At 47.9% G+C, this 70722-nt stretch overlaps 2 protein-coding genes across 2 annotated transcripts; both read left to right on the top strand.

Moving 5' to 3' along the window:
* The first annotated feature begins 3761 nt into the window (after positions 1–3761).
* On the top strand, positions 3762–27681 carry LOC309972875 (plasmanylethanolamine desaturase 1). Its single transcript, XM_082856788.1, has 6 exons — positions 3762–3947; positions 11558–11677; positions 20840–20931; positions 22142–22286; positions 23839–24051; positions 26507–27681. The coding sequence occupies exons 1-6, from the start codon at positions 3824–3826 to the stop codon at positions 26626–26628; spliced, it is 816 nt and encodes a 271-aa protein (XP_082712914.1). The 5' UTR covers positions 3762–3823; the 3' UTR covers positions 26629–27681.
* Positions 27682–36449: 8768 nt separating this feature from the next.
* UBE2V1 (ubiquitin conjugating enzyme E2 V1) lies at positions 36450–67801 on the top strand. Its single transcript, XM_082856789.1, has 4 exons — positions 36450–36500; positions 54958–55106; positions 64870–64995; positions 66271–67801. Exons 1-4 carry the CDS (start codon positions 36479–36481, stop codon positions 66415–66417), a joined length of 444 nt encoding a protein of 147 aa, XP_082712915.1. The 5' UTR covers positions 36450–36478; the 3' UTR covers positions 66418–67801.
* The last annotated feature ends 2921 nt before the right edge of the window (positions 67802–70722 follow it).

Below are 70722 nucleotides of genomic sequence, written 5' to 3'. Positions count from 1 at the left end.
CGGTCTCTGAGTCCACCTCTCACATGCAGCCCAAGGATCCTATTAAGATATAAAGTCAAGGTCATTGTACAATTCTTTACCAGAATTGCCCAATAGAACTTTCTGCGAAGGTGGAAATGTTCTAAATCTGCACTAATTCATTACCCACCAGCCACATGTGACTATTGAGCACTTGAAATGTGCAGAGTATAACTGAAAGACTGAAATGTTAATTTTACTTACTTTATTAGCTACCCTCTGTTGGCAAGACTGTGGGAAACAGGCATTCTTGAACACAGATGGTGGGAGTATAAATTAGAATATGATTCTAATGGCTACCTACCGACCGATAGGTTTATCTATATCTAGCAAAATGACAAAGCAGTTAACATTTGTCAAAACAACCCCACTTCAGGAGTCCAACACATCTACCTTCACATGCAAAAATGACATTAAGTAAACCATCTATAACATCCAAAGATAGGAAATGACCCAAGTGTCCATCAATAAACAGCTAGTTAAATGAATTATGGTCCAGCCACACAGTGGAATACAATGAAGTTATAAAAAATGAATGAAGAAATAATGACCCCCTAAAGCACAAAGAAAAAAATAAATTAGACTTCATCAAAAGTAAAAACATTTTTGTGCATCAAAGGACACTATCAAGAAAGTGAAGACAACCAACAGAATGAGAGAAAATATTTGCAAACTATGTCTCTGATAAGGGTCTAGTGTCCAGAATATATCAAGAACTTTTACAATTCAACAATAAAAAGACAACCCAATTGTTAAATGGGCAAAGGATTTGAATAAATTTGGATTTATTTCTCCGAAGATATATACAAATGGCCAATAAGCACATGAAAAGATGCTCAACATCACTAGTCATTAGGGAAATGTAAATCAAAACCACAGTGAGATACCAGTTCATATCCATTAGGATGGTTACAACCAAAAACAGAAAATAACAAATGTTGGCGAGGAGGTAGAACAACTGGACCACTCACACATTGCTGGTGGGGATGTAGACTAGTACACCTGCCATGGAGAACAGTTTGGCATTCCTCAAAAAGTTAGTTACCATTTGACCCAGCAATTCCACTTCTAGGCATATACCCAAGAGAAATAAAAACATATGTCCACACAAAAATCTGTACATGAATGTTCATGGCAGCACTATTTATTATAACAGCCAAAGGTGGAAACAACCCAAATGTTCATCAACTGAATGTGTAAACAAAATGAAGACTATTCATCCAATGGAATGTTGATGGCCATAAAAAGGAATGAAGTCCTACAAAATGAATGAACCTTGAAAAAATTATGCAGTGAAAGAAGACCAAAAAAGGCCACATATTGTATGATTCCATTATATTATATGAATATATATATTTTTTTACTTTCAAAGCATGTGAATGTCCTACATATTAAAAATAAAATTATTTTCTTAAATATAAATCAGGTTATGTAATTCCTCTATTCAAAACCTTAGAATTCCCCGGCAGTCCAGTGGTTAGGACTCCATGCTTTCACTACTGAGGGCGCAGGTTTGATCCTTGGTCGGGGAACTAGGATCCTGCAAGCTGCTCAGTGCGGCCAAAAACAAAAACAAAAATTAAAAGGGAATTCCCTGGCAGTCCAGTAGTTAGGGCTCTGTGCTTCCACTGCAAAGGGCATGGGTTCGATCCCTGGTCGGGGAACTAAGATCCCGCATGCTGTGCAGCATGGCTGAAAAAAACCACAAACAAATCTTAGAGAGAAGAGAATTCTCAGTTCATTTTAAGTAAAAACCAAAACCCTCTATATCCTTTCAAGACCCTACCCTATCTGCCCTGCTCCCTTCCTCTCTGATCTCACCTCTCACCTCCCCCTCTCTCACCTACTTCATGTCTTACTGGCCAACGTGCTGTTCCTGGACATGGCAAGCATGCTCCTGCCTCAGGACCTTTGCACTTGCTGTTCCCTTGGCTTGGAACAATTTGCCCCCAGATATTTGCATAGCTGGCTCTATCTCCTTTAGGTCTTGGCTCAAATGTCACTTTCTTGAACAGGCCTCCCCTGACTCACACCCTCACCTCCCAGGAGACTCTGTCATGTTCCCTGCTGTTTCCCTAGAATAACCTGGGCCAGATTGGTGCTTAATAAATGTGTTCAATGAATGAATGACCTGTTTGTCCATCACCCATCTTGTGCTGGCCACTAGGGGATCTTCAGACACCAGCAGTAACCAGCCCATCTCAGCCTGCTTGGAGGTCTGGGACACATGCAGAGAGCTTAGAAAGGTGTCTCCCTGAAATCTGAAATCCAGCCCTCACCAAGGCAAGCCACCTTAATCTCCTGGACTGAAAAATTGAACTAAGCTAAAAATAAGGCAAGGCCAGCCAGTTTTGCCAGAATTCACCAGGATTTGGGCTGCAACCTGTCCCTGCCATGGAAGCACACTTTTCTTTCCTGAAGGTATAGAAGGAAACAGGGAAGGAGCATGGACCTGGCTGGGGATGGTGGCCTCCCAGGGCATGAACACCCAGGAAACACACCTGGGATGACCGGCTTTTCCTAGCAGCAGAAGAATCCAGGGCTGAAAACCTCAGAGAACCAGAACAAGGGTGGAGCCTCCGAAAGACATTCCAGAAGGGTTCTCACCTCCCCACCCTGCTCCCCCTGGGCACCTCTTGGGTCCTTCCACGGCCTCTAAAATAGCTCCCATTTGGTGACACCAGACGGAATTTATGTGAGCAATTACTGTGTACTTTGTAGTCAGCTTGACCAGTCATTTACCTGCTGAGGAAGTAAAGTCATTTGGCTGAGACTTAATTCATTCATCAGGCATTTACTGAGCCCTACGCTGATCCAGACATGGAGGTTCAGCTGTGAAGCAAGCAAGTCCCAGCCCTCAGGAGCTTGTTTTCCGGTGGCGGAGACACGAACAGTAAGTTCACTGCCTACGACAAGCACTGAGAAGACGGGGTGATGTCGCAGTGACTGGAGGAGTGGGCACCTCTCAGCGACGTGGTGAGGGGGGGCCTCTGAGGAGGCAACACCACTCGTTATCATGAGTAAAAATATGCTGCGGTCTAGCTTGGCACGGCGCCTAACATATTAAGCGCTCACCAAATCTTACAGTGACTCTCATCAGTCTACTGTCCTCTCCCTCAAGAGAACAGGCGCTCCCGGGCACACAGCACGAGCTGTCACACAGTAGGGGTACGCTCGGTCCTCGTAACCTCTGCACGCGGTAGGGCTCAGAAGTCGGTCCAGTGTGAATCGGCCCCAGCCAGGGACACTGTTCAAAGTGCCCACCAAGCCCTGGCTCCCCCGCCCCGCCCAGGCGCCCTCCACTCGAGTTCCTTGCACACAATAGGCGCTTGGCTGTGCGTGCTGAAGAGACGCCCGCTTCTGGGTCCGCCGGCGCAAGACCTCGGCCCTTTGCACCGGTGAGTAAACCGAGCCCGAGGTGGGCGACGACGCTGCCCGAGTTTCCGTGCGGCTGACGACCAGGCCGGAGGCGGAGGCGGAGGCAGAGCGTGACTGGCACTGAGGCGCCGCCACCCGACAACTTCCGCACCCAGCTGCGCCAGCTGCGGACCTGACCCCCGCGCGCCGCCGTTGGTTGCGGCTCGGAAGTCGCTGATTGGCTGACGTGGCCCCGGCGCGGGCCCCGATTGGCTGTGACGCGCGGCCGGGCGAGGCCCCCGCCGCCGCCGCAGCCGCGCCTGGACTGGGCGGTCATTGGGCGGCGTGATATCGCCGCGATTCCGCGGCCCCACAGCTGCCGCCGCCGCCGCCGCCGCCGCCGCCGCCGCCGCCAGCAGAGCGCACCGGGCTGGCCGGGCGAGTGGCTATGGCGGGCGCCGAAGACGGGCCGGGCCAGCAGCCGGAGGTCGACGAGGACGAGGCGGCGTATAGCCGGCGCTGGGGCGCGCAGCATGCCGGGGCCCGCGAGCTGGCCGCGCTCTACTCCCCAGGTAGGACCTCCGGGCTCCCCTCCGGGCCTGCAGTCATCAGCCTGGGCTGCGGACAGCAACCCCGGGTCCCCAATATCGGAGCCCCAGCCTCCGGCCCCGATGCAGAACTCCATCTGCGGCTTCTAACTTGCAAATAGCTCCCCTAAGTCCGGGGACCCCACCCCAGCGCCCCTTCCAAGCCCAAGGCAGAATCCCAGCCCCGGGGCTTTCTGGACAGCTCACATCACACAGCCAGGTCCGGATCCTAGCTCAGGGTACCTGCGGCTGCAAAGAGCGCCCCTAGCCTTAGGGACCCCCCACCCCAGGACCCTGTCCAAGCCGAAGGCAGCCCCTCAGCCACATGCACTGACCCCTAAAAGTCACACCCTATCCCGGGTTCCCCAGATCCAAAATTCTCACTCTAGGGCCCCATCTGCACCCCAGCCAGGACCCAGAGGTAGTGACCTCAGATCTGGGCATGTCAGGCCCCCTGCTCTGGGAACCCCAACTCAGGCGCCCCCAGCTAGAGTGCCCCAGAGGCACTTCCTCCAAAGCCCCATCTTAGATTTATAGTTTCAGTCTACAGACCACCATTCCCCCACTGCATTAACTCTCATCCTATATTTTGGAATCCCCGGTGGTGAGGGCACTGCAAATCTTCCAGTTTAAGCTCCTCTCATATACAAGCCCCAATTCCAGCCATTTCCTTCCCCCATGTAGATATATTAGCCCCCTCCATTGAGACTTGGGGGTCCCCAGACTGGACCACAACTCAGAGACCCTTGCTCTGGTTCTGCCCCAGGACAAGGTCTCTGGTTTCTTCCTGCCGGGCCTACCATTTCTTTTCCAGCAAGCACCAGCCTCCACCCCCTTCTCTGACTTCCCCTTGAGCCTCAAGAATCTCATTGCCAGACCCCAGCAGGGCAAAGTGTCCCCAGGGGTTAAGGGAAGTGCCTTTGAGAACTCCAGAGTCAAGTGACTGGGAGGCCCCTCTGCCTGGGTGTTGCCATCACATCAAGCTTTGTTTGTCAAACATTCTGACATCTTTCCTTTTGCTAGGAGGCAACCACCATGCACAGCCTTTGCCTGGGGTGGGCATGGGTCCACTACCACCTTTGGCTTTTTTCCCTAACTGGCCTGGGTTTGCATACCATCTCTGCCATAACTATCTGTGTGACCTTGGGCCATTTGCTTTCTTGTTGAGTCCTAGATCACCAGAGGCCTTTCTGGACTTGCAATGCCATGTTCTGGGTGTGACTTTTTTCATACTTGACTTGGGCACCTGGCCCAGGATACCATGGTTTCTTCAGCCTGTTCCCCCAACACCCAGCTTGTGGACTTAAAACCTCCTGTGCTCCCTGGGGCAGGCTGGACTTGGCATCCTGACTCTTCTTCTTAGCTGTGTAACCTGGGCCAAGGCACTTTCCCTTTCTGAGCCTCAGTTTCCTCACCTCTAAAATGGATACAAGATAAAGTTTATCAGTTCCTTAGTGTCGCTGGGAGGAGGAAATGAGATCGTCTACCTTGGTGCAGTGCCTGTCATACAGTAGGCAATCCCTATTATTAATCCAATAGTCTGACCCTCCCTGTGAGTCTTGGGGTAAGCTCTCTCACCTCTCTGCTTCTCAGACTCACCACCGGGGAATCAAGGGTAAGGATTCAAAGCCTGCCTCCTTTGGTGTCCAGCTATGCCCACTCAAGTGAACCCTACCCACCTTCAACCAAATCATACCTGGGCATTCTGAGCTTCCTCAATGGACTGCCATCTTCTCATTCCACCATGATTGCATCTTTGCCCAATTCTGGTATCCCCAAGTGCCCCTCACTCTCTGAAGAGCAGCCACTGCAGGGATTTAAGGCTGCAGACAGTCTCCTGGTGCCCCAAGCCTGCAATCAGAGGCCTTATCTCCTCTTACCCTGGAGCTGGGGCAGGGCAGGGGGAGTGCCTGGAGAGGGGGAGTGAAGGAGGAAGAGACTAGTTTCTCCAAATTCCACAGACCTCCCTCTGCCCGTCTGTGTTGCTTGGCCTTGAGGAAGAACCTCAGTCTCTGGGCCTGACCTATAAAATAAGGAGCCAGGCTGAATACATATTGAACACCCTCGTCCCATGCCCTGTTCTAGGTGAACAAAACAGGAAAAATGGAGCTGGCCTTTTTAGTAAACCCAGTAAATAAGGGAAATATCTTACTTGCCCAGTGGTGGCAAGTGCTGTGCAACAGACATACAGCAGAAAAGGGAGAAGTGAAATGTTGGGGACAGTGACATTTTAGAGAGGGGGCAGTTAAGGCCTCACTGAGCAGGTGACAATTGAACAGAGACCAGAAGGGAGGGACTCCGGAAGATATTTGAGGAAGGATTGGTCCAGACCAGGGACACAGCAAGTGCAAAGGCCCTATGGTGGGAGCAAGCCTGAAGTATTTGCAGGACACCAAAGAGGCCTGTGGGCTGGAACAGAGTGAGCTGGGGGAGAGTAGGGAAAGTTTCTGGGTTCCAGGACTGAATTCTTGAGATTCCTGGGGCCAGTGATGGGTTGGCACCATGACAACTGGCAGCAATAATACGGCAGTTAACAGAGTTGACATTTATTGAGCACTGACTATGTGCTGGGCACTTCCCTTATGTGCTCTCATTTCATCCTCACTACAGTTGTCTCAGGGGCATCCTGGTATTAACTCCATTTTACAGGGGAGGAAATCGAGACCCCCGTAGCCTCCTCGTAGCCCACCCCCGACATGTGTTCTTCCTAACATTTGTCGTGCCTGGGATTAGGCTTGTGTCTGCCCCCACCAGAGGGGAAGGTGAGCAAGGCCAGGGGCGGCATCTCTTTGGCTTGCCTGAAGTGCCTGCACCCTGTCCATCTTTAAGACTTTCCCTGGGGCTTAGCAAAGAGTGGTGACCTGCCCACAGTCACACAGACAGTTAGCAGGACCAGAATGAGAACACTGGTCGGGGCGTTCTAGGTTCTGTGTTCCGAATCTTTGCTGTGGAAGTGAGCCAGCCCAAGTGCGTGTGCAGGAGGGGCACCAGTGTTCCAGGTCAGCAGAGCAGCACGCGTGCAGGGCTGGCAGCAGAGACAGTGGACCTAGCGTCGGCCGAGAGCTGTGAGTTGTCTGGTCAGGGCAGCCTCAGCCTGATCCCATGGACCCTGAGTGTCTGGCCAAGGAGTGTCTGACCCAAGCACTCCCCCAGGTCCAGGGAGCCACAGAGGGTCCAGGTTAGGGGTTTGCAGCACCACCCCACCCTCTGCCAGGTGCCGACGTTTGTGAAGGGTGGGTGGACTTGGCAGGTCTACCCCAGTCTCACGGGCAAGCCTGGAGGCAAGGCAGGTGTCCAGCTTCCCGGCAGGCGCCAACTGACCTCTGGATATGTGGGTCCCACTTCTCAGGTACCTAGGCTCCAGGGGTGGATCTTGGGGGTCACCAGAGCCCCTGTTCACCCACCCTGGCTAACTACGGATGCCCCTGCCCTGTGGGACACAGGGACTCTTAGCGTGTGGTGGGGGGAAGGTGGAGGGTGTCAGAAGTGCTGGGTGGGGGTCCTGGCCTATAGTCCCAGAGCTGAGCCTGGATTCTGTCCCCCAAGACAGGCCTCCCTGAGGCCCCTTCCCTGTCCAGGCCTGGTCCCTGTCATGCTCCTGGCCCAGCTTTCCTTCTGTCTCCCTCAGTAAGTCTTGTTCATTTTCCATTTCTTTGTCTCTCCTTCTCTCTGGCCATACTCATGTTCTCTTTGTCACCGTATAATCACTCCCTGTCTCTGTCTTCCTCTTCTCTCTGTTTCTCATCGATTTTTTTTTAAATTTTTATTTTCTTTATTTATTTTTTATACAGCAGGTTCTTTTTAGTGATCTATTTTATACATATTAGTGTATATATGTCAATCCCAATCGCCCAATTCCTCCCACCACCACCACCCCGCTGTTTCTCATCTTTCTGTGTCTGATTCCTGTTCTGTCCCATCTCTCTCTCTCTTCCTCTGTGTCTCTCTGGTCTCTCTACCTCCTGTCCCCCCACCTCCCTGAGGCCGAGTGTCTCCTAGTGGTGGCCAAGGACTATCAGAAGTGCAGGTTCCAGGGCTTGTCTGACTGAAACCAGAAGAGTCGGGCCTGATACCAAGCCTTTGGCTGTGGCCTGTCCCCAGGCAAGCAGAGATGGCCTGCCCTGCACCTCCCAGCCCTCCCAGCCCTCCACACACAAGCCTGGCCCCCTCCCCAGGCCAACAGGCAGTCACTACTGTCACTCAGCCCAGATCGTGGACCCTGGCCAGGCCAGGGGCTGGCTCAGGGAAACAAGGCTCAGCACTCTGCCAGAGGTGGCCTGAGCCCTTCTGTCCTGAGGAAAGTCCTTCCCCTCCCTGGGCCTCAGTCTGCACATCTGTGAAGCGACACCATTTAGACCACCTGACCACGCGGTCCTGCCAAGCAGACTGTCCATGCTGTGACTCGGGATTCTCGAGGGACTTTGGACAGCACACTTCATCTCTCTGGGCCTACTTTCTCCTTCTGAAGGATGGGGCAAATAGCCCCCAGCCCATGGCGTGCGGCAGGCAAGGGCTTGTTGGGATCGTCCTTGACACTGGCCCTGGTATGTAACAGGTGCTCCGTGAAGGTCGCTTGTTATAATAGATGTAGTTTTTATGGGTCATAGTTGAGGCACTTGTTCTGCAGAAGGATACCGAGGCCAGAGAGAGAGTTTAGATGGGAAAATATTCAGATTTGGGGACATTCTTTGTGGCAAGGGGAGAGAGCTGGGCTATCTTTGGAATCAGGACAGCCCCGAACATCCAGGCTAACGAGCTCAGGATCCAAACCCAGTTTTCATTTTTACCCGCAGAGCCTCAGTTTCCTCATCTAGGAAATTGGGATCACACAGTAGCTCCCTGGAGGGACTGAGACTTGAATGAGAGACTGAGAGACTATGCCTTGGGCTTGAAACCTCAGGTGACTGCAGGGACTTGGCCAGGACCGCCACCAAGGGAAGCCACCCAGTATGAGGCTGCAGGGAGGGGAGCGGACTGGGGTCCACAAGGAGCTCTTGCTCCATCTGATGGAGGCAGGCTTGGGCTGGCCAGAGCCCTATGTTCTCAAAGGAGATAGTTTCGTGTGATTTTTTTTTTTTTTAAGTGTAGCTGATTTTTTCAAAACTAAGAGCAAAATATGACAGAGGGAGTGGGTCTGCAGCATCTCTGATGCGGGCTGCACCCTGTACCCCAGCCCATAATAGGCCTCAGTGGGTGTTAGCCATTGTTGTTGTTGCTGTCCCTACAGGCTGGGTGGCAGCAGATCGGTACTGAAGAATCACCTGTCCCTTACCACCACCCCTCCTGGCTTCCTGCTTCTGAGCCCCAGGTCCTGGCCACAAACAGGAGCTGCAAAAGGGAAGGCCCTTCTGGGCCTGGTCATGGTGACCCCAGGTGGGGGCCCCTGGGGTAGCATAGCCCCGTGGCCCAAGGGAAACAGCCCCTGACTGCGAAGTAAGCAGCAAGGGGCTTCTGCATCTGCTGCTGTGTGATGCTGTTGGGATCCTAGCCCTTTCTGGGCCTCGGGGTCCTCATCTGTATGAGAGGGGCTGAGGGATGTGACCCTGGGCATGTCCTTTCCCTCTCTGAGCCTTGGTCTTTTCACAGGGCCGCTGTTCGGATTCTGGCTCAGGGCGCAGTCTGCTGCTCTACAGCCCGGACAAGGCCCTTTCTCTCTCTGAGCCTGTTTCCTGTCAGGAACAGTGGGACGCCTCATACTTCCTTCTCACAGTGCTTCAGTGAGGGGTGCCCAGAGACAAAGCCTGGCAGTCTTTCTCTAGGGTCGTGGTTGGGAATTTGTTCATTCCACAAGCATTTATTAAGCAACAACTGTGTGCCAGGACCCTGGTGAGCAAGCCAGGCATGGCCCTAGGCCTCCTGAGTTCACATTTAGGAAGGGGAAGACAGATGTTAGACAGGCAGTGACAGTCCCTCATGATATGGGCCCCATGTTGGGAGAGCCTGGGGGTTAAAGGAGGCATCATGGATGGCTTCCTGGAGGTGGAAGTTCCAGGTAGAGATATGTAAGAGCAGATTTGTCCTTGGGACCAGCTGCCTGAGAAAACAGTATTCCTAGGGGCCCTGTCACACGTGGTATCACCCACGTGGTCTTTTTATTTCCTTTTGCTTTAATAGTCTTTTATTTACTTATTTGTTTATTTATTTTTGGTTATGTTGAGTCTTCGTTGCTGCACGCGGGCTTTCTCTAGTTACGGCGAGCGAGGGCTACTCTTCATTGCGGTGCGTGGGCTTCTCATTGCGGTGGATTCTCTTGCTGCAGAGCACGGGCTCTAGGCATGCAGGCTTTAGTAGTCGTGGCACACGGGCTCAGCAGTTATGGCTCACGGGCTTAGTTGCTCCGTGGCATGTGGGATCTTCCTGGACCAGGGATCGAACTTGTGTCCCCTGCATTGGCAGGCGGATTCTTAACCACCGCGCCACCAGGGAAGTCCTGCATTCACAAATTTTAAGTTCAAAAGGGAGTACGTGAAAAAGTCTCGACCGTATAGGTTTTTTCCCTTTTTTCACATAAATGGCTGTTTAGCACTTTGCTGTTTGCACTTACCAATTTGTCCTGGATGTCCCTCCATAGCCACACATTAACAGTCACCCAGGCTTTTTTCCTAGCTACAGAGATGCCATAAACCAAATTAATTTGTCTGAGTCCCCCGGCAGTGGACACAAAGGTTATTTTCAAAATTTCTATACCTGCAACAAAGCTGCAGTGAGTGAATCAGCTTGTCTGAGCTCACATGCTATTAAAACAGGTGCCAAGATTTAAAGAGACGATTTCACACCCACATCCTGATTGCTGGCTTCTCTTGAGAATTAGAAGGTCTGGCCTCCCTGGGCCCACACTCCCCCTTGGCAATAGTCAGCCAGTTAGTGGCTACTGCTTTAGAAAGGGCACATGTGCTGTGGTGTTCCACTGTCCCCCCCCAGCCCACCTCACTCCTTCAAATCACCTGCCTGGCCCCTGGAGTTTGAGACCCTTCATCGGCACTGCCTCTTCTCCCTGTGGCTGGAGCCCTAGAGGGGATAACCAAGGCCTTATTTCTCCTGAATTCCTGACTCATTGCCTGGAGCCCTGCTTGATGGAGGTTGGGCGGGGTCTGAACCTCCATGATTAAAAGCTGTTTGTAGCCTCTGCCTCCAAATAGTTACCTACAAAAGGGGACAGGTGATGGGATGATGACAGTTAAAAAAAGAAGCTCATTAAAATTCCTTCACATGTCTCCAGAGAGAGCCCAAAGGGGCCCAAGAGGCCAGTATTCTGGTCCTGTCTGCCAAAGAATCAGCATGTGCAAGGCCAGCTTCATGGGCATCAGACCTGTGCACAGGGGGCCTGCGCTCAGAAGGGCTCCACCAGAAGGGCTTGGTTTAACACAGCCGGCCCTGAGTGTCTGACCTTCAGCAGGCCCCTCCCCTCCTCCAGGCCTCGGTGACATCATCTGTGAAATGGGCAGGCGATCCCTGCGTTCAGCCTGTAGTCAGCACTGCAGACTCTCAGAACACAGTCGAAGAGCCCCATGGGCCCAGCTCTGCCTGGCTTTGATCCTTGCTCCCTGGGCCTTTGCCACCGCCCTGCACTCATCTCTCGCCTCCTCTCCCTGCAGGCAAGCGCTTCCAGGAGTGGTGCTGTGTGGTGCTGTGCTTCAGCCTCATCGCCCACAACACGGTCCACCTCCTGCTGCTGGCTCACTGGGAGCACACTCCTCTTGTAATGCTGGGAGTCGGTGAGTGCCCGCAGCCCTGCTGCCTGCCTCGGTTTCCCCAGGGGCCAGGGACCTACCTAGTGTCTGCGCCACTCTGATGGCGACTTACACGTGTGTGGGGGGGGGGTGGGTGTGCACACGCTTGTGTGCACACGAATGGGGTACAGGTTGTGGGAACCCTGGCTCCCATCTCAGGTGGTGGCACCTGTATCCTTCCTGTCACTTGGGCCAAAAACCTGGGTGTCATCCTCAGTTCCTTTCTCTCACATTCCACTCCAGAGCATCAGCAAATGCTCTTGGCTGTCCTTTCGAGATGCATCCAGCATCCATTACTGTCCACCTCTACATCCCCTCCCAGGTCCAGCACCACCCTCCAGCCTGGACTATGGTGGAAGCCTCCTCCCTGGTCTCCCCGCCTCCACCTCTGCCCCGCACTGTCCATTCTCCACAGGCAGCTGGGAGAATCCCATTGGATCCTCCGTGAGGTCACGCCACTGGCCTGTTGTCCCTTGTATACTTAGAATAAAACACCAACTCCTCAGCACGGCCTGGCCCCAGCCCCGCCTCACATCATTTCCTTCCTCTCCTCTGGCTCACCCTGCTGCCGCCACAGTGGCCTCTCGCTGTGCCTCCACCAGGTGCTGTCAGGCACACCCCAGCTCAGGGCCTTTGCACATGCTGTTCCTGTGCCTGGAACTCTCTTCCAGCAGGTACCTGTGTGGTTCCCTGCCTCGTCTAGGTCACCTCCTCGGGGAGGCTCTCCCTCAACAATAGCAGCCCTGCCATACACCATCCCTCACCCCACTCTGTTATACAGTCTGTTTCTTTGTTTATTACCTGTCTCCCCCACTCAAATATCAGCTCCCTGAGAGTAGGGATTTTTGTCTGCTGCTGTGTCCCCAGCCCCAAGCACAAAGCCTCACACAGTAGGTGCTCGGTAAATATTTATTGAATCAGTGAATGAATGAGCTGCAGTGTATTAGTACCTGTTGAGTGTTTTCCATCGGTCAGTCCTCACCCATCCACAGACTGGGGGGGGTGGAGGCTGCAGTTGTCATCATTTTCCAGACGAGGAGACCAAACCTCAGAGAAGGGACCGGCCAGAGTCACACCTCAAAACAGAGAGTACGACATAGTTCTTAATTCACTGTCTCCACTCCCAGGTCCTGGAGTGACTCAGTTCCTTCCTCTCCGCACACCGCCCCTCCCCTCTTCCCTCTAATTCAGGTGTTCATCCCTTCCCCCACCCTGGGCTCCCAGGCTGACAGGGCAGCGGCTGTGCCCTTGGTCCGCCTAGCCAGCCCCAAGTGTTCAGCTTCCACAGTCGCATTAAAAGCATTCTGGTCGCCTAAGCCAGTAGCGCTCAGGCCAGCTAATTGAGCCATCTGGGTCTGGGGTGGGGATAAGCATGTGCTGGGGGCGGACCAGCTGAAGGGGAAGGAGGTTAAGCCATCTAGTGCCAGGGAGCCTGGGCCCCGCCCACAGGAGCCAGACATGTCCCCTCTGCCCAGGGGTGAGAAGGACCTGCACCTCCAGCCTCTCTGCCTTGGAGCAACACATTCAAGGGCAGGGATGTAGACAGTGTGAGCCCCGACGCCCCATCTGGGGGTGGTCACGAGCAGGCCCCTACAGTCCTGGGTTCAAGTCCCAGCTCTGCCACTTCCTGGCTGTGTGGCCTTGGGCAAGTGTCAGTGCACCTCTGAGCCTTGTCTCCCACATCTGGAAAGCGAGACTGCTCACAGCCCCTGCCTCCTAGGGCCTTTGTGAGGGCAAAATGCAGGTGTGCATAACTGCTGAGAGGGCAGCAACTGAGTAGAGGTGAGGAGGGGACACCGCCCAACATTCACTCCCCAGGGCTCAGACCTTCTGCCTCAAGGGTCAGTTTAACAGTGGATATTTCCCAAGCCTACCGTGTGCAAGACCCACGCTGGGCTCTTAACTCTTGGTGGCAACTGAGTGAGGAGGGTCTGATCCCTGTGCTCTGAGAGGCCAGGTGACTTGCCCATCAACCCTAACCCGGGCAGCAGCAGAGTCTGGGATTTCATATCCAGACCTGGCCGGGGACTACGCAGCCTCCAGTTGGCACTAGGAGGAAAGGGTGTTCTAGGCAGTGGGCCCAGTCTGGGCAGAGGATCAGTAGCACCAGAGCCCCAGGTGTATGTTGTGTGAACCGGGAGGGTGGGCATCCCAGGCAGGTCGCTGCCTCCCTGGTCGGTTGGGACCAGACCCAAGAGACTTCGCTCCTGCCTGTGATAGCAGCCCTTCCACCCAGCACCTTTACCTCTGGGCTGATAAGGGCAGACAATCCCCTGATAGTAGTGTTTGCACAGTTCCTAATGGATTTAAGTAGCTGCCCTGATTTGTGTGTTGACATGCCGGAAGTAAGGGCACCGTGCCAGCCTACACAGCCCACCTGCTGCTGTCTCCCAAGAGGTTCTGGTGCCCCTGAAACCAAGGGAGCCAGAAGCCCTGAAAAGGTGCCCAGTTAATAAATACAGACAGATGACGCAATCCTGGGTAGCAGAGTCAAGATAGGGGAGCTGGCGGCGAAGAGGAGAGGTAAGAGGTCAGGGAAGGCTCTCTGGAAAAGTGACATTTGCACAGAGACCTGAAGAAGGTGAGGGAGGGGAGGCAAACAGTTGTCCCTGGGGTGTCCCAGGCAGAGGGAACAGCAAGTGCTGCAAAGGCCTTGAGGCTGGGGTGAGCCCTGAGCATTTGGAGGATTGAGAGGAGGCCCGTGTGGCCTGAGAAAACTGACCAAAGGAAAAGTAGTTGGTGGCAGCTGAGGGACAGCTGGGGGCAGTGAGGGCAGGTCGTGTAGGGCCTTGAAGGCCATGGTCTGGATTGGGGGTTTTATTCTACAGGCCGTGAGAAGCCACTGGCGATTTTCCCACAGGGAGCTGACATCATCTCATGCTGCAGGGAGGATGGATGGGGGCAGGGAGGGCCAGAGAGGAGGTGAAGGTGGTGGCCCGGAACCCTGTAGGGCAGTGGAGGTGGTGAAAAGTCGTCAGATTCTGGGTGAGCTGTGAAAGATGGGCACCAGAATGTGCTGTCAGGTTGGCTGTGGAGGGGAGGGGGGAGGGGTCAGTGGCCTGAACTCTGGAAGAAGGGACCGGGAGGAGGTTAGAGGACCCGCGTGAGGGGAGATGCTTGGGATACCTGCCTGAGGGCCAAGGGAAGGTGTTGAGCAGGAAATTGGAAATCCGGAAATCTGGGTGTCCTGAGAGTAGAGATGGTGTTTGAAGCCCAGATGCTGGCAGAGGGCCCCGGGGTGGGGCGGAGGGACTGTGTGCGAGCACACGAGAGGCCCCCGAGGCCTCCCGTGCTTGGGACGGGGAAAGGAGGAAGAGCCAGCCAAGGGGGAGAAAGGGGAACTGGGCAGGCTTGCACAGGCTGAGAGGAGAATGTGTTTCCAGAAGACTCGGGGATCAACTGGGAGCAGCCAGCTGAGCAGAGCAGCAAGATGGGGCAGCGAGGGGACCACCGGATTTGGCCCCGTGGAGGTCATTAGTGACCTTGACAAGGACAGTGTGAATGAGTAATAAATGAGTGGCCCCGGGAGCCCTGGGCTATTTGCCGCACTTGGGGAAACTGGAGGGAAAGTGTGAGGGCTCTGAGCCAGTGCCTGAAGGAGTGAGTGGGAGTTTCTGGCAGACAAATGGGTGGGGGGGGGCAGGGGTTCCAGGCAGGGGGCACAGTGAATGCAAAGGTCAGCACTCGCAGGGCCCCAGGTCATGGCCAGCCTTGTAGGTCAGGTGCGAAGTCTCCATGGGATCCGAGCTGAAAGGTGGTAAAGACAGGCTTTGGCCCCAGGACTGTAGGGACCAGCCTTCAGCAGTGTCTGCCTCTGTCTCAGCCCCTCTGCCTCCACACCAGGCCTTGAGGTGGGCAGGGCACGAAGAGGTCCCAGCCAGGTGACCTGTGGGGAGATGGAGGCCCCAAGGGGCCCAGGGACTGTGTCAAGGTCACCTGGTGAGTCAGGGTAGCCTGGAGTGAATCATCATCTCCTATGCTGTCCCAGTGTCCTGCAGGCAGGGTGGTAACTAGGCCCAAGCTGCCCCCAGAGTGAGCCAGCCACCAGGCGCTGACACCAGCATTGGGACAAAGAAGCTTCTGTGTGCCCGCCTCCGCCACCTCTACCCCCATTAAAGAGGACTTGGGCAGCAGGCCTGAAGGCCTGGAGTTGCTCCTCTAGAAAGAGCCACCGCCCATAGATCACAGAGCCGTTTCCTCCCTTGGGGTGGGGGGGGTGGGCTCTGTCCCTCCAAAAAATATTCCTGACGTCTGCCTAAAGCCCACATCCCTCCCTGCTCAGCAGCCTGACAAGGCCAGGGGCTTGAGGCTCAGAGAGAGGAATAATATTTAACTACTAACTGTAGCTACATTCGGGGAGCACTTGCTATGTCCCAAGGATTAGCCCACTGTTATTAACTGACTGTAGTTAAGTAAGTACCATTAATGTCCCCATTTCCCAGACGTGGACGTGAAGGCTCAGCATCGTCATGAATGGCCCTCGCCTTGGTCTCTGGCCACTCGCCAGCAGCCCTGACCACCTCAGGGCAGCCCTCACCCTTCAGGTCTCCTTTCCTCCTCTGGCACGTGGGGTGTGGTGGGGCCTATCACAATGGACGTGATGTGAGATAATACACGTTTTTTGTTGGGTTTTTTTGCCACATCTAGTGGCACGCGGGATCCTAGTTCCCCGACCAGGGATCGAACACGTGCCCCCTGCAGCGGGGGCACGCAGTCCTAACCACTGGACCGCCGGGGAAGTCCCAATACACGTTTTTTTAAATGGACTTTATTTTTTAGGACAGCTTTAGATTTACGGAAGATGAGCAGATAGTACATCGAGTTCCCATATATGCCCTGCCCCCAATTTCCCTTATTATTAACATCTTATCTTACTATCATACATCTGTTACAATTAATACACCAATATGGATACATTATTATGAACTAAAGTCCATAGTTTATTCAGATGTCCTTAGTTTTTAGCTCACGTCCTTTTTCTGTTCCAGGATCCCATGCAGGATTCCACATCACGTTTAGTTGTCAAGTCTCTTGAGGCTCCTTAGCTGTGAGAGTTTCTCAGGTTTTCCCTGTTTTCAGTGATCTGAACAGTTTGGAGGAGTGCTCGTAGGATGCCCATCTGCTGGAACTCGTCTGGTGTTTTTCTTAGTGGGTTATGTGTCTTGGGGAGGAAGCGCTCAGAGGTCAAGTGCCATTTTCATCACCTCATAGCAAGGGTATGTACCATCAGCATGACTTATCCCCATGATGTTGACCTTGACCACCTGGCCCAAGTGGTATTTGTCAGGTTTCTCCACTGTAAAGTTACTCTCTTCCCCCCCCACCCCCACCCCACTTCTGTACTGTATTCCCCTTGGAGAGAAGTCACTGTGTACAGCCCATATTTAATCTGTGGAGAGTTATACACCTGATGATGCACTTTTTAACACCTTTGACAAAGCACCCAGCACACAGGAAGCACCCCAATGTTAACGGTGATCACAAAACGTTTTTCTAATATTGTTTTTATTATCATTGTTATCATGTGTAAGGATTAAATGCTTAGGACGATTAAGGAGATAAGATGTATAACCAGCTTAGGACTGGCCTTGGTACAGTTTAGGGATTAAGAGAGATAAAACGTTTAAGGTTCTGGCACAGAGCCTGGTAACTATAAATGCTCAATAAATGTCCAGTAAAAGTAAATAAATAAATACATGGATGGATGGATGGATAGATAGATAGATAGCTGACGTCTTTACCCTGAGAAGATGAGGGCATAGATCTTCACACAGTCTTGTGAATGCATGTTCACAGGAGCCTGAGTCATACCAGCCCCAACCTGGAAACAACCTAGTCGTCCAAGAGCAAAACAGATAAATGTACTGTGGTACATCCAGATGGTGGAACACTACTCAGCAATAAAAAGGATGAACTCCTGATACACACAACCACATGGATGACTCTAGAAGCATTATGCTAGTGAAGGAAGCTAGACCCAAAAAAGCACATACCATAAGAATCGATTTGTATAAAGTTCTAGAATTGGCCAAACCAAAGTATAATTATGGGAAGCGGATCGGTGGTTGCATGGAACAGGGGTGGGGAGGCACTAGGGGGACTGCTGGGGGGCTGCGTTCTCCTGAAGGCAGCATTTAGGGGCAGGATTAGTCCAAGCTGTTGGGACAGGGGCTCAAGAGGCACCTTAGCTGACCCTTCGCTGTGCAAGTGAAGATGCTGAGGCCCAGAGGGGGCAAAGGGCTTGCCCAGGGTCACACAGCAATATGGTAGCAAGAGATGAGGCCCCCGACCCTTGATCTAGCTCCCCCTTAGCTCTTGGCTACAGTGCCTCTAGTCCCTCCTGGTAGACGCAAGGCAGTGTGTCCACAGCATCCTGTGTAGCTTGCAGTAGGAGCTCTATTAATGCCCCTGGACCTACTGAGGTACAGATTAAGGGCGTGAAAGCATGCTGGTTTTGGAGGCTGGTAGACTCACCTCTTCCCATCCCATGGCTGCCACTTCCAAGCCATGGGACCAGGGGTGATGCTTCAACCTCCCTGAGCCCCTTTCCTCATCAGAGAAGTGGGGAAAATAAACGAGGCTGTCACCTCAGATGGTGACAAGTGCTGTGAAAGAAGTAAAGCAGGGAGATGTGACCGAGAGCACCTGCCTGGGAGGAGGGCTTCGCCAGGGGGTTGGTGATGTTTGCTCTGAGCTAGAAGGCTGAAGCGGAGCCAGCCACTCGGGGATCTTCAGGGAGAGGGTGGGGTGCCAGGTAGAGGAACAGCAAGTGCAAACGCCCTAGGCTTCGCCAGATTCCCCAACCCCTTCCCCAGCCCAGGTCCACCCTCCCAGCACCGTCACTAAGGAGCATGACTCCCTAGCCCTGGGCGGGGCCTTGTGTGCACTGGCCTTTGAGCCCTGCCAAGCCCTCCCCTCTCCCCAGCCCAGCCACCCATGCAGTGTCACCCCCTTCCCCGCCCTGTCCTTTGGCTTCTGCATGCGAGGAGGTGCTGTATGTCTCCACCTGGCGGCCCACTTGTCACCAGGAACTTGCAATGTATGCAGCTGTATCTCCCCTGCCCCCCGCCATCCCTCCCATGTTTGGCATATGTGGGGTGGATGTTCCAGGGCCTCTGGAAAGCCTTCATTCACAGCCACCCATGACTCGGGCCCACACACCAGAGCTGCACGTCCACAGTGACCCACACACTCACTCTTGCTCCCTCGCTCATGAGTCCTGCTCTCCAGGGAGGCATCTAGGGGATTTTCTCAGCCTTCACAGTACCTCAGGGCCCTGGTCCCCTGTCACCAAGGGGCTATGGGACCTAGCAGAATTCGAATAACCTTTAAATGGCCCAGCTGGCCCTTGGACAACCAGTTCACACCGAGAAACAGTCTGGGAGGGGAGGAGGGGGTTGCCTGAAGTCACATGACCCAGTGGGCTGCATTTACCAGCGCTTAAAACTGCATTTGTTTTGTGTATTTGTTTACAACTTCCTCCCCCCACCCCCACCCCCATATCTCTGTCCCAACGACATGAGCTCAATGTCTGATGCACCTCTGGCTCTAGAGCTTGGCACACAGTAGGTCCTCACAGAATGTCGCTTGATAGACTGAATGACTGAATAACAACAATAATAATATGTATTGAGGGCTCACTATGTGCCCCACACTGTACTTAATGCTTTACATTGATTCATTCAACAAATGTTTATTTACTGAACCATATTATGTGCGAGGAATTGGAATGTAGCCAATGTAAACGCAAGACTAAAATCCCTGTCTTTGTGGAGCTAATATTCTTGTAGGGGAGACAGTAAACAAACAGAAATGAAGTCCAAGGTGATAGGTGCTCGGAAAAGAAGATAGGTGCTAGGAAATGCTGGAAGATGGGAATGGTTACGATTTTAGATCAGGTGTCCCCGGAGGACCTTTGAGGCAAAGATCTGAAGGAAGTGAGGGAGTGAGCTGTGTTACCTCTTGGGAAAGAATGTTCCAGCAGAGTGAAGAGCAAATGCAGAGACCCAGAGGCATGTAGGGGGGTGTAAGGGAAGGGGAATATGCCAGTAGGGCTGAGACACAGAGGGAGGGGAGCGTGATGGCGGTGGCACTGGTGTGTTACCTTGGGCAGCTTGCTGACCACTCCACCTCAGTTTCCGCATGTGGACAGTATCGTGGTGCATCCTTCTGTGTTATATTTGGACCCCAAGGCAGGTTAAGAGCCCAGCTCTGCCACTTGCCATCTATGCGACCTCAGTCTAGTTATTTCTGTTCTCCAAGCCTCAGTTTCCGCCCCTATAAAGTAAGAGTAAAAATGGTACCAACTTCTAACAGATTGTGAGAATTCGTTAAGATCAAGCGTGTAAAGCACTTGTGTCTGGCACTGAGAAAGTGCTCGATAAATGGTAGCTGCTGTGGTTTTTTTAATCATCATCATTCGTATCCATCTAGAGGAAACGGGGGCACAGAGAGGTTGAGTAACATGCCCAGTGTCACACAGCTAGTGAGTGACAGCTGGAATGTGAGTCCAGATGTAACAGCACGTAACCTCTGTATTATACTGAACCCTCAAGTGAGCGAATGGTTTGGGGGTCTCTGAGGGGACTCCACTCCAGTTCTGAACAAATTCAGAACGAAGACAAGGAAAAGGCTGCTGGAGGCCAAATTATCACACTTACTGTTGATAAAAATTAGGTTGCGGGGAACGTGGCTTCCATGTGGACCTAAGGTACTTCCCGACACCAAACCCCAGAAGGACATTTTCATCTGGTTACCAGCAGCACTGGGGCAGAGTGGGCTTCCCCACATGGGGCGATTGGGGGTCAGAGAGAAAGGGACAGTTGGCTCCTAATAGGGAAAGGTTGGGCTGATCTGAGCATGCCCGGTTTACTCTCTCCAGACTCACCGAGCAAATGAGGCCCCACATCTCCCTGGGGAAGAGCAAGTAAAGGGACAGATTGAGGCCAGGAATGTTATTCCTGAGACTCCATTCACAGGGAACAAAGTGTCCCAAGTAGAGAAGGGACACCTTCTGCCCCAACAAATGAGTGAATGAGTGAGCGAGCAAGTGAGTGACTTCCTGATTTGGGGTGGGGAGTGGGCAGGGATCTCCCTCTTGTCCACCGCCCCCGCCAACCCCCCAGCTCATGCTCCTCTTGTCCACAGTTGCAGGGGCTCTCATTGCTGACTTCTTGTCTGGCGTGGTGCACTGGGGAGCCGACACCTGGGGCTCCGTGGAGCTGCCCATCGTGGGGAAGGTGCGTATGTTGACCCAGACCCGAAGCCCAGCCCATGTCCTCCAGGAGGAGGTCGGGCTGTCTGACCTTGGGTGAGTCCCCTTTCCTCTCTGAGCCTGTTTCCCTATCTGAAAGATGGGAACTGTGGTTCCAGCCTGACCCCCATGCCCCTCCTCCAAGACGAGAACAAGAATCCCCTGGGGTTTTCTGGAAGCATCAGGCGTGGGACAGAGAGCTTTGATACATGTCCACCTCACCGGAACCCCTTGAGTTTGGGGACCACGCCACATCTTATTCTCCTTTGCCTTCCCTGCCACACCTCACTGTTTCCATTGAACTTTATCTTGAGTCAGTCTGACTTTTTTGATTGTGGTAGAAAATCTGGTACAAACTTAACCAAAGAAAGGTACTGACTCATGTAATGAAAATTTTAGGAGTAGAGCCAAATTAGGGCTTGGCTGGGTCCAGTGAGACGGACAGACCATATTCTTTGGACTCAGTCCCTCTCCATGTCTGTCTCTGCTGGCTCCACTCTCGTGTAGGCTTTCTCCTACACGAGAAGGTGGGGAAAGGTGGCCAGGATGGCTCACAGCTGCCTAGACTTCCATCCTCCCAGCTCAGTGCCCCCAGTAGAACTCCCCTTTCCCATAGTTTCGGCCAGAGTCCCATGGCTCATTCCCATTGGCCCAGCTTGGATCACACACCCATCCTTCATCCAGTCACGGTGGCCAGAGGGATGGGGTGCTCTGATTGGCCAGGCCAGGGTCCCGTGCTTACTCTTAACTAGGGGGCGGAGGAGTCAGCCCATTGGAACAACTGGTACTAAAAGAAGGGGAGGCTGTTACCAGAAGGAGGGGCCTGGACGTCGGAAAGAAAGAAAGGGTCCTGCCTGTCACTGGGAGGGGCCTCCTCAATTGTCTTAGGGTAGGAAAGGAGGGTGGAGATTGTCTCCAAACCCCCCCATAGCCCAGGTCAGGAGACTGAGGCCCACAGTGGGGCAGTACCAGCCCAAGATCCCCACCAGGTCATTTCGACCCATCTTGCACTAAAGCTGTTAGACCCAGACCCTGAAGGCTGGGTGGGATCTGCAGCAGTGACGTGGTGGGACAGCATCTCAAAGGCAAGGAGGTGAGCCCGCGTGGAGTGTGTGCAGGAAGTCGGGGAGAGTGGCTGACCACCATAGGCTGACTGGTCGGATGGATCCCCTCTCCTGCCCCCCTACCCCACCCAGGCTTTCATCCGGCCGTTTCGGGAGCATCACATTGACCCGACAGCCATTACGCGGCACGACTTCATTGAGACCAATGGGGACAACTGCCTGGTGACGCTGCTACCGCTGTTAAACATGGCCTACAAGTTCCGCACCCAGAGCCCAGGTAAGAGTGCCCCCTGGTGGGCCTTCAGGGAGCCATTGGGGACAGGCACACACGCACCCCTCCCATGAGTCTCCAGTAGCTTGTGTGTGTGTTTGCCGCTCACTGTATTAGAAAAATTTTTAGTTTCCCTCATGTAAAATTGGGATATTTGACATAAAGATCTGTGTTTCCAGCTTCTCTTGAACAATCCGATCTGGCCACCCTGGGTCTTTGTTCCCACTTGGCTGTACTGGGCCAGAGCTGAGCCGCAGGGGCACCCCCTTAGACAGAGATGCACGCTTTCCACTTTGCCACAGTCCCCACTGCTCCCTGCTGTCCAATGCCTGGCCTGCCTTGCTCATTTGAATTACCTCCCTGGCCCTGAGGGCTTCTGGTTTTGCTGTCTGGGCTTAGTGGAAAGAGCATATGTAGCCTGCCAACGCAGTCCTGAGTTCAGACCTCTGCCCTGACTACTATCTGGGGGAGGAAGCTTGTGCCAAAGCAAGTCACTTCACCTCTCTGAACCTCAGCGACCTCGTCTGTCAGGTGGGGGATGAGTCCTTCCCCTGTGCCAGATGCTGTCCCAACAGTGTGACACGGTGCTGATCTTTAGAGCAGCCCCGCTGCGGGCAGATGTGATGAATGTCTGTGGTGTTGGGGGTGCTGCCCCGCCCACCTCCTCTTCCCCAATGGGGACACCCGTCCCCCAGCTGCTGTGAGCATCCAGCTGCTCCTTCTGAGAAGTGCCAGGGCAGGTCCCACCTCTTCCCTTGGGATAAGCCTGAAGCCAGTGACAAAAAAAAAAGCCTGCGAAAGCGAGCCCCCTGGCCTCTGAGTGGGACCAATTCTATGGAGTCATTAACATTTCAGACCCCCACCCCCACCCCACCAGGATCAGGCTGAGACAAGACTCCCCCCACCCCATCTTTGCTTAACTCTTCCCCTGCCCTGTCCTGCTTTCCTCACTCCCTCAGATGTTTTTCCAGAAGAGAGGATTTCCCGCCCCCCCCCCACCCCCACCAGTCAGATAACTCATGTGCACATGAATCCTTGTCTCAGGCTCTGCTTCTAGGGAATCTGCACAGAGACTTACTCTCATTTCGTTGTTGAGGAGCTTGAGACTCAAAGAGGTAGAGTCGTTGACCCAAGTTCATACAGTTAAGAAATGCCAGAGCAGGGGGGAATTCCCTGGTGGTCCAGGGGTTAGGACTCCGCGCTTTCACTGCCGAGGGCCCAGGTTCAATCCCTGGTCGGGGAACTAAGATCCCACAAGCTGCGTGGCATGACCGAAAAAGAAAAAGAAATGTCAGAGTAGGGATCTGCACCCAGCTCTGCCTCATTCCAGAGCCCACATTCTTAACTATTACCTATGCTTATTCCATTCTGCCCACTGAGCAGAAGAGGAGACTGAGGCCCAGAGGGGAGTCTGAGCTTGCCCAAGTTCACTTGGGAGGTTGGAAAGAGGCCTGGGTGCTATCCTGGGAAGGGAGCTGGGCCAGGCTGGCAGTGGGCCCCCACCCCGTGGACAGCTGTATGGGGCCTATGGTCACCCCCCCCTCTACCCACGCTGCAGAAGTCCTGGAGCAGCTGTACCCCTGGGAATGCTTCGTCTTCTGCCTGATCATCTTCGGTACCTTCACCAACCAGATCCACAAGTGGTCACACACGTACTTTGGGCTGCCGCGCTGGGTCGTCCTCCTGCAGGACTGGCATGTCATCCTGCCTCGTAAACACCATCGCATCCACCACGTCTCACCCCACGAGACCTACTTCTGCATCACCACAGGTGCGGCTATAGGGTAGCGTGGAATGGGCTGCCCCCACTCTGACTGCAGCTCCATCCTTAGGATCAAGGGGCACAGGTCACAGTGGGAGGTGGTGCAGTTCTGCAGGAACATTCTCTCAGAACACACGTTTCTTGAGCATCTACTACGTGCCAGGCACTCTTCTAGGTGCCAAGGACACAGCAGTAAACAAGACAGACACACACACACATACCCCCTTCATGGAGTTGTGATTCCAACCACCCATCCATCCAGCTGATATTTATTGAGCACCTACTATGTGCCATAGCGCTGAACAGAACAGGCAAAAATCCCTACCTTTATAGCATTCACATTCTAAGAGGGGACATTCCAAGCACTAAAAAACAAGTACTATATCTGATTGTCCTAACTGCTATGGAGGAAAATAATGCAGAGGGTAGGAGAGGGAAATGGGGAGCTTCACCCTTTAAATAGGGTGGTCAGGGAAGGCCTCGCTGAGAAGGTGACATTTGAACTGAGGAAGAGAGTCATGCAGATCTGGAGGAAGAGCTCTCCAGGCAGCAGGAGCAGTAGGTGAAGGGCCTTGGAGGCAGGAACCACATGCCTGGTTTGTTTGAGGAGCAGCAAGGCGGCTAGTGTGGCTTCAGTGAGAGGCGTGAGGGGTAGAAGGGTCGGAGAGATGGCAGAGTCCAGGTGTGAGAAATGCTGTGAGGGCAAACAAAGCAGGATGAAGGGCAGAGAGTCATGGGGGAAGGGGGCGTAGCTGTTGATAAAGGAGATCGGAAATCTGGAAAAAGGGGGGTTCCCTGAAGATAAATAGGGACAGATCAGTCCAGGCAGAGGGAACAGCAAGTACACAGAGGCCCTGCGGCAGGAACAGGTGACCCAGGAGTAGTAAGGAGGCCCACATGCTGTTGGTAGTTAATGGGCCAGTGCCAAAGAGGTGAGATGAGGTGAGGCGACCAGGTTTTCCAGGGGCAGCTGGGTATCTTTTTAAGGTTGAGTATACCACACGTGCTGTTAAGTCAGACCAACTTGGGCGTAGCCTTCAGCTCCTCCATATGTGACTTGCGGAGGCTCACAAGCCGCCCTGGTTATCGTTTTTCTCATTCACAAGATGGGGCTACAGCTGCCTCCTTCACATACCAGCTCCCAGCGCTGGGGTGTGAGTGATAAGGTGGCAGATGCAAAGTGCTTGGCACATAGTAGGTACTCAGTAAGCTACAGCTACTGGTTTGGGGGCAGGGGTTGGGGTGTTTGGTTTGGTTTGGGGGGGTTTGTTTTGTTTTTGTTTCTTGGGGATTTTTGCCTTTCTGGAAGCAGAACTGAGAGCCACAAAAAAACATTTTTTGTACACCCTAAAGTCATGCTTTCTAGGAGCAGTTGGAGGGGTTAGAATTTAGGCTGTTGTGGAGATCATTTAACTGCTCAACCAGAACTGGGATCAGTCTTGGTTTGGCCATATACTAATTGGGAAACTCTCCTCCAAGGCTCAGTCTTCTTTTTTTTTTTTAAAAAAATTAATTAATTAATTAATTAATTTTAATTTTGGCCGTGTTGGGTCTTCGTTGCTTCGTGTGGGCTTTCTCTAGTTGCGGGCAAGCGGGGGGTTACTCTGTTGTGCGCAGGCTTCTCTTGTTGCGGAGCACAGGCTGTAGGTGCGCGGGCTTCAGTAGTTGTGGCTCGTGGGCTCTAGAGTGCAGGCTCAGTAGTTGTGGCGCACGGGCTTAGTTGCTCCACGGCATGTTCATCTTCCCAGACCAGGGCTCGAACCTGTGTCCCGTGCATTGGCAGGCGGATTCCTAACCACTGCGCCACCAGGGAAGTCCCCAAGACTCAGTCTTCTCATGTGGAAAGTGGGACTAATAATAGTATGTACTTCAAGGTTCAGGTGGTAGACTGTAATACAGATTAAATAAGATTATGAGTACTGTTCATTGAGCACCTACCATATGCCAGGCATCATCCTAGGCAGTGGGATCAACAGTGAAACAACATGGGGTTCTACTGTTTGGAGCTGACATTCTAGTTGGGAGTTGGGGATAAAAACCAACACAAAACAGGGAGGTGACAAATTAATGAGATTGGTTACAGGTTATCATAAAAGCTGTAAAGAAATAAGAAAGGGTGACGTGACAGGACAGGAGCACTGCTAAGCGGTAGTCAGGGAAGGCTTCCTGGAAGAGGTAGCATTAGAGCCAAATGATAAGAAACATTGCCTCCATGCCTGGCATATAGTAAGCACTCAATAAGAAGGTGAATGAGGGGATGAAGGCATATCTGAGCAGCCTCTAAACCCATTGGTGGGAAGCCCCTGTCCCAAAATTCCTCGGTCAGTCCTTGTCCCCTGCCTCCTGCAGACTTAACTCTGTTCCTCCCCTGCCCGAGGCAGGGCCAGCTCTCTCTCTACGTCCTCTCACTGCTGCTCTCCCATTCAACCCCTCCGCACACCCTGCTGCCCTGTTTCCACTGCAGGCTGGCTCAACTACCCTCTCGAGAAGATGGGCTTCTGGAGACGCCTAGAGGACATTATCCAGGGCCTGACAGGCGAGAAGCCTCGGGCAGACGACATGAAATGGGCACAGAAGGTCAAATAACTCCTCCGGGCCACCACCTCGTTGCCAACCTTACCCAGCTCCCCCAAACCGAAGCCATCTGCCAAATTCCAGCCTCCTTGCGCTGGCCCATCCAGGTGGAGAGGACACCTCCTGGGCTGGGCCCGGGCACCCCCAGCCCACCCCTTGTGACACAGAATACTTGAGCCACTGATTTTTTTCATTTCCTTTTTTTCGTTTTCTTTCCTTGACCCCTCCCCAGCCACCTGAACTGCTCTGTCTGCCAAACCTGACTCTGCAAAAAAAAAAAGAAAAAAAAAGAGCCCCACCCTGCCAGCCATTCCTTGGGTTGAGGAGAAGTTCACCAACTCCCCACACTCCCACCACCCCTTGCCCCACTGGGCAGCCCTTCAGTGTGGCTGGTATTGGGGCACTGAGTCGTCTGTTCCTCTTTGCCCTCAGTGGTCTAGGAGCCCCCAGGCACACCTAACTGTCCCTGGAGCATTACCCTGCCATGGACCTGCAGACTGACCCCCAAGGCCTGGGTGGATAGACAGCCCCAGTCACCACCTTCAGCCTAGCTTGTCCACCCAAGGATGGCAAAGTGCAGCAAGGGTCTGGGGGCAGCTGGCCAGACGAGGCTGGAATTTCCTGATCAAGTCTGGATCCCCCTTCTTCCCCACCCCTCCCCCATCTGCCAATGTGATTTCAGCCAGAGCTGATGTGTCTAATCAGAGAATGTCTTCAAAGGGCACAGCCCCTGCAAAGGGTCTTTGTCATTTGGAAGGGGACACAGTGTCCCCTCTGGCCGGGGGTATATCAGAGAAGGAAGAGTGGGGCTTTTTTGTTTCGGTTATTTTTTTTTTTAACGGTGCTTGCTTGTTTAATGTAAATAATAGAAAGCCTTAATATCTTTTCTGTAACACGGAGTAATATTTTAATGTCATGTTTTGGATGTACATAATATATTTATAACAAAGCAGCAAGAGTCTACTTAACCTCGCTGCCTCGTATTTCCTGGTTGCCTGGGGGAAGGGAAGTAAGGAGCCTGGAGGGTGAGGCCCCACCCCTACCCTATTCCCAGCTTCCCTCACAACGCTGGGCTAAGGATGAGGTCTTTGTCATCTAAGACAGTGAATCAATGTCGACATCTGCTCCAAACACTTTTGGAAGGGACCCGTGATTTGGTGAGGAATGGTCTTCATGCAGAAAATCATGGTGATAGAGTAACAAAGGCTGATCCTTATGGGTGAATTCCTTTGGCAAATGTTTGTCGGCACCTAATGTGTGCCAGGCTCTGGCCTGGACACCGGGGCATGGAAGTGAACAAACAAACAAGGATTTACCCTGATGGAGCTGACCTCCTGGGGAGAGAGACAATAAACTTAAATAAATGCACATGGACATTCAGACGGTGATTTGTAAAGAAAATCAAACATCTCGGGATTACATCAGAAAGGCAGGGTGGTCAGGGAGGGCCTCTCTGAGGAGATGACATCTGAGCTGAGACCTGGAGGAGGAGATAGAACCAAATGGGGAAAGAACTGGAGGGAAAGCCTTCCTGGCTGGACAAGTGCAAAGGCCCTGAGGCAGGAACAAACCTGGGGTTTTTAAGAGAGTGTGGCTGGATGGGAGTGAGCAAGGGGAAAGTGGAAGATAAGGTTTGAAAAATAGGAACTAGTTGTATGGAACCTCACAGGCAAGTCGGGAGACTGGACATTTTAAACAAGTATCTCGTTCATTTATTCATTGAACAAATATGAGGCATTTCCTATGTGCCAGGCACTGGGATTCAGTAGTGAACACAACAGATTTACAATCAATATCTAGTCTGGGCTAGATAGTTGCTGTAATAGTAACCAGGAAAAACAAAATCTTGTTGGGGACAGAGAAATGATAAAAGACTCTTTAGAGCAGTCACAGATAAAGTTTTTTTTAATGTGACCCATAACTTCATTTTAAAGTTTGCTCGCCACTAGACTTGATTTTTAACTGTCTGAGGGGACCACAAAAGGAAGGGGTATTAGAATTCTTCAACTCTAAGTGACAGAAACCATAACTTAAGCAAAAATTAATAGCTAAAGTAATTTTATTAACTCATATAACTGAAAAGGTCAGAGGTGTTTCTGACAAGGTTTGGCAGGACTCAGGGGCTCACATGATTCATCGGAACTTAGTCTCTCTGTCTAGCTCTGTTTTTCTCTGAGTTGAGACTTGACATTGGACCAGCTCAGCTCCTCAGTAGAAAAAGTCTCCCTTCCCAGCAGCTGCAGCAAAAGCCCCAGGGCAGGCTCTTATTGGCCTGGATTGGGTCATGTGCCTGTCCCTGAACCAACTCTTTGTGGTGGTAGTGAAGTGTTCTGATTGGCCAGGGCTGAAATATCCACCTGGAGTTGCAGAAGTGGGATCAACACTTCCCAAGTCACAGGATGAGAGGAGGGAGGGATGGTTCCCAAAAGAAAACTTAAGGTGCAGTGGGTGGGGCAGACAGCCAAAATCAGCACCAGGTAAGCAGCCTTGGGGCTGCAGGGGTTGCTTTCCTATTCCCAGGCTCTGCTGGGGGTATATTTCTAGGCCCTACCAATGTTTTAGTTCCCCCAGAAGCCAGCAAGAACAAAGAGCGTGAGTCCAGAGAGGTGAAGTGACTTGTCCAAGACCACACAGCTAGTGAGGCAGAGCCAGCACTCACACTCAGACCATCTTGCTGCTCCTCAATCCCAAGGACTGGAGAAATACTTTTCAAAACCAGAGGGACATATGTTTTGGGTCAGGTCTGGGAAAGTTGGGGTCATTTGTGAGATGGGAAGATTCCAAAAAGTCCCTATTGAGGGCCGGGGAGCAGGAAATGCGAACACCTACTGAACACTTACTACAGGCCAGATGCGGAGAGCTCCGTGCGTGGGTCCCCTCAAGCAGTCCCTGCAGCTCTGAGAGGTGAGTACACTTAGCCCCATTTTTTCCAAATGAGGGAACAGGCACAGAGGTTAAATAACATACCAAACATCACACAGATGGTAGGTAGCAGGACTGGAATCTGAGCCCTGATCTAACGCTGAGCTCTAGCAGCTTTCACACGCACCCGCAGCCCCCGTGGAGGGAGGGAGGTGAGGAGGCAGGTGGCCAGTGAGAAACGTGTCTCCTATGAGAAAGCAGCAACACATCAGGATGAGAACCAGCAGCTAACACTGAGGACTGAGATGCCCTGGAGACATCAGGCCCCAGAGGGCAGCTGCTACTCATATCAGTTGCGTAAAGAGGAGCCAGAAAATCCGTATTTTTTAAAGGCTGACTCCATTCTTTAAACATACGGTGGGCAAAATAGAACAGGTATATAGGCCAATTTCTGCCCGTAACTTACCAGCTGGTGCAGGGACGGCCTGATTTTGGGTGGATTTGTGCTGCTATCTGGTGGTGGAGTGGGGCAGGTGGCAGTGCAGAGCAAATACATGGGTTTCCAGCTCCACTGGGAAACGTCACGCATCGCCCCCCCTTTGCTGACTTGTCCTTAGAGGGGGTCTGGGCAGGGCGCCTGCTCCCAACATTAACCCCACCCCCTTTTGATAAATCTAAAAATTGCAAGCTAACCTTTTAAACATGATTTTGTAATAGGTAATGCATGCATAAGGTAAGGAATAATAAACAATACAGGGGTCAGCTGACTGGCCAGTAGACCAGATCTGTCCCACCTGTTTTTCTGCTGTCCCCCATTAGCATTTTCTTTTTAATAGTGGGGGGAATAAAGAATATTTCCTAACACACGACATTCAGATTCAGTGTCAATCGTAAAGTTTTACTGACACACAGCCATTCATTTGCATATTGTCTATGGCTGCTTTTTCAATACAGCAGCAGAGTCAAGAGACCAAATGACCCACAAAACCTAAAATATTTACTATCTGGCCCTTTACAGAAAAAAATTTACCAACTCCAGGTCTAGAGTGCTCCCCATTCATGTTCCCCCAAGCCCTCATTTCTCTTCCCCAGAGCCCATCATTTTGATAAGACCCTTGCAAGTCGCTTACATAGGCACAGAGTCCTGTCTGTCCCCGCTCTTTTCACACAATAGGTAGAATATTATATACACAGTTCTGCACCTTGCCTTTTTTCATTTAATATGTTTTGGGGATAGTATATATCAATGCTTCTTATTCCTTTATACAGCTATATAACATTCCAACTTCAGGATGGACGTTTCTTTTTTAACTCATCGCTCGTTGAATTTTGAGATAATTTTCATTTTGGGGTAATACAAACTGCTGTTGTGTGCATCAGAGAACTTAAGTCTTTGCTCATAAGGGCCAGTAGACCTGAGGGGTCAATTTCTGGGGATCGAATTGCTAGGTCAGGGATGTCTGTGTGCTGCATTTTGATAGCTCATGCCAAAATTGCCTTCCACCAAGGCCATGCCCATTTAAACTCTCAGAACTTTTGAGAGTGCCAGTTGCCTCACACCCTTGCCAACAAAGAGTGTTATCGAGTGTTTTGTTCTTTGCCAATCTGATAGGTGGTTTTAATTTGCATTTCTCTTACTGTATTTCATTGAATCTAAGATATCATTGATTGTACCATCCATCCTGATTCCAGAGATGTTTGAATATAAAAATTTGCATCTTAGAATCACTGAAATACAATATGTTGAGTGAGATTGGGTATCTTATCACATTTCCTTTCTCTGCACATGTTCTTTTCTGATTTTGGGGGGGAGGCAGGACAGTAATGGTTAAGAGTTTAGGGTTCAAATCCCAGCTCTGCCACTTACAAGCATGTGACTTTGGGCAAGTTACTTAATCTTTCTGTGTCTCAGTTTCCTCATCCGTGAGATGGGAACCTAACTCATAGGGTCATTGTGAAGATTAAATGAATTAATATATGCAAAACACTATGTTCCTGGAACATACTAAATGCTCCATACACGTTTGCTATGATTATCATCTTTCCTTTGGGATCTCTTTTTCTTAATGAGTTGCAAGGGCTCTTTATAAATTAAGGAAACATCCTTTTGGTTTTCCCCCCATCCCAGACCCCTGGTTTTTACTCCTTTTTCATTGACCACAAAACAGATGATACAAAGTTCAGACATTATAGAAATAAATTGTATACGAAGAAGCCAATGGAAATGACCCAGATGTCCATCAATATAGGAATAAATTAATTGTACCATTACGCCCTACCTACCCAGTCCTATCCCTTTTTGGTTGTGTATTTTAGCAACTACATCGAACATTAAATATCTTAATGCTATACTTCAGACACACCCCAGGGGGGCATAACTCTATGTATGTGCCATGAAATGCCACGAACAAATGTGTCGCACATCCCATCCACCACAGACCCCTCCCCAGGGATTCTCTGTCTTCTGGGTGCCCATGACCCTTCCCGTCAACAGTTCCTCAGCTTTACTTTCTGTAGTTTGTATTATAAAAACTATAGCATGAATTTGGGGTTTTTTCTTAACTATGAATTGGAAATATAAACATAAAACTTTATAATGTTATCCACAACCTCGCTACTCAAAGTGTGGTCTGTGCCTCGGCATCGGCATCCCCTAGGAGGCTGTGGGAAATGCAGGATCTCAAGCACCCCTCACCCCTACAGAATCAGAATCTGCATTTAAACAAAACTGCTAGTGATTTACCTGCACATTAGAGTTTGAGAAGTATTGCTCTAAAAAATGATATTGTAGGTCTTGTAAAGTATATTGCATTTTTTACATTTTCAATATACTTTTTCAAGCTATTCATGCCTTTCACATCTCAGAGATTCCAGAACTCCCCGGATGTTTTCCCACCTTGTTGAGAACAGTGTTCTTCAGTGAATGCTGTGGAACAGTCCAAGTCCATATATCTCTTTCCTGGAACACTGTGCCAGCTTCCTTGGCTGTAGATAACAACTTACTTTTAAGAGCAGTTTAAGCAGTAATGACATTTATTATCACGTCTTAAGAAGCTTATAGGTAGGCAGCCCTGGGATTTGTTCAACTGCTCAACTACATCATCCAGGTCCTATCTAGCTCTTGCCATCTTTCTGTGCTGTCATCTTTGTTGTGTTGGCTTTTCAGCCTCAGGCTTGTGCCTCATGGTATCTATATGATTGCCACAGCTCCAACCATCATAACCTCATATATAGGAAGGAGGAAAGGGGACAAAAAAGGCTTTCTCCCCAGCTATTTTCATAAGAGGGAAACTTTCCAAACACCTCCTCCCCAACTCCACTGGCCAGAAAGAACTAGATCACAGGCACACCCCTGGACCAACCACTGGCAAAAGGAAATGGCAGTGCCTGTGATTGGCTTGGATTCACACCTGGACGTTCAGCCTCCTAAGCAAAATCAGGCTTCTGTGAGCACGGAAGGTCATGACCGGACTGGCAGTCAGCAGTGTCCAACACACCTCCTCTCTGGACCCCTCACCTCCAGTCTTGCTCCGCCCAATTCAATTTCCTTGAGGCAGCCAGGCTGCACTTTGTAAAAATGCAAACCCGCCTACGTTTTGCTTCAAACTTTCCAGGCTTCAGCTCCCTCACCACACAGGAAACATCAAGTGCCCCAGAGTTAAAAGAACTGGATTACAAACCTGAATTTACTCCTTTCTTGTGTGACCCTAGGAAGGCCGTCTTACTCCACCGAGTCTCAGTTTCCACATCTGACAAATGTGGAGATAACAACAGCTACTTTGCAAGGGTCATTGAGGAAATAATAATAATAATATTGTAGTAATAATGGCAGCAGCTAATACTTATATTAGCACTCGCTCTGTGTCAAGCCATTTTCTAAATTCTTTAGTTCTATTAGCCATTTTAATCTTCCCACGAATCCGATAAAACAGGACTCACATCCGCAACAGCTGAAGCTACCAGCTCAAGGGCAGAGAGGGAATGGGGCGCAGGGGCCAGAAGAATCCCGCTCTGGAGACTGGCGGCGACCGCCGGGGAGGGGGCGGAGCCTCTCCGAGAGCGCTTTAGTACGGGGACTACAACTCCCAGCAGGCTCCGCGACCCCGCTGGACTATAATTACCAGCATGCCTCGGGCTGCCGTGCTTAATCTAGTCTTCCTGCGAGGCGCTCTGTGTAGAAATTCGCTTTATCGTCAATTTGCTTGACAGAAATTCCCCACGGGAACCACGGAATCTACGCAAGTAAACATTTATGAGCATCATGGATAAGAGGCTTGTGTTTTAATCGTCACTTCTCCACCTGTTATCTCTGAGTCTGTTTTCTCACCTCTAAATTGGGGATATTCCTAGGAGTTGTGGCACAGAGTTGTGAGGATTAAAAGGTGGATATGACAGCTTGGTAAATGTCAGCTCTTCTAGTGTCCCCTTCTCTCTCGGTGCCAAAGCGTTTATCAACGCATTTTATCCCCACAGCAACCCTATGAGGTTGATACCGTCATCCCCCTTTTCAGAAGGGGAAATTGATGCCAGGAGAGGCTCAAGTCCCTTGCCTCAAGTCACACAGCAAAGTGAGTGGTGAAGGAGGACTCGAACCCAGAAAATTTCACGCCAGAGGTGAGTCCACCTTAGGAGCCCAAATGCTTCCCACTTGCTGTATGACTTTTTACAGTGACCCAAAGTCCAGGGCAAATATCTTCTGTGCTCTTCAAGGTAAACTTGAATCACGTGATACACGGAATAATGTCAAGATGATTCCATGTGGCCAGTGCTGGGAAGAAGATGCACGTGGCACTTGGAGCGTCAATTATGGCTGAATTTGACCTGGTGGAAGAAATCAAGGAAAGTTTCCCTGAGCGGGCAATGACTGGGAACAGCACAGGCAATGGCCGTGAGGAGGGAGAGGACATGTGTTCCAGAGGCCTTGAAAAGGGCCAGTGTAACTGGAGACCTCTCTGACCTCTGACCTCTCCAGCAAGTCTGACCTCTGACCTCTGACCTCTCCAGCAAGTCTCAGAGGTGCAGGCAGTGCCAGGGAAGGGGGAAAGTGAGGCACCCAGGGTGCAGATTTTAGGGAGGCTCGCATTTGAAGGGTGGTGCAAGTGCAGAGCCTGGATCGGAGAGTGAAAGCCTCCTTAAATTTGGCGCCCTAGACCCCTCACTGACTCCATCCTAGTCCTGGCCTAGGTGCAGGGCATTGTGGGTAGGGTGGTTAACCATCCTGGTTTGCCCTGGAGATTCCTGGTTGTTGTCCCAGTAAGGTCATACTAGGCCCCCTTTCAATCTGCTGATTGTCATTGTTGGATGATAATTCTTTGGTCACTCAATTTGTAGAGTCTGTATTTTATCCCATGGGAATGGGGAGCTACTGAAAGGTTTAGGTGAATGGAACGTGGGGGCAAGAATGGAGGCTGCTGGGATCATCCAAGTGGGAGACAAGTGGATGGAGTAGAGAGATGCTTAGGAGGCATTCTGTCAGAACAAGGTGATGAATTGGATGCACTGGGTGAAGGCTTCCAGCTTCCTTGTTCCTCTGTATTGAAAGTCCTGGTCATTTCTCAGCCAGTGTTCAGCTGTGTTGCCTTGAGGCAATCCTTTCACCTCTCTCAGCCTGTTTCCATATCCATATAAGAGCTTCTCAGACCATTTGTCATAGAGGAGTCACTTCTTGGATTTAACATTTGCAAGTATATGTTTCCAGGGCCTTTGCACGTGCCATTCCCTCTACCTCCTTCTCATCATTCAGGTCGCTGTTGAAATGTGACTTGCATAGGAGGCCCTCCCTGACCACTTCTTCTCTGGTTTACTCTCTATCCTATTATAGTTATGTTTTTCCCTATTTGTTTATTTGCTTCCTATCTCCGACTAAAATCTAAGCCCATGAGAGCAGGAGCTTGCTTCTTCAGGGATGTATATCCATCCCCAGCACCTATGACAGCATCTGGCACATAGTAGATGCTTAGTAAATATTTGTTCGATGGAATGAATGGATTGAGTGAAAGAGTGAACGAATGAATGAATGAGTGAATGCTTTCCCTGCCACCTTAATGCCCCAAATCATTTAGCTGCCCTTCTACAAGCCCCTTCTGGCCTGGGAGCATCGATCTTGGAAGCAAGACATCTGGCTTGGGTTCAAATTCTGACTCAGTCATTTAACAGCTGAGTTTAGATAAATGGCTTAACCCCTCTCGCCTTCATGTTTCACTTTAAGCCCGACCTGGTAGCGATGTTGTTGTGAGGATCCAACTAGATAGGAAAATGCCCCAGGCAAAATAGGTGCTTTTTATTCTTTTTATTTATTTATTTTTGCAGTACGCGGGCCTCTCACTATTGTGGCCTCTCCCGTTGCGGAGCACAGGCTCCGGACGCGCAGGCTCAGCGGCCATGGCTCACGGGCCCAGCCGCTCCGCGGCATGTGGGATCTTCGCGGACCGGGGCACGAACCCGTGTCCCCTGCATCGGCAGGCGGATTCTCAACCACTGCGCCACCACGGAAGCCCAAAATAGGTGCTTTTTAAAAATATTATAAACTTGCATCTATTTATTTATTTATATTTATTGAAGTATAGTTGACTTACAATATTGTGTTAGTTTCAGGTGTACAGCATAGTGATTCAGGTTTTTGGGTTTTGGTGGGGGTTTTTTGCAGATTACATTCCATTATAGGTTGTGACAATAGGCGCTTTTTAAAAGCTTTCTTTTCTTTTTCTTTCACAGTCACACCCTTCCAAGTCTGATCCCCCTTGCCCTCCCCACCAAGCACCTCAATACCTCCCTCGCACCAGAGCCTGGAGGGCCTTGCAGGTTGCTGGGCCCTCACGCACGCAAACATTTCCTCTCTCTAAAAGGGCAGGAAAAAATACCTTCCCGGCAACTGGTCGCGCAGTCCGCGGAGCGGGCGTCAGCGGAGGCGTCTGCGTGTGCGCACACGCATGCGCAGAAGAGCCCGGAGAACGGGTGGGGGGTGAAGAAGGGGCCGGCCTTTGAGCGACAGCGACGCAAGATGGCAGCCACCACGGGCTCGGGTGAGCGGGGGCGCCGGACCCGGCCGGCCGAGGGGGCATGGGCTCGGGCCGGGGGCCGGGGACCCGCGAAGGCCCTTGCTGCGGGGCCAGGGCCTCTGCGATGCCTCTGTCCCCTGGGCACCGTGGCGGCGACCCAGGCGGCCTGAGTGGGGAGGAGGAGCAGGCGGTGGCCGGAAGCACGGGCGGGGGCCTGAGGGGCCTGTGGGGCCTGTGGGCGGCGCGGCGAGGCCCAGAGGCTCCCCCGGGCGGCGTGAGGGCCCTGCTGAGAGGAAGGGCCGGGTCCCGCGGCGCAGCGGAGCGGCCAGAGCGGGTGAGGGGCGAGCCCAGAGGCACTGCCGAGGAGATCGGGGCTGGCGGCTCTTTAGGGGAGATCGAGGGGTCCCCTTGAGAACGAGGAGGCGCCCCAAAATGGATGGAAGTCCTTTATTTGGGTGCTGGGTGTCCGGGTGGGGGGAGGAGCCTTGGGATGTCCTTTTGGCGGGGACTTCGGAGAAGCCCCTCAGGATGGATGAGGGAAGAAAACAGCATCCTGAGGGGTGACTGAGAGGATCCCCCATTGGTAAAGGGCAGGGCTCCAGCGTTCGTTTGGGGGATTGGGTTAGCTGAGGAAATTTTTATGTTGATTAGAAAGGGGGGGTCTTGGGGTGGCTACTTTGGGGGGGATGAAGGGCATCTCCATAGGATACGTGAGAAGAGGAAAGGGATTTTTCAGATTCCAGAGGGATTTGGTTGGAGCAGCTGAAAGTGAAATGACCCCATCGTTACCGGGCCCCTACTTTTGGAGGTGGACGTTAGGTTTTAGGAGGCAAGCTCCGAGCAGGGCGGTTAGTGGAAGCTTGCGATATTGGGTGAAGAACAGATGAGTTGGGAGCCCTGGAGGTGTCTTGTCTGGGGAAGGGAGCCCCATGCAGTGGGTGAGAGTGGGAAAAGGTCAGGTTTCAGAGATGTTCTCTTTAGAGAAGAAAAATCTCCTTTGTTGGGTGAGGAAAGCGTACCCTAGGAGTGTCTGTTTTATGGAGACTGTCTCTCTCCCACGCTTTCGGGTGTTGGTAACATATGGGAGTGCAGCTCAGAAGTTCCCCAGTGGCTGGATGGGTTATGGGGAGAGGAACAAATAAAATGGGAAGTTTGGGGTGACTGGAGAAGAAAGCTGAGGTACAAGAGGGAAGGAGGGGGCTACGCTGTGGGCAGGGGGAGCTCTTCCAGGCCCTGGTAGGGAGGGGAAGGAGCATTGATCTTGACACTGGATTCACTGCTCAGTGTTCCGAAGATGCGCCAGAGGGTCAAATCCTGAAGGGTCTGTTTCAGACCTAACACTCACAGCTGGGCATCAGGGGATGGACTCAGGTGGCCTTCTGGAAGAGGCAGGGTGATGATTGTGTGGGGAAGGTCCCGCAGAGGGGCTGATGAGGCAAGAGAGTCGGACTCTGGAAGTGCAGAATTTGGGAGTAACAGAGTGTCCCCCTTTTGGTGAGGAGGGTGTCCGCTGAGGTGCCTGGCAGTGAAATTGGCCAGTGAAGTCCTCCCAGATGAGGTGACAGTGGGTGACGGCTGATGGAGGAAACGAACAGGCCCACCTGCCTGGGTACTGAAATCCTCCAGCTGTTTAAGGCCGCAGCAGCACTGTTAGGAGAGGGTTGGTGACCCAAAGCGAGCAGGGTGAGGGGAGTCTGTCTTTCCAGGATGTTACTCCTCTAGTATCCCAAGGGGCCATCTTTGTTTGATTGTTAGAGTGGGAATAGAAGGAATTGGAAGTAGGGGATCTGACTGAAGTCACCTACCCCAAGCTGCCTTTTACACTTAAAGCAGTGGGGTCTTCCTGGAGGATGAGGAAACCACACATCTTTTTCCTAGGTTTGGTTTCAGTTGGAACAGTGCTGAGTCAGTTCATTTACAAAGAGACTGCTACAGACATTCTCAGAAGAGAGAGGCTGAGTCAGGCCAGACTGCTGTGGGAAACGTCTCATGAGACTAACACCCCTGCCAGGTTGCTCTGAACTGGGGGTACACTGTGCCTGCAGCAGCCAGCGTTGTGATGGCTTTGCAGCTCAGCCCCTTGGCAATCACTTGAGATTGGCTACCTGTAATCCGGTTTAACAGCTCCTTAATTCTAACTTCTTGAAACCCTGCCAGTTGAAGAGTGCTTCATAAATGCTGTGGTGGTCAGATAAACCATCGTCAGCTGCTGTCTAGTGGCATACAAGAGCACTTGGCATGGTTTAGATAACATGGAAGAGGTTTTGAGGTGCCTTAAAATGGGCTTCCCAGGGGCTTCCCTGGTGGTGCAGTGGTTGGGAGTCCGCCTGCCGATGCAGGGGGCGCGGGTTCGTGTCCCGGTCTGGGAGGATCCCGTGAGCCATGGCCACTGGGCCTGCGCGTCCGGAGCCTGTGCTCCACAACGGGAGAGGCCACAACAGTGAGAGGCCCGCGTACTGCAAAAAAATAAATAAATAAATAAAGGGCTTCCCAGAACTCCTTTGTCTGTTTATTCAGCAGGTATTTATTAAGAATTTGCTGTGTCCCATTGTGAATAGTGAACAAGATGGACATAGCCCCTGTCCTTGAGGAGCTTCTATTCAAGTCAGAAGCCCATTAAAGGAGTAAATAATTAAGATTTCAGATAACAGTAAACGCTATGAAGGAAATTGTGTGATGTAGTATCTGGAGAGGTGGTCAGGGAAGGCTTCTCCAAGGGGGGGTATTTGAACTGAGACAAATGATGGAAGGAGCCAACAGTGTGTGTCACAGGCAGGGGACGGGGAGGCTGAGTGGAAAGGCCCTGTGGCAGGACTGAGCTTGGCATGTTGAAAGAACAAGCTAAAGGCCTCAGTGTGCAAGGGAGGCTTGTTAAAGAGATGAGTTGGAGAGAGAGATGAGTTTGGATTTTATTCAGTGTGGAAGAAAGCCATTGAACAAGTACCTGGTCTGAAGTAAACGTTCAGTAAATGTTTGTTGAATGAATGAATGAGAGTCTTAAAAAAAGAGAGGAATGACAAGATCTGACCATTGCTCCCAGGCAGTAAGAGGAGTGCAGAGTGCTAAGGGAGGGAGCAGAAAGATCATATTTGGGTTAAACTAAAATGAGTGTACAGGCCTCTCTGCTTTCTAACCCTGAGAAGTCTTTCAGGTGTGGTCAGGGGCCCTGAGGCCTTCCTTAGGTTTAGAACAAACCTCTTGATTAATCTATGCCCCTGGTTGCCAGGAAACAGCTGTGAAGCCTTTGAGTTCCTGTAAGGGCTGAACTTAGTTTTTTGTGGTCACTGCTTTCAACACTTGGTGACAGCAGCTTCCCACCTCCTTTGCTTCTGCAGTGTGTGATTTCCTCATAGATCTTAGAGGGGTGGAACTGTGGAAAACCCACTGGAATCCTCAGGATGCTTGTGTTGTGACAGGTGACTTCCTCCTGCCTTGGCCAGGATTGCAGGGCCTCAAAGAGTAGCCCTTGGCTGCCAGATCTTTCCTCTCACCCAGCATCCCACAGGCTGCCCTGACAGTAAACCAGAAATGGAGTGCCAGCAAAGTAAGCCCTTTACATTTTAAATTTGCATACGTTGGAGTGGCCGCATACACTCACTCCTCTTATGAACATTTAACCAGATGGGCAGTGGAGGTTAGTAGTCTTCCATTCCATTCAAGGGAGTTGCCTAGAAAGAGCTGGAGCTGGCAGATGAGAACCGGTAGTCTCTTAGCTGGTCTCGTTCCCGTGTGTCTCACTGTGTGAGCATCTTCTTGTGCCAGTTGTAGCTAAGTGCCTTTCGTACAACATGGGCCCTGCTTTCATGAGAACTTCTTCATGTTGTACGCAGCTGAAGAAACAGCAGTCTGCTCTAGTGATGGAGGGGAAACGCTTTGTTGGGCCACTACAATCTATTGTTCCTCTTATGGATTGCCAGGGTCAATTTGATGATCATGATTTTCCCTTCACAATAACTTTAAAACCACCCTCTTCCCCCCACCATATTCTCTTCCTCCCTCCCTCTCTCTCAGCTGAAGTGTAGCTCTACAGTAGTTTGATAAATGTAGAATAGAGGATATAAAGTCAGAAATCCTTTCTTTCTTTCTTTCTTTCTTTTTTTTTTAAAGAGTAGACACCTTTATTTATTTATTTTGGGCTGCATTGGGTCTTTGTTGCTGCGCACGGGCTTTCTCTAGTTGCAGTGCTCGGGCTTCTCATTGCAGTGGCTTCTCTCGTTGCGGAGCACGGGCTCTAGGCGCACGGGCTTCAGTAGTTGCAGCATGTGGGCTCAGTAGTTGCAGCATGCGGGCTCAGTAGTTGCAGCTCACGGGCTCTAGAGCGCAGGCTCAGTAGTTGTGGCTCACGGGCTTAGTTACTCCGCAGCATGTGGGATCTTCCCGGACTAGGGATCGAACCCGTGTCCCCTGCATTGGCAGGCGGATTCTCAACCACTGCGCCACCAGGGAAGTCCCAGGAATCCTCTCTTTAATTCTGAAAGGCCCCAGGGAAGTATAGAGCAGCACATTTGGTGAAGTAGAGATGTTAACACTGTTACTTTTATATTACGTAAAGTGGTTTAGAGGTTTCCTAGTACTTCGACTTAACCTGCTATGTCATCTCATCCAACTCTCCACAACCTAGTGAGCTCACCAGGGGAAGTATTGGCCCCCCAATATTCCTGAAGGAGATTGATGGCTGCCTGGGGAGTGGTGACACTCAGATTAGAGCCCAGGGGCTTTTGACTCCAGTTCCTTCCCCAACCTGCTCCAGTGCCTTAGGAAGGAAATGGAAAGGCATGGATTCAGGCATGTGCTCTTCCTCAGTCTTGGCGTATTCAATCTTGATGAGAGAACAGGCTTTAATGAGAAGTGTCTGCCACCTGTAGCAGGAACTCTTTATAGCATCCCTGGCCACATTTTACCCATTCTGGGTAATGTGCTGTCTAATGAGAGTGAAGGCCACTTCTTGCTCTTGCTTATACTTTACACTCAATAACTCAACACTCGTTGGGCTTAGGGCCCCCTCATGTCATGTACAAAGTCAGTCCTTGTCTTCATTGACATGCAAGCCCTTCAGACTTCTTTTTAAGCTGCACTTCTAAGGCTAACTATGGGTAGACACTGTATTAAATACATCATCTCGTTTCTGACAGCAATGCTTTGAAGCAGGTATCTATTGTGAAGGTGAGGAAACTGAGGCCCAGAGAGGAGAAATGACTTGCCTGAAGCTCAGAGCCAGTGACTTGCAAACCAGGGTACAGAACTGGGACAGCTCTGCTCCAGGACATATGCCCTTGTCCATATTAGCATTTTTCCAGCCCCCCGTTGCCTGTTTTCCAGCTAGGCATCTCAAGTTCCTTCAGCCATTGGCAGGTCTGTTGACATTCCTGCCTTGGCGGATTAGTTCTTTCATGGGTGGATAGTAATGACACCAAGTATGATTCCTTCTTCATTGTCACGTTCACCCCATACAAGTTCAGTAGGTGTAACCCCAAAATAGATGCCAAATCCTCCTTCTCTCCATCGGCATTATTGTCGCTCTTGTCCTACCAGTACCACCTTTCTCTTGCCTAAAAGACTACAAAAGCCTCCTGCTTCCAGTCTTGGCCTTTTCTAATCCATTCTCTGTCGAGGAGGCAGAATGGTTTTTTACAGACAAGAAAACAGAAACTGCCACTCTCTGCAGAAAGCCCTTCCTGCTGCACTTAGAATAAAATCCATCTCTTTTCCATGGCCCACAAGGGCTTCCATGGCCTTGGCCTTGCCTACCCCTGAGCTCGCGTGATGTGCACACCTGTGCCCTTGCTCTTCCCCTTTTAGGAATGCTCTGCCTGCCTGTGACTGCCTGCTTCTCCTTCTTCAGGTCTCAGCTCTCCAGAAAGTCCATCCCTGCCCAACCCTTTCAATATAGTCTTCTCACTCATTATCACATCTCTGTTCTGTTCTAAAGTGCATAACCTTATCTGAAGGTTTCTTGTTTGTTTTTCCACATTTCTGTGCCTTTGCAGTAGGGCAGGAATAATCCTTGTTCTCTGCTATGTCCCTAGCACCCACATAGTCCCTGACATAGAGTAGGTGCTCAATAAATATTGAATGTTGCAGTGAATTAATCCAGGGTCTCATCTTGATGTAGCCAAATATATAAATTTGACATATTTGGAGAAACATTATATGTGATAGGGCAGAAGCAAAAGTGCCTGTTCAGCTTTTCAAAAAGGAAAGCTCTTGTCCTGATTAGTTGGCATGTATAGATGGACTTCAGCATACAATTAACTCTTTCTCTCCTTCCCTGACTGTCCTGAGGCACTTACCACACCTTATTCTTTGTCTCCACCCCTTTCAGAGAAAATTTGATCTTTGGCCTTGGTCACCCTAGCAGCAGAGAAACACAGGGTCTTGCATCTTGTCACCAGCTGTTTGTTGTCACATTGTCTAGACTGTAAAGAATGATAGATTGCCGCTGTTTCTTCCCCCAGATCAGTGATTCTCAAACTAGTATATATTAGTATCACCTGGGGGGCTTGTTAGATTGCTGGGCTCCACCCTCAGTTTCAGATTCGATAGTTCTATGGTGTAATGTAGTGTAGTGTTCTGGTGTGTGGCCTGAGAATTTACATTTCTAGCCGGTTCCCAGGTGATGTGTAGGCTGCAGGTCTGGGGACCATACTTGGAGAATCATTGTTGTGTAGAAGGAGAGAAGAAATATGCTCCTCTGGACAGGCCCTAACCAGGCACCCAGACTGCACTGCACTTGCCAGTTGCTCAGAAACAAAAGTTACCTGCCCCTGACTTTATGCCCACTTTTCGAGAACGTTTAATCCAGGTGCATCACCTTCCAGGCCTCCTTATTTTCAGAATGGTAGCTGCACCAGACTCCTAGCTCAGTTCACTGTCTTCCCTGAATGGGCAACCAGACCAGTTTCAACTAGCAGCTTTCTTTCCCTGAGAAACCTGTGAGGCTCTGCCATTTTAAATCAAGACCCAGGCCAGGCCAGGGTTTTCCAAGATTGGCATGCTGTAATAGCCGCTGCTTTGTGGCAATGCTTTTCCCAAAAGGATGTTTTAAAGGGCTTCAAAATCCTTTTTGTACCACAAATATTTTAATATGTTGCTGTGTTTCAAATTACTGCATTAAATGTTTTACTAGGACATGGTGTAAAACCCTATCAAATATTCATACTTTTTTAACCTGGTTGTCATATTTTCTTTGTAATATCCTGCAGCTGCTGACTTTTCAGTTTATATTTAGCCAGGAGAAAAACTGGCTGACTTTTGATACTGACACAAATCCAGGAAAAATCCTTCTGGAGAGAAGAATTCTGAAGTAACAGGAAGAAATGTTTTCTTTTTAAAAATCTTGGGTTACTGCGTTATTTTAGCACCTTGGTAGAGTTATCTTAACATTTTCATAGCTAACCTTTTAATAGTTATAGTTTATTAAGATTAACAAGAGTCCATTTTTACATCCTCTATTGCCTCTTGAAGCTGTTCCTTCAGCTGCCTTTTAGGTGTCAGATTAACACACAAGTTTTAGGAACCTTAAAATTTAGCTTGATTCAATGGCTTAAAGTGCCATAGGAAGAAAATATGTTAGGGTATCACTGCGTTTTTCTGATCTGTTATGCTTCTGGTTTTTGACATATCTGGATTTAATTTTTAATATATTCACTGAAGTCTTTTGTTTAACGTGTCATGATTTTGAGCTTATTCTCTCCACTTGGGATGGAATGAAGTCCTCCCTGTGACTGATACACTCACAAGGTCTGCAGGAGCTCTGAACTCCACCAATATTTGGATTTATGTCCCTGGGGTAGCCCCTGAGGTTCTAGAACAAGGGTTATTTGGAGTCAAATGTTCTTGCTTTGTAGAAAATATTGGAGTTAGGCCATTTGGTGTTAAATGCTCTTGCTTTGTAGAAAATATTGATGTATTAACTTTGTATGCAGTTTCTAAATGGTTTGAAATATCAGTAACATGCTTTCATATATATTTTATGAAACAAAGTTCAATTTGTAATGAAGAATCCTTGACTTGTGTGGTGGGGGGAAAAAAACCAGTTTTCCCTCATTAAAAAAAAAGTTTCTCTAAAAGTCTTGATCACACTTCATTAAAAAATAAAACTACTTATCAAATTTTAATTATCTCAAAACAAAGAACCTTATCTTTGTTAAGGTATCTCAGTTATATGGTATCAGTGTCCAGTATTTTGGCCACAGTAGACCATATGAGAGGTTACAGTAGGAAAGGAAGAGGTACTGCCTTTTCTTCAATCAGGAAACATTTATTGAGTACCATTACATGCCAGATAGCATACCAGATTCTGGGGAGGTAGGATTGAATGAGTCACAACTCTAACTTGAGAAGCTCCAAGAGTGAGTCAGACAACAAAAAAAGAAAGAAAATGAAATTTAAAGAAAAAGAAAAGGTACAGCACAGACATTGTGTGAAGGTAAAGGAGCATGGGGTTGGGGGTAAGGAGGCTCTTAAAGGACCTCCACAGACTGCCCAGCTCCGAGTTGAAGATTTGTGTTTCTTCTTAAGATCATCATATTTAAAATTTAATGTATAACTTTTCTTGGGCTATTTGAAATCCATACTAAGCCCCTTTGATAATCTTTTTAATATTAGACTCCCTTTTAATAGTGCTATGAATGTTTCCCTGCTGTATTTCCAGAAATAAACCAGAGTTAGAATTTTGTGACGTTGAGCATTATTCATTCTGAAATAACATCCCTAGCTAACACCCGGCCACCATTCATTTATTCAGCAAGCGTTTGAGTACATGCTTTGGCAAAGCACTCTTTGACGTATTGGAAATTCAGCAGTGAACAAAACAGATGAAGTTTTATTCTCAGGGAGTTTATGTTCACATGGGAGAGACAGACAGTAAACAACTAATGAAGTGGAAGAGAATACACTTAAAATGTCAAGTGGTAATGATGCTGTGAAGAAAAATAAAGCAAGATAAGGGAATGGGAAGTTGGAGCTTAGATGAAGAATAAGGGAGCCAGCCAGCCAGCCAGCCATTCCCAGCTCGGGGACAGAGAATTCTGGGGTGAGGCAACATCAGGTGCAAAAGCAAAGTCAGGTTGCCTCTTCAGGAACTTCAAAAAGGATGGTATGGCTGAAGGAGGGTGAGGAGCAAGGGAAAGGGTGGCAGGAAATGATGTTGGAGAAACAGGTAGGGCTCTGTAGGTGAGGTTAGGAGTTTGGATGCTAGTTGTAAGGGAAAGCCAGTGGAGGGCTTTGAGAAGGGGAGTGATGGGATCTAACTTAACAGTGGTTGCAGTGGGAATGGTGAAGATGATTGTATTTGGGATATATTTGGAAATGGGTTAGGTATGGGGTATAAGAGAAAGATCTCTTATCATAACTCCAAGATTTCTAGCCAGAGAAATCTGTTTGTGCTATATACTGAGATCGAAGAGTGGGTACTTTTTGTTTTTTGAGGAGTGCAAGGGAGTTTTGTTTGGAATTGTTTTAAGTTGGAGAGGCCTATGAGGCATATAAACGGAGATGTGTAGAAGGCAGTTAGTTGGAAATATAAACTGGAGAGTTACTAAGCTTCCTTGGTCTGGGTAAAATCACTTGGGGAGGAGGCAGGAAAGCAGCGGTCAGTGGGCTGTGCCCTGAGACCTGGCAGCCAGTGTTTGCAGTCAAGGAGGTGGGGCCGATCAACTAGTGAGGTAGGAAGAGAGCCTGAGGCTAAGGGAAGAGAGTTACAGGAGGGAGTTATGGGTGCTGCTGAGAGCTCCAGGAACTTGAGGTAGGGGCTGAGAATTGACCACAGGATTTGGCTAGAGGGTGCTGCTTGGTGCCCCTGACAAGAGCAGTTTGGGTGAGTGACTAGCTAGAAAAGCCTGATTGGAGTAGGTGCGAGTGAAGAATTGCAAACAAGGGGTCTAGACAGCCCTTTTGAGATTTTTTGCTAAAAATGAACAAAGAAATGAGTTGGTAGCTAGAAGGGGATATGGGATCAAGTGAGGGTTTTTGTATTTTATACTACGATGGATAGTACAGTGCCGATGAAGGTGATTCAATCTCTGTCCCAGGTATTACACAAAGTGCTTTTATAGGTTTTACCTCATTGGTTCTTCCTCACCACTTGTAGAGGCAAAGAGTATCGGGATCCCTGTTACGCTGAGGGTCAAGGATAACTTGGCGTAGTCACCCAGCTAGATTGCTGGAAAGTTGCAGAGCATGGATTTGAGCCTAGGTTCCTGGTCTTAACCCTCTGCTGAGAGATTATAGAATTTTCTCTAAATTATATTCTGACTCTTATTTGTGGGAGGTAACTTCGCCATTCCTCTGACCAACCTTTTTAAAATAGAGTAGTCGGGACTTCCCTGGCGGTCCAGTGGTTAAGACTTCACCTTCCAGTGCAGGGAGTGCGGGTTCGGTCCCTGGTTGGGGAGCTAAGATCCCACATGGCTTGCGGCCAAAAAAAACAAAACATAAAACAGAAGCAGTATAGTAACAAATTCAATAAAGACTTTTAGAATGGTCCACATCAAAAAAAAAAATCTTAAAAAAAAATAATAAAAATAGGTCAACCAGGTATCCTTACATTTGTGATTCTACTTCCGTGGCATCTAAAGATCGTTTATGTGAGTATACACATACGGGGAAGCATGGGTTGACTTTGTGTTTATCTTTTATAAAATGGAGCGTACATACCTTTTTATCCTTTGCTCAGTTTTTTTATTTTTCAACGAATATTTATCTAAAGACTACCATGTAAAGGCCAGTTGTTTTAATGTTTTTTTAATAAAAATGGGAACTATCACAACAGTCATGCAAATTAATATGTGCTGCCTTAAATCTCTTTAACATCCCACCTACCTCAGCTTATATGCTTCTGGCTTTGTATCCTGAGATGTTAGTAGTAACACATCTCTAACCTGGCCTCTAATCCTTCAGCCCATCCTGAACATTACCTGGGAGATTTGCCTTATCTCTTGCCCTGCTCAGAGCCTTTTGCAGCTCCCCACTGATTACCCTCAGGATAAAGTCCTCTTAGTAACATGGCCCCACCTCTTTAGCTTTCATCACATTCAGAGGGGTCTATGACCCCCTCAAAGATTAAGAAACGTTGCCCTATGATTATATTTCTCTCATACGTTCTAATACTGTTTTGTTTTATTGAACTTTGTATGTGTATCTTGTTTCCATAGTGAGACTTTATACTCTAATTGGGAAGCTCCTGTTTTTATTTCTTTCATAGCCCCAATAAGGTCTAGCATGGTGTTGGATAAGTGTTTGATAATTATTGTACTGAAAGAAAGTGTGTGTACATATATATTACTAACAAATTTATAGGTAGGGAAATTTTGACAAACAGGTAACAAGTGTAGCTAACATTTTAAAAAATTGCAGTCCTGAAATGTGTGAATTTTGCTTGTAAAGGTGGAATGAGCTCAGTTTTACACACATTAAACATGGTGAACCCTAGATGGTTCCTTACTAGATAGAGTTCAGTATACCAGCTAACCAGATGGTTCCTTACTAGATAGAGTTCAGTATACCAGCTAACCAGGTGCTAATCAGCCACTTGTATTTAAATATCAAAAAAAGCTAAATGAATCACTGCATAATTTGTAAATTTTTGCAGTTCCTGATTTCTGCTAGCTGTAGTTATTCCCCAGACTTCACTTTTAATCAATTTTTGAGTGAAAATAAAAGTTTATGGCTTAGGAAAAATGAATTAAAAAGTAACAGTCCTCTTTAAAAGCTATCCAGGGACTTCCCTGGTGGTGCAGTGGTTAAGAATCTGCCTGCCAGTGCAGGGGACATGGGTTCGATCCCTGGTCCAGGAAGATCCCACATGCCATGGAGCAACTAAGCCCGTGTGCTACAACTACTGAAGCCTGTGTGCTACAACTACTGAAGCCTGTGTGCCTAGAGCCTGTGCTCCGCAACAAGAGAAGCCACCGCAATGAGAAACCCGCGCACCGCAACGAAGAGTAGCCCCCGCTCACCGCAACTAGAGAAAGCCTGCGTGCAGCAACAAAGACCCAATGAAGCCAAAAATAATAATAAACAAATAAATAATTTTAAAAAATAAAATGAAAAAAATAAAAGCCGTCCACTTTGTGGACTTAAATTCTTCGAGATTTTGCTAAATAAAGGTTAACTGAGTACTTAACTGCCCAATGCCAGATTACAACGTTTATCAACCTTTACTTACCCTTACCCTCAGAGGGTTTAAAATATCCTCTGAGCTAAACCTAGGATATTAGGGCTTACAGGGATTTTTTAGAACAATTAGGTGTCCTCGGATGTTGCAGAGTGGTGTCCCATAAGCAGAATCTGACCCATAGACATTTGGCCAGGGCAAAGGCGTGACTGTCCCCTTTAGAGAGGATGTGTATTCTCCAGCTCACCTCAGTTCTTAACACTTCCTGTTGTTTTGAGCCAGACATTAAAGAAATCTGCAAAGCCATACCACTCTTCTCACTAGTTTAATTCTGTTCTTTGGAAAATATAGTTATATGTTGTTTATCTTAGCACATAAATGGTTGGTTGTGGTTAGTTGTAAATGAATTAAATATTTTTATAATTTCTCAGTTTTAATTTTCTAATTTGGTCAATATCAATAGCTATAACCCACATACACAAAGGCTCTTTGAAGTCTTCAATAATTTTTAAGAGTGTAAAAAGGTCTTGAGATCAAAAAAGCTGAGAACTGCTATTCAAATGGAATAAATGCTTATCATAATCAGTATATAGTACAATTATTCTGATATTCATATGTATATTCCAACTCTTGCTTGGAATATTTCTAGACTGCCTAATAGATGCTGGCCAATCCAGAGTTTTTCATTTATTAAGCTGTTTTGATGCCTGTTTTATAATTGAATCAAATTGAATCATCCTGTAATGTCAGTACAGAAGTAACAACGAAAAGCTGACTTTGTCCTCTGTGGTGCTCATTTACTGTTCCAAATACTAACCTAAAATAAGTTTAAGTGACTCATTTGTTGTTGTGCAGTTGTGTATATGAGCTCTGCATGCTTTGTTTTTAAGTAATTAAATGTCTCTAATCCAATGGAAATACCTGTTGGAAGTGCAAGATTCGTTACTAATATAATATTTTCCCCTACTTCAGAAGTAAAAAAATCAAGCGTCAGAAAGATATGTTGAATTCACTACCTGTTTTGAAACTAATAGCAATGAGCTTGTGATATTTGGATTAAGGGGGACTTCCCTGGTGGTCGAGCAGTTAAGACTCTGCTTCCAGTGCAGGGGGCGCGGGTTCGTTGCCTGGTCGGGAAACTATGATCCCACTTGCCGCGAAGTGTGGCCAAAAAATTAAATTAAAAAAAAAAAGATTTCCTCATCAGACCTGGTTGTTAGATGAAGAGGGAACATTTCCACCTATAAGGATGTTCTTTGCTAAAGTTTACAAGAGGAACAGTTACACCTGAAATAATTAATCCAACCTGATTTAAAGATCTGACACAGGGCTTCCCTGGTGGCGCAGTGGTTGAGAGTCCGCCTGCCGATGCAGGGGACACGGGTTCGTGCCCCGGTCCGGGAAGATCCCACATGCTGCGGAGCGGCTGGGCCCGTAAGCCATGGCCGCTGAGCCTGCGCATCTGGAGCCTGTGCTCCGCAACGGGAGAGGCCACAACAGTGAGAGGCCCGCGTACCACAAAAAAAAAAAAAAAAAAAAAGATCTGACACAAAAAATAGCGCATTTGGGGGAATTCCCTGGCAGTTCAGTGGTTAGGACTTGGCGCTTTCACTGCTGGGACCCCGGGTTCAATCCCTGGTCGGGGAACTAAGATCCTGTAAACCGAGGAGCAGCCAAAAAAGAAAACAAAAGAAAAAACATTTTTTATCTTGCCAAAGAGAGCAACTTGAAATAGAGGTCACATGTATAACTTCATTCAAGAATGAAGGGCTGGGCTTCCCTGGTGGCGCAGTGGTTGAGAGTCCGCCTGCCGATGCGGGGAGCGGCTGGGCCCGTGGGCCATGGCCGCTGAGCCTGCGCGTCCGGAGCCTGTGCTCCGCAACGGGAGAGGCCACAGCAGTGAGAGGCTCGCGTACCGCCAAAAAAAAAAAAACAGTGAAGGGCTGGGCTTCCCTGGTGGCGCAGTGGTTGAGACTCTGCCTGCTAATGCAGGGGGCACTGGTTCGTAGTCCTGGTCTGGGAGGATCCCACATGCCGCGGAGCAACTAGGCCCGTGAGCCACAACTACTGAGCCTGCGCTCCGCAAAAAGAGAAGCCGCGACAGTGAGAGGCCCGCGCACCGCGATGAAGAGTGGCCCCCGCTTGCCACAACTAGAGAAAGCCCTCGCACAGAAACGAAGACCCAACACAACAAAAATAAATAAATTAATAAACTCCTACCCCCAACATCTTCTTAAAAAAAAAAAGTGAAGGGCTTAGCCATGGGAGCTATTGTACTTTGCTGTTGATCATTTGACTTGAACAAGTTTTGGTAACACTAAAGAACACAGACCACTTAAAGTTAGTCACTTAGGGAATACTATGAAGTGAGATTCCCACTCTCAGAGAATCCTTGATCCTTATTTCAATCAGGTGTCACATAACTGAAGCCCTAGAGAAGGTGAGGAAGCATGACTGATGTAACTTATCTGGGGAAGAGTGTTCCAGGCAAAGCGAATAGCAAGTGCAGTTTGGTTGACATGGTTCCTAAGTGTTGTGTTGATCAAATGACACAATCATGGTTGTTTTTTTTTTTTTTTAACATCTTTATTGGAGTATAATTGCTTTACAATGGTGTGTTAGTTTCTGCTTTATAACAAAGTGAATCAGTTATACATATACATATATCCCCATATCTCTTCCCTCTTGGGTCTCCCTCCCTCCCACCCTCCCTATCCCACCCCTCTAGGTGGTCACAAAGCACCGAGAGCTGATCTCCCTGTGCTACGCTGCTGCTTTCCACTAGCTATCTGTTTTACATTTGGTAGTGTATATATGTCCATGCCACTCTCTCACTTTGTCCCAGCTTCCCCTTCCCCCTCCCCCTCCCCATATCCTCAAGTCCATTCTCTAGTAGGTCTGCTCTTTATTCCCGTCTTGCCCCTAGGTTCTTCATGACCTTTTTTTTTTCTTAGATTCCATATATATGTGTTGGCATACGGTATTTGTTTTTCTCTTTCTGACTTAACTTCACTCTGTATGACAGACTCTAACAACCCAATCCAAAAACGGGCAGAAGACCTAAATAGACATTTCTCCAAAGAAGATATACAGATTGCCAACAAACACATGAAGGAATGCTCAACATCATTAATCATTAGAGAAATGCAAATCAAAACTACAGTGAGGTATTATCTCATACTGGTCAGAAAGGCCATCATCAAAAAGTCTACAAACAATAAATGCTGGAGAGGGTGTGGAGATAAGGGAACCCTCTTGCACTGTTGGTGGGAATGTAAATTGATACAGCCACTATGGAGAACAGTATGGAGGTTCTTTAAAAAACTACCGTACCACCCAGCAATCCCACTACTGGGCATATAGTCAGAGAAAACCATAATTCAAACAGAGTCATGTACCACGATGTTCATTGCAGCTCTATAAATAGCCAGGACATGGAAGCAACCGAAGTGTCCATCAACAGATGAATGGATAAAGATGTGGCACATATATACAATGGAATATTACTCAGCTATAAAAAGAAATGAAGTTGAGTTATTTGTAGTGAGGTGGATGGACCTAGAGTCTGTTATACAGAGTGAAGTAAGTCACAATCGTGGTTTTTTAAAAAAATCAGAAAATATGGAAAGGGGGGGTTGGAACCACCCATAATCCTTGCACCTAGAGATAACCAGGTTGCACCTAGAGATAATCTATCCAGATTTCTTAAGATGTCACTTAACATCTATATTAGTTTACTAGGGCTGCCATAACAGAATACCACAGACTGGGTAGCTTAAACAATGGACATTCAGAATTCTGGAGGCTAGAAGTCCAAGATCAAGGTATCAGCAGGTTTGATTTCTTTTGGCTTGCAGGTGGTTGCCTTCTCACTGGGTCCTCACATGGTCTTTACTCCATACAGATGTGCATACCTGTTGTTTCCTTGTGTTTCCTTCTTCCAGTAAGGACACCAGTCATATTGGATTAGGGCCCACCCTAATGGCCTCATTTTAACTTAATCACCTCTTTAAAGGCTCTGTTTCCAAATATAGTCACATTCTGAGATGCTGGGACTTAGGTCTTCAACATATGAACTTAAGGAGACACAGTTCAGCCCATTACACCATCTGTGAACAAGTACGTCAGATATCTATCAGTCTTCCTATCAGTACAATTCTGTGCTATTTGGATATTCATTTTTATTAGTGCAGGCTTACAAAGTAACCAATAGTAACAGCAGTAGTAATGCACAGTGATTTTTTTTCTCCTAAGCCAAATTAGGATTATTAAAGATTTAACTCTTTCTAAACAAAAGGCATTGAATTGTCTGGTTTTTTGCTTATAATGTCACAGCCTTCAGTTTCGCGTTTGCTGGAGGAGACTTAATCCAGTGTAAGCGAATAATCCAGTTGGCTCTTCTGTGGATAAAAAATGCCAGTGTTTTCCAAACGGACCATTCAAGAATGCTTTCAGATTTTTCCTGTTTCCTTTCAAGTACCATCTGTGCTATTTAATATTTTTCTTCAGTCGGCTGACTCTTATGTTTATTTTAGAAGGAAAATTTTAACATAATCATAAAGGGGAAATTAGTTTAACATTACTTGCCCTAAGAAATACATGACTGTAAAATGAAGTGTTCACTCATGTACCACCTGGAAAAAAGCCTGGGAGCAATAGTTGACTTCTCTTTCTCTCACACTTCATAGGCAATCTGACAGAAAATCTTACCAGCTCACACCCCTGAAATATCTAAAACTGTGCTACTTCTCACCACCTTCACTGCTATCACCCTGTTCCTTCACTGTTAACACCTGTGATCTTTTGCTGGGATTATTGCAATAGCCTTCTAGCTGTTTCTGCCGTAGCTCCCTTCACTGTACTCTTCATACAGCAGCCAGAGGGATCCTGTTAAAAACAAGTCAAAGTCCTGTCATTCCTCTATTCAAAACTCCAGTGGCTTTTTAACAGTTGGAGTCCCTAATTTCCTACTTCCATCTCACTGACTTGGTTTTAGTTCACTTAGCATCTTTGCTGTTCTTTGACACTCTGGGCAAGGTCGTACTTCAGGACCTTTGCACCTGCTCTTTCCTCTGACTGGAAGACTCTCCCCTCAGCTGCTGATAAGTCATGTTCCCTATTTAAAATTGTAACTCCCCCCACCAGTACTCTCTGCTCCAGAACACCACCATCTGTCATACTACATAACTTGCATAATTTGTATTTGTTTCCTTCTAGAATGTAAGCTCCATGAGGGCAGGCATTTTTGTTTTGTTCACAGCTTATTTCTTGGTGCCTAGAAAAGTGCCTGATTTCCTCAGGTATTTATTCCAGTTGAATTAATAGTAACATGTGTTCCACACTTTGGGAAATACTGAGATATACAGAGAACACCTCCCACAGTCTTGAGTCCCTCCAGTGGGTCTTTCTTCATAATCATATGTTTAAGTGCTGCTTGGCTCTGAGAGTCTGGCCAGTTGGAGGCTCGGTAAAGAAAGCTTGTAACTTGCCTGGATCCTGAGTTTTTTCCTGAGGAATAGTCTAAATGCCAGGGGAAGAGGTGAGTGCGGGGAGAGGTAGGCAGGCCTGGTTGGGAGAATAACATCCCCATCTGGGCCCAGTACCTAGACTCTGTTCTGGAAGACACCCAGAAGCGGTGCAAGCCTCAGCCTGAACTTAGGTGCAGTGGCATGAACCTGTGAGATGTGTTCGTGTGTTTGCTTCCATGAGCTACTTTCCAGGCTTTGGGATTTTTGGAAACAGGTAAAGCAGAGAACTGGCTACCCTCTTAGCTTTTTCACAAGAGAGAAACTATGACTTAAATATTTGCAATTTTTCATCCTTGCTGCCTTCTGTTGACTCTGAGTTGATCAAGAGGACACTGTTGTTACATGATAGGGCCAGGGCGTCTGTTCCTCCTAAGGTAGTTTGAGAGTCGTTCCAACAAATGAGCATGCCCTTAGACTCAGAAATGTAGAATAAGAACAAAACAAAAGAAATAGCCTCTTTTCTTCCAAGGCACTTTTGTTAGCACTTTAGTTTTCATCTCAAACTATTGGGCCCAAATTAATCAACATTTCGGCTTGTAAACCCTTTATGAAGTTCGTCAAAGCTCCAGGGATGGGGGTGGGGTGTCTTTCTAGGTTTGGTCATCCAGCCCTGGTGTAGTCGACACTTCACCTGTAACAAACCACGTGCCCCTTCCTTCTGGTTGTGCTGGTCAATACAGATAGCTTCGTAAGCAGCAAGCTTGAGGTACGACAACTTACAGAAGTTTTTAGCACATAAGCATCTTTATTCTAACCTAGTGATAATGAGCAGCTAGCTCTAGGCTTACAAGTTCCCCTGGAGTTGCTAGTATCTTGAATTTCTTTCCATTTATTTTAGGAGTAAAAGTCCCTCGCAATTTCCGACTGTTGGAAGAACTCGAAGAAGGCCAGAAAGGAGTAGGAGATGGCACAGTTAGCTGGGGTCTAGAAGATGACGAAGACATGACACTTACAAGATGGACAGGGATGATAATTGGGCCTCCAAGAGTAAGCGTCGAGCTACCGCTATAAATGTCAATGTCTTAAATTCACTGTGCCTCCTTTTAAAAAATATTAGCCTTATCACGGAAAAAGCTCACCAATGGTATATTTTCTGAAATGTGGCTATTCTTTTTTGACCAGTTTCAGTTTATATATTTGAACCTCCTCTGATGCTGTTTAATCCCTCTAAATGGTAAGCAAAAACCTGTTTAGTCTCCTAGTGTGAATTTACATGACAATGTAGTCAGTGAGGTTTGAGGTAATTGTACCCTCACGTAGTTTAGAACAAACTCCTGGGCTTATCAAATAACAAGGCTCCAGGTACAGCCAGCATTCCTGAAGAGAGTGTCCAACTGAACTTCGGAAAACCTTTATGGTTGTGGTTTTTATTCATTGTTTCCCAGTCCTGCCATGCGTCTGTATCCTAATTCATTGGGCCATTCAACAAAGGGTTATTGCCTGCCTGGTCTGCTCTGGTCTGTTCCAGGCTCTGTTGGGCCCAAAGACCTTTGCGAAGAAGACAAAGACAGTGGGGATGGGGAACAGGACCCCTCTTTTAGAGCTCTGTGATTTTCGAGCATTCCCAGTCTTATAATGCCCGCTAACCTTTTTTTGTGGCACATAGTAAACCCCCCAGAAATGCCCTTTAATTCTCACAAGAGCCTGTTGTAAGGTGCTCCTGTTGCGTAGCTGCGTTCCATCTTACAGATGAGGAAGCCGACTTGGAAAAGTCAGGGTACTCGCACAAAGTCACATAGCCGATAATTCCCAAACCTCGTCTCACTCCAGAGCCTGTGCTCCTAACCACTGTGCTATATTGTCTCCTTCCTATTTATATTTTGAGTTTTCTTCTGTTCCCACTATAGAATTATCTAGTGTTAAGTAGCAATTTGATGTAGGAGTGAAGAAATAGATTCCAATAATGTGACACTTGTTTCAGACAAGCGGTAGGAGATGCTGCCTGAGTGTAGCAGGCCCTTTCCTGTGTCTGCTTGTGCTTAAGGGTGATGATGTTCGGTCATTCTTTTCACCTCGTGCAAGGCTCTGCACCAGCCTCTGGGAGATAGAAAGACACATGGGATGTGGCCCTGTCTGAAAAAAGGAAGAGTGTGGTGCTCGCTCAGTGTTAGGACTCTTAGACTGTCATAAACACTCATGATGAATGACTGGCTTTGATATTTAATGTTACTTTTTGAATCATTTTTGTGACCCTGTAGTTTTGTTTGGGGGGTTTAAAAAAATATTCAATCTGTTTTTACTCATTTCTTGATCTTTTTTTAATCTATGAAAATCGGGGTTTTCTGAATCTATTAAATACTGGGAAAAACCTTGATCTAGAAGGCTTGTTTCTTCATAAAGATCATTTCTTGCTGTCTCTGAAAGTCCACTGTATAGTGATGGCTTCCTTCACTGCATTCTTATCTTCCTAAGAATGGTTTAGGTTTTTTGAAGATGAGAACTATTCTTCCCTTCTCTTTACTCTCCAGAGCACCTAGAAATGACTCAGAATGCGGTAGATGTTCAACAGATTTGTTAACAGACTGATTTTTAGGTTCTAACAAACTAAGAATGAACCAGCGTACAACATTGTGAATACACTAAATGCCACTGAATTATATACTTAAACAAACAAATGAATAAATAAAATGAACACTAAGTTCTGTTGAAAATATGCTGTCCCACCTAAAACATCTTAGGTTACCGAGTTTCAGTTTACCTCTTTCCAAAGGGGGCTAACTTTTAATGAGTAGCTACGATATGCAAGATACTTTCCATATGTCCTTTACATCCTTTTTTTTTTTAAATTGAGACATAATTCACAAACCATAGAATTCACTTAACCATAGAATATACTTTTAAAGTGTACAGTTCAGTGGTTTTTATTATATTCAGAATTGTGCAACTGCCACTAATTTCAGAGCATTTTCATTACCCAAGAAAGAAACCCCATACCCTTTGGCAGTCACTCCCATGTTGCCTTCTATCCGCTCACTCCTCACCCTTGACAATCACTGTTTACTTTCTGTATCTATGCATTTGCCTGTTCTGGACATTTCATGTAATTGGAATTAATATGTGGTCTTTTGTGACTGGCTTTTACTTAGCATAATGTTTTCAGGATTCATTCATGTTATAGCACTTATCAGTAGTTCATTCCTTTTTATGGCTGAATAATATTCTTTTGTATGGATATACCATATTTTGTTTATCCATTAATGAATTGATGGACATTTGGATTTTTTCCACTTTTTGCATATTATGAATAATACTGCTATGAACATTTGTGTACAGGTTTTTATGTGGACAGATGTTTTCAGTTCTCTTAAGTATATACATAGGAGTGGAATTGTTGGATCATATGATAACTCTGTTTAACATTTTAAACAACTGGCAAACTGTTTTCCAAAGTGGCTGCACTGCACCACTTTACATTCCCACCAGCAATGCGTGAGGGTATCAGTTTCTCTGCTCCCTCACCAATACTTGTTATTGTGTCTTTTTACCCCTATGGTTTCTATTGCCCTGGCTCCCCAAGGTTAAAAGCAAAGTCATAACAGGAGCTACCTGCTTCTAGGTGCTTCCTGTGACCAATCTGTTTTATGATTAACATACAGGGTATATGCTGTGCATCTGGAATATCAAGCTAATTATTAAAGCATCTAAATAGAGCTCTGAGTAACTCACGTCCCTGTTGTATTTTTGTTATTGTATTACCTAAAATCCTCCACCAGTATTTAAAAGGCATATACCATATGATCCAGCAGTTCTGCTAGGAATTTACTCAGCTTTTCTTGAATGTATTGCCCAAAAGCCTGTATGTGCAAAATTATTTCATGCAGTGTTTTCAATAGTAGCAAAATATTGGAAGGCACCTCAGTATCTTTCAGTGGACCATATTATATACTGTTTAGCTTTTCAAAAGAATGAGACAGATTTATACGTGCTGAAATGGAGGATCTCCATGATATTTAAGTGAAAAAAGGTACAAAGCAGTATACAGACTGTGCTGTCACTTGGGGTGGGGGTGGGTGAGGGAAGAGGAAGAGGCCAGACATATACTTGTGCTTCGAATACTTTTGGAAAACATAAAAGAAGCTGATGACAGTAGTTGCCTTCAAAAGGGATTGCTGGCTGGGGTCAGGGTGGAAAGGAGGCTTATTTTTCACTGTATTTTTGTACTCTTTATGCTTTAATCATATGTGTGTGTTAGCTATTTGTTTTTTTTTTTTTTTTTTTGAAAGCAAGTCCTCCAAACCTAAAAGTAAAGCTTCCCATCCAAGTGCCTCTTGCAAAATTCTGGCAAACATGTGACTGTCCACAGCATTAGACGTGGAGTCTTTCTACTCTGACCGTGAGGTGGTAACACTAGCCAGGTTATAGAGCAAAGTTTCTCAGCCTTGGCACTATTGGCATATTGGGCTGGGTCATTCTTTGTTTTGGAGCTGTCCTTTGCCTTAGAGGATGTTCAGCAGCATCCCTGGTGTCTCCTCACTAGATGCCAGAAGCACCTCCCCAACCCTGTGGTGACAGTCATAAGTGTCTCCAGGTGTTGCCTGACTCCCACCACTTCGGGAGTGGGACAGGGACAGAAATTACCCTGGTTGAGAGGCACTGTTAATACCTCTGGGGTTCTCCAAGATAGTGTTTTTCTGTGTGGGTTAGAGTGTAGGTGTGTATTTATACACATACTTATCTAAAAGTGTTGTATGCATGCTTAAGAACAAACAGAATTCCAGGAGTGTGTGAAGTAAAAGGAAAGTGATCCTTTCCCCATTTCATTATACTCCCCACAGAATAAAAACTGATCATTTGGTGTGTGGTGTGTTTCTACTGGCATTTGCTGTGGGTACACAAACAATTACATATCCTTTTTAATAAAAATGAGACCTTGCTATGCTTAATGTTCTGCAGCTTTATTTTTTTTCCCCCTTAGCAGATGGTGGACATCTTTCCATATCAGTGCATATTGATCCGTCTCTTTTTTAAAAGCTTTAAGTTACATGTCTGATAAATGACTATATTCTGGTAAAGTTTTTCAACCAGTACAGAGTAAGCAATTCACTTTGTTCCCTTTAATTCTTTATGTCAGTCAGGCAGAGAAACCATACTAGGTATTTCAACAGAGAGAATTTAATATAGGAAGTTGATCAAATAGGTGTTGGACTGAAAAAGGCCAAAAAAGCACGCTGGGGGAACACAAAGATAACACAAAGCAATCAACACCGCCTGGGTCTGGGGGGATGGGTCAGGAGAGGCTGGGGCCATGGAAACCTAACACTTGGAGGACAGATACCCTCTGCTGTTAGTTTCTGTGGGGCCCAGCAGAGCTGCTTGGAGGAGCACTGAAAGGCCAGAAGCTGGAGACCAGAGACAGCTCTTGCTGCCAGGATGAGGGCCTTGTGCCAGACTGACATTGGTGGGAACAGAAAGCAAATGGGAAGAAGCAAATGCCTCCTTTCGCCTTTTTATTTTCTATTAGGATTGTGTGGTCAACTCAGCAGTTTAGTCTTTAGGCTGTAGAATATTCAGGTGGCACTATGATTGAATTAGAGAAATGAATAATTAATATTGCCTTCAGAGGGACCTATGGCTCACTCAGAAGGATACCCTGACTGATGGGAAGAGAGTTTTTGTACAGAGGAAAATTGTGTCTTGTCACTGTTCAGAGGGGTGTGTGCAGGTGCTGGTTAGTAAGCTCCAAGCCCACCTTTCCCTGCTCTGCTTTGGATCCTGGGGCTGGCACTCAGCAAACTACATTTTTCCTTTGTCAGCTAGCTGGCTTCCCATTAGGCTCCACCAATCAGGACACAGGAGAGAGCCTGTAAGGCGGAGAGAAGAGACTTATTCCTTCCTGTTTGCCTCTTGTTCTGTCTGCGCCACTCTGGTAATTGCCCTTCATCCTGGGATCAGCAGTGGGTTCCAGCCTCCAGCTTTTGGGGGCACCCCCAGCATCAGCCTCGCAGCACCCCCTCCTTAGAGATCTGGGTTCAACTCTGGAGCCCTCTTCCTCTGAGCCTCTAGATCTGATCAACTCCAGTTTTGTTCCTTTGCCCCCCCAGCCTTAAGGGGGAACAAAGGGAATAATAAGCCTTAGCTAACCCAGAGGTGATACCTGCTCCCTACGGTTACTACCTCTGTGTTAGTTCAGGCTCCTCTTCTAAAGCTTTTTTCAGTCCAGTGATACCTGTTTAACCGATTCCCTATATTAAATACTCTGTTAAAATCCTAGCGTGGTGTCTTTTTTTCCCAGCTTTTCCCGAACTTTCAAATCCCCACTTTCCTCCCCAGATTAACTGTGAACAGTAGTTCGATGCATCTCCTCTCACGCCTCTTCCTGTACATTTACTACCTGTCCATGTCCTAAGTTGTTGAGATCTTCTCAGGCTCTACCTGGTCTCCCTTTTTTAGAGGGCCCATCCTTTATTCTAGCATAGCATATGCCCACATTGCACATTAAACATACTTTTTATATATAACTATCAGATTTGAACTGAGTAGTGGTTGACTAGTTCACCTAGTGTCATCTTTCTTTTATATATTAATTTAGATTTTGTGCTTTGCATATTTTTGCAGCCAGTACCTTTTTCCTTTTCTCATATCTCATACATCTTAGAAATACATTTTAAAAGAATGAAATTTTGCCATTTGAAACTACATGGATGGACCTGGAGGGGGTTATGCTTAGTGAAATAAGTTAGACAGAGAAAGACAAATACTGTATGGTAACACTTTTATGTGGAATCTAAAAAATAAACAAATGAATATAACAAAACCAAAACAGACTCACAGATACAGAGAACAAACTAGTGGTTACCAGTAGGGAGAGAGAAGGGAGGATGGGCAAAATAGGGGTAGGGGATTAAGAGATACAAACTACTGTGTATAAAATAAGTAAAGCTACAAGGATGTATTGTATGTACAGAGAATGTAGCCAATATTTTATAATAACTTTAAATGGAGTATAATCTATAAAAATATTGAGTCACTGTGTTGTACACCTGAAACTAATATTGTCAGTCAACTATACTGCAATATAAATAGATAAATAAGCAAACATTCATTGTATTTTATAATACTTTCAGATTTACAGAAAAGTTGCAAAGGTGGCGTAGAAAGAAAGTTCTGGTATTCTGGTATACACCACCCTACCCCAGTTTCCCTTATTGTTAACATATTAGTACAGTACATTTGTTACAACCAATGAACCAATATTGATGCATTATTAACTGAAGTCCATAATTTATTCAGGTGTCCTTAGCTTTTACCTTATGTCTGTTTTCTGTTCTAGAATCCTATCCAATATACCACATTATGTTTTGTTGTCATGTCCTAGGCTCCTTGTGCCTGTAACAGTTTCAGGGTTTTCTTGGTTTTGTTGTCCTTGACAGTCTGGAGGAGTAATGGTCAAATATTTTGTAGACTGTCTCCCTGTTTGAATTGGTCTGATGTTTTCCTCATGATCAGGCTAGGATTATCTCACATATATATTTTAGGCCCAAGAAAAGTTTGTGATCTCTAGGCTCTGGGCATGTAGTGATCAATGGATGAAACAGCCTATGTACACATAAATATATCCAGAGTTGGTGGGAGGTGTCTGTCTGCTTCTATAGGTTGTACATAATCTGCAACTTGCTGGCTATACCAAGAGCTATGTCTTGGCATCCTTTGCAGGGGTGTGTGCGTGCGTGCGTGCATGCGTGTGTGTGTGTCTGGGACTCAGCCTTTGAAAAGGCTACAGAGTATGCAGTTACAGGAGTATGCCTTATTTGTTTAGTCAGTCTCTTGCAGGTGGACATTTAGATTGTCTGCAGTATCAAAAATAACTAAACAGTGCTTCACCTTTTTGTACAAGTCCGTCTGTAGGAAATTCCTAGAAATGGTCTTGCTGGTCTGAGCACTCCTGTTTCAACATGTTGATAGGCACTGCCAAATTGCCCCATGAAGCTCAAGCCATGACAACAAAGTTGTTCCATGATCAAATAATGAATCTTAAAGAGAGCAGTATTCCTCACGGAGACAGAATGTTCTAGCAATTCTCCTTCAGGCACATTTCCTTTCTTCAATGAAACCTTTTTAGCAGGTCCTTGGAGCCCTCGTAAACAAAAGAGAAGAAAACCAGAACCTCATTTTCTATAACAGTTTTGCTTTGGGCTTTTTAGTGACCCTTCAGTGTCTCTGCTCACTTGACTTGAGGCACTTTTCACTGTGTTCCAATGAAATTGCCAGTTGAACATAAGTGGTGAGAAATTCAATATTCCTCTTGTTCTAAGTTAGTCATAGCATGCATGTTCTTATATTAGACTTTCATAGTGTCAAGAGTAACGTTAAGATTTAATCTATGTAATGATCAGAGTCCTATTATTAAACTGCTTACCTTCTTAACCATTTTGATGCTGTTGTTAATAGAGTGATCAGTGACCTCTTATCAACACTGATAAGCCAAAAACCATGCTGGCAGGTGAACAAATCCGCGCATCAGAGCCTCCAAAATGTAGTGTCAAATATTTTAACAGACTTTGTGATTTTGGTAATTACTGTGAGCCCCCAGGGACTTTTTTATGTAAGAAATTGTCTTTGAATTGTGTGACAAAGCCAGTGAGCAGGAATGCAGGACACACCCAGAGATGAATTTGGGATCCATGCAGTCAACAGATATTTATTGAGTGTGAGACTGTGTTAGACGCTGAGGCTGGACCTCTTACCATATTTTCCATAAATCTGTACAGAAACCGTGCCACTCCGCTTCCTGCTTGTTATGTTTACTGAGTGAGTTTTTGTTTCTCTGAGGAAACTCCTTAATTGCAACTCCTTAATTGCAACGCTTTTATAACTCCTTAATTGCAACTCCTTAATTGCAACGCTTTTATAAAAGCGTAAAGAGCAACATTCATTCATTCAACAAACAGCTGAATATCAGTTCAGTTGAGGCCCCTGCCCTCCTTGTTACGAGTTTAGTGAGGGGTGTCAGACACAGGACTAGGAGTCAGTCTTCAGACGAGGGCTCAGGAGGACGCTGAGAGGAGTGAGCTGCAGTGTGCGGTGGGGCAGCTGGTATTAGGGCCCCGAGGAGAGAGGACCTGGGGCTGGATGAGGAGGGAGAAGAATAAACGGAGAGAGGCAGGGGTGCACAGGGTCCGATCCAGGAACTGGGGCTTCCTGTCTTAGGTCACCAGGAAACCATTGGAGGGGTTAAGCCACAGGAACGGTTTCTGGTTTTGAAAGGTCAGTCAGGCTGCTGTGTGGGGAGCAGATGCTAGGGGAGCGAGGGAGAAGGCAGAGACTTGGGGTGATTCAGATGAGGTGCGGTGGTGGAGGAAAGTGGGTGGGTGTGGGATCTCTTCTGGAGGTAGAAGCTGAGACCTTTTGACGATTGGGAGGTAAGGGGTGAGGAAGAGGGGAGTCGTGGCTGGCTGCTAGGTTTTTGCTTTAACTGCTGGATGGTGCTGCTACTTATGAGGGAAGAAGAGAGGGGGGCATCTTGAGGGTGGGTGGAAATCCAGAATTGATTTTTGATTTTGTTATAGGCTGGGGTCCCTGTTAAGTGGATGTGAAAAGTTTCTATGCGTATATCAAGACTGCCTTCTGAATTTTAAAATATTAATATATGTCCCAGTTTTTAAATTAGGGACGGGCCACTATTTAGACATAATGTTTTCAAGCATTTAAATCACATCTTCTTTAATTTATTCCCCCCAAAGACCGCTAGATGTCACTGTTTACAGAGGAGCAACTTCTCATGCAGCATGCAGTGAGGAAGGGGCACTGGTGCCTGAGAGGGGAACCCAGAGAAGGGTGGTCCTTGCCCTCAAGGGGGCCAGTCTGATGGGGAGCTGTCACCCCCTGTTGTGGTCTTCAGACATGCAAATGATGATAATGCAACTTCATATAAGACAGAAAACTTGTGAAGTAGCCTTCTGTTTCATATGATGTTTGAACTGGGTCTTGAAGGTTGTGAAGTAGTTCAGGTGGGGGCACGGCACTCTAGGCAGAAGGAACAGCCTGGGAAAATCAGCACGTTCTGCTGTTCACTGGGTGGAAGTTAAAGGGAAAAGTTCATTGGCTTTAGGGGATCGGACCTTTCCAGTGTTTCTCAACAGAGGCACAGTTGGCATTTGGAGAAGGACTGTTTTTTTCCGGTGCAGGTCTGGCATCCTTGGCTCCCCACCTCACATACTAAATGCCAGTAATCTCTCAGGTTATCGTAAAAACAGCAGGGAGAGATGATCGCACCTACAGCTGAGATCCCTTTCACAGAGCACAGCCCCAAAGTGGTGACGAAGTGGGAAGCGACTCTTCTGTCTCTCCCCCACCCCCAACTTGTGCTTCGTTTTGAAGTTCTCTCAAGAGTTACCTGTTCTGTGCTTTGTACATGGTGGTATTTAATGCACTGGCTGATGATCCCCGCATGAGTAGACATCTGGTGTGCCTTCCTAGAATGAAGAATGCCTCTTACACACCATTTCCCAGAGCGTAGAAAAATTCACATAAAAACAAGTCCATCTGATTGGGCTTAATAATACTAGCATGAAACTTCAGTGATAACTAGCTTAAATGTTCCGCCTTCTTTATATTCCCCCCCCCCCAGGCCAGGATTCATATACACCAGTGTAAGGACTAATTACTGCTAACTTATCAAATAACAAGTAGACTTTGTGTAATGGAAGCAGATGCACCAGTTCTGCAGTCAGGAATAAATGAGGTTTCAGAAGTTCTACATTTTTGAATTCTTTGTAATTGCCTGACATGGCTGTACCCTTTTTTTTTCCAGACAATTTATGAAAACCGAATATACAGCCTTAAAATAGAATGTGGACCTAAATACCCAGAAGCACCCCCCTTTGTAAGATTTGTAACAAAAATTAATATGAATGGAGTTAATAGTTCTAATGGAGTGGTAAGTTGTTTTTCCTGCCCCTACTTGTTCTCTGGGGTTCTCTGAAAAATGCTTTGTATTATGCTTTGTATTATCAGGGGCACTTTGGGCCGGAGTCCATATGTTAATTGGTTATTTGATGATAAAATATATTGCAGTATGAACATGTGCAGATTTGGGGTGAGGGCCTGTTTCCCAGTTGTGTTTAACTACAACTTAGGTGGCATTTACTCTGGCCTGTATTTCTCAGCACTATGCCGGTCACTTTGAGATAAGAGCTCATTCAGTCCTCCTGATATACACCCAAGAGGTAGAGAGGTGAGGAAACCGAGGTGAAAGATCTTGCCCGAGGTCACACTTTTACCTCATGGGCCTTATTTGGGGACGACATACTATTTTTTTCCTCTAATGGTCTTGCTTTTTTAACTTATTTTTACCACCATTTGCATTGCCATAAATGGAAACCAGTCTCATTTGTCATAAGAAGGCAGTAACAGCAATGATAAATATTACAAAAACAAAGCAAAGTTGGTAAATTCTTCCTCCATATGTTGCTTGCCAAAGGTTTTTGAGCCTCTGAGGCCTGCTCTCTTGTTCAGAGGGGAGATCAGCAAGTATTAAAGGGTGCTGCATATTAGCATTGCATGAGCTAGTAAGCCTTCTGTTTTGAGGTATTCAGAAGACTTGAAAGAAAATTGAAAAGAGATGAGCCTTGTGTTCAGTGTTTAGTGTTGTCTTTGAGTTCCACCTGAAGTCCTGAACCCAGGACTCAACTCACACTTTGGGAAATTTCTTGGGGAATGCTACACTAACTTGAGAGGGTATGACTCAGGAAGGCCCTTGTCATCAGAGCCTGGGTCCTCGCCACCCGTTGCTTGTGCTCTCCCTACTGCTCTGTACCTCTTCATCGTCCACGACCCGGGCGTAACGTTGAGAGAGGACAGGCCCTGAGCGGTAGCAGCAGCCAGCCCAGGGGCAGCTCAGGTCGTTGTTTCAGAGCCAGTTGGGTTGAGTCTCACCAAGTGTGAGTGCCATTTCTCTAAAGGTGGCTTTACTTATTCATAATTTCCTTCTCCCACACAGTGAGGGTTTGGGACACAAAAAGGGAAAAACAGACTAACTGGAGGGAGGGAATCCTGTGGGTATTCTGCATGTCAGATACCACTGTGTGATCAGCATGTTCAACTTGAAAAATGCATTTTACTCAACGTTTCTGCTGTAGCTTAGCTCCAGCATACAACTTTTCTTTTGTTTGAGAGCCTGACAGTACTTTGTTCTTTGTTTGCCTTTCTGTAGGTGGACCCAAGAGCCATATCAGTGCTAGCAAAATGGCAGAATTCATATAGCATCAAAGTTGTCCTGCAAGAGCTTCGGCGCCTAATGATGTCTAAAGAAAATATGAAACTCCCTCAGCCTCCTGAAGGACAGTGTTACAGCAATTAATCAAAAAGAAAAACCACAGGCCCTCCCCTACCCCCCATTCGATTTAAGCAGTCTTCATTTTCCACAGTAGTAAATTTTCTAGATACGTCTTGTAGACCTCAAAGTACTGGAAAGGAAGCTCCCATTCAAAGGCAGTTTATCTTAAGATACTGTAAATGATACTAATTTTTTGTCCATTTGAAATATATAAGTTGTGCTATAACAAATCATCCTGTCAAGTGTAACCACTGTCCACATAGTTGAACTTCTGGGATCAAGAAAGTATATTTAAATTGATTCCCATCATAACCGGTGGGGCACATCTAACTCAACTGTGAAAAGACACACCACGCAATCACCTTGCTGCTGATTACATGGCCTGGGGTCTCTGCCTTCTCCCCTTCCCCTCCCCCTGCCTCCTCCCTCCCTGCAACAGCCCTCCAGCTTGGGGTGGCTTCTTAGAGTAGATGTAAGGGTTTCAGGTCACAGCCTGTGGGACTCCTGCTGGGTGTGGGGGATGCTTCGTCTGCACCCCTGGTTTCTTTCTTTAAGTCTTAAATGCTGACCCCCTTCCAAGCCACCATCCTCTTCCCACTCTCCATTACCACCCTTGGCCGAAGCATAGATTGTAACCCCCTCGGCTCCCCTCTGAAATTGGCCTTTGGTGAGGAATTCAGGGCTTTCCCCATATCTTCTCCCTCCACCTTAATCGAGGGGTGCTGCTTTGTCCTTCCTCCTCCTCAAGTCCCTTTTTGCACCATCACCACGCAACACTTTCCATGACACTTCCTTGCTTTGGCCAGAAGCCATCAGGTAAGGTTGGAAAGCATATCTGACTTCCCTCATTTAGTTTTGGAACCACACTTACTTACTCTCCACCAGCCTGGGGAATGAATATTGGGTTCTCAGCCCTGCCACCCTCTGCTGTCATCATCAGCTGATACGTTTACTTAGCTCAGGTTTTGATAAGGTGAACAGAACAGTCACCAGGGTCACAGACCTGCCAGCTCTCAAAGTCCTTGGTGGTTAAACTTGGAGAAAGGCCACAGAAGACACTTGTAAGCACACACGATCCCTCTGAATGAATTTTCTTTTCCTGTAATTGCTTTAGCTTTTAAAAATTGAAGAAGTTTTAAACAGGGCTCTCATTTGGTCATCCTTGCAATCCATTTGAGTCTAGTTTGGAATCTGACAACTGGAACAAAAAGAACCATGAACTCGGTGCACACTTTGGTTTCGGTGCTGCTGCTTCTCTCGGTCCTCAGCAGGGATAAGAAAGAACTCGGTGTGCACGGCAGATCCCCGGAATTCCTGGCCAATGGCTGCGTTTTTCCACTTTTCTGTTCAGGACCACTAAATGCTGAGATGTTGGACGCATACCGAAATAAAAGCAATTCATTGTGTTCTAAGGTTTTTTTTTTTTTTTAACTTAGTGTTTGTGTAAAGCCACCTTTTGAAGCAGCAGCTATCAAGTCTGAAAAGCAATTGATGTTTCCATTCATCTTTTTCTGGGGAAAACCTTAGTTCTAAGGATTTAACATCCTGTAAGTAAAGTTTAACATAACAGTATTCCATAGCTAGACTTTTTATTGTCAGACCATTGCCTGATTTTAATATAATAAAAAGTGTGCGTTAATATTTAAGAAGCTGTGCTCTTCTTCCTCTTGGCATATAATTTATTCAGTAATAGAATTTAATGTCTTTGGGATTCAATTTGACCTCCTAAAGCAGGGGTCGGCAAACGTTTCCTATGATGGGCCCAAGTCAGTAAATATTTAGGCTTTTTATCTTTATTTCTTTCTTTGGCCGTGCCGCACGGCCTGTGGGATCTTAGTTCCCCGACCAGGGATTGAACCCAGGCCCTCGACAGTGAGAGCGCGGAGTCCTAACCACTGGGCCGCCAGGGAACTCCCGAATAGTTAGGCTTTATCGTCCAAGAGGCAAAATCAAAGAAGTTACGCGAGTATTTATGTAACAAGAGGGAAAACAAATTTCCACAATTTTTTGGATGAAATTCAAAACATCATAATTGAGTACAGTTTTTATAATGTTACAAGTATACTAAGAAGAATGAAATGCTCTTTTTAGGGGATAACATTTAACTGGGATTCAAAGTATTCCCTATTATCAAATCTATTGCAAATGTTCATCTATAAAAATCTTTCTTCATTTGAGGGGCCGTACGAAACCAGGCAGTGGGCCAGATTTGGCCCATAGACCATAGTTTGCCAACCCCTGCCATAAAAGATTGAGTGAAAAAAAGGGTTGTGGTTTCCCCTCTTTCCTTTGATTTAAGTAGCTTTGTTGGGGGCTTCCCTGGCGGCGCAGTGGTTGAGAATCTCCCTGCCAATGCAGGGGACACGGGTTCGAGCCCTGTTCTGGGAGGATCCCACATGCCGTGGAGCAACTAGGCCCATGAGCCACAACTACTGAGCCTGCACGTCTGGAGTTTGTGCTCCGCAACAAGAGAGGCCGCGACAGTGAGAGGCCTGCGCACCGCGATGAAGAGTGGCCCCCACTCGCTGCAACTAGAGAAAGCCCTTGCATGGAAATGAAGACCCAACACAGCCAAAAATAAGTTAATTAATTAATTAATTTTAAAAAAATTATAAGTAGCTTTGTGGGACCCTAGCTGCTAAGTCTCCACTAGTACCTACTTATTGGCTGGAGGTAGTTGTCTTCTGGTTGGAAAAGAAAATAGAATTTTCCCATGTGTTTCTAGTGTTTGAAACAAGAGTTTTGATCTGATTGACAGTCTGTCTACCCTCTCCTGTGTGAGGAGTGGGAACATGTCGCGGCTGTTTTTACTTAGGATTTGCACTTCTGCTGTGGTCCCAGCCACCAGTAGGCACCACCTTGGTGTCCTGTGCCAGGAGCCGGGTCATCCCTTGTGGCCGTTGGGGCCAGACCTGACTTCATGGAGGGCATCGGGTTGTTCCTAACACGCCACCCTCCAGAAGGTGCTGCCAGAATTTCTGCCACATGGTCCTTACGAATCTGTCCTCTGGAGTGAGTCGCTGCCTTTCAGGCTCCCCTGAAAGGGGATCGGGCCGGAGACATTTGTGGGCTCTTCACCCTCAGTCAGTTCTCTCAAGGGAGAAAGAAGACGGGAGATTCTAGAATTATTTCAGAGTTCTACTGGAAAGCCCCAAAGCAGAGTCAGGGCGGCAGCTCTTCTGTGCAGTGACTTCCAGAGAGGAAACAAGTCCCATCTGAAATCTGAGACTCTGCACCTGTTACGCTCTTAGCGGGCTACAGGGAACTGGGCCTAGAGCTTCAGGAACTCAACCAGAACCTTCTGTGACAACCGTTTGAACCTTTGGTCTGTGCTTATGTCCCACAGTCGTGTGATTTGCTCCTTATCTTTGCTGGTGCGTTCACAGGTGGTCTTAAGTTTACAGCCTAAACTTAGGGCAGAGAAGAAGCGCTCGTCTGAGGTGCAGAGAGAGCACTTCTTTCGCCAGGTGGCCTCCGATCCCCAGCCCCTGCCAGGTCTTTGCTCTTGAGAGAAAATACTTCCACTGTTCCTTTTCACTGTGCAGAACTGCACAGAGCGGAGAGGTCTTCACAGTGACCTGACAATGCTGGGGGGAAGCACCCCCCTTCTGGTTGACCTACAGCAAACCAGCAAGGGGTCTCCACTGCCACGTGACCTCTGACCACGACCTTGTGGTGAGGGCAGTGCCCTTGAGCTGCTTCTCTGCTGAGAAAGTTCTTAGGCCCTTCGAGTGGAGGTGCCACCGCTGCCTCCGGTTGTGATGTAGCAACGTGGATTGTGTTGAGTCAACGGCATGGGCCCTGCGGAGTGTCTGCTCCTCTGTCTGGCTACCAGCCAGTCCCTGCCTGACCTCTTGCCCTTCCCCCCCATGGCAAGTGGACACTCAGTCACGTTCCCTTTCCTTGCCTTTGCCTGATCCACAGAACCCCGTGAAGGACTTGGGACATGGTGTCAAGGACTTCAGCAGAGGAGAACATTCTAAGGAAGGGCAGCATGTGAAAGCATCTCTTCTTTCCACGTGAGAAATGAGATACTGGGGTGGGCTCTATGGGCAGCACATGGCTCTGAGCTATAGGGGTGACACCTGGGCGTACCTCAAAGGCTTTCTCATGGCGATTACATAAAGTTGGCTGCTGTGTTTTAGAGCTGTTGGCACGTTGGCTGCAGGTGGCCTTGGAAGAGGGGACGTCTTTGCACTTAGTGCCAGCCTCGCTGCTGCTGGCCCTGGCACCGTGAACAGGAAGGCACTGTCCATATCTTTGGGGTTCGGGCACATGTCTGATGAAGGTGCTCCTCGGTGCTGGGGATGTGGGCTGAGTGAATGCCGG

This window comes from Leucopleurus acutus, assembly GCF_964270905.1.
Source record: "Leucopleurus acutus genome assembly, chromosome: 16".
Classification (NCBI taxonomy): domain Eukaryota; kingdom Metazoa; phylum Chordata; class Mammalia; order Artiodactyla; family Delphinidae; genus Leucopleurus; species Leucopleurus acutus.
Note: the sequence above shows the minus strand (reverse complement) of the source record. Positions and strands in the feature narration are given on the sequence as shown.

Excerpts from the sequence above, each read along its gene's own strand:
- UBE2V1 (XM_082856789.1), top strand. The coding sequence starts at position 36,479 with ATGGCAGCCACCACGGGCTCGG. Across the intron at positions 36,501-54,957 it reads GGCAGCCACCACGGGCTCGG|GAGTAAAAGTCCCTCGCAAT; the intron begins GTGAGCGGGGGC and ends CATTTATTTTAG. Across the intron at positions 55,107-64,869 it reads TGATAATTGGGCCTCCAAGA|ACAATTTATGAAAACCGAAT; the intron begins GTAAGCGTCGAG and ends TTTTTTTTCCAG.
- LOC309972875 (XM_082856788.1), top strand. The coding sequence starts at position 3,824 with ATGGCGGGCGCCGAAGACGGGCCGGGCCAGCAGCCGGAGGTCGACGAG. Across the intron at positions 3,948-11,557 it reads GGCCGCGCTCTACTCCCCAG|GCAAGCGCTTCCAGGAGTGG; the intron begins GTAGGACCTCCG and ends CTCTCCCTGCAG. Across the intron at positions 22,287-23,838 it reads GTTCCGCACCCAGAGCCCAG|AAGTCCTGGAGCAGCTGTAC; the intron begins GTAAGAGTGCCC and ends CCCACGCTGCAG.